We start from the raw sequence: 54,815 nt of genomic DNA on the forward strand, positions 1-54,815 counted from the left end.
ACAAACCCCGGCTGGCCAAATAAATGACATTATTACGTGCTCCACCACCCATGTTATCTACGTCATTAAATGTCCATGTGGGCTGTGTTATGTAGGTCAAAATCTCTCCTTCTCTGCAGAAACATAAAAGTTACATTAGGTGAAACGACAGGGATTATCCAGTGGCGGTACATTTTAATGATCAAAACATGACATTTCTACCTTTTAGATTTTGTGGCATAGAGAAAATGAAGATATCTGACAGGGGAGGTGATTTAAATAATGCTCTGAGCAAAATATGTTTGGGGTGTTTCAGCCTACAGACATTTTTCTAAATGTCTTAATGATAAAATGCCTATGTATGTAATGTTGTAAATGTGAACATGAATTAATGCCCCCATTTATTAAGATTACTCTGACTTTTTTCTTGCGCTGTACCCAATGATTTAGGCTAAAAAGGCTCAAATGCAGCACAAGCCACCAAGTAGCCTAATGCTGGTGAGGAACACACTTCGATCTCCTTATTCTGGATCATTGTATTTGAGAAATGCATTATTGTAAAAACTGTTGACATGTCCAATCTTTTATTGCAGATAATCATCTTGGTCTCTCACATGGATTAACCCTGGAGCATGAGGGCTCAAGGCTCCTTCTCTCTTCTTAATTGAGCGATTTCCCCCTCACAAAATCATTGCAAAGGATCAGAACATTTTCCTGTGGCAGATGCAAGTATGAAACTCTCCATTTAGAATTTTGGTTTCAAGTTTGGTAGAAATTATATTGTGTTTATATTGTGTTTGTGTGTAGAAAAATTCTGGATGTTATTTTACACTTGCATATTGCTGTTTTTTTGGCCTTCCCAAGCCTCGACTAAAATCTGCTCTGAAGTGCCAGAAAACCTGTGCCAATGCCACTAAGAAGCAAAAGGCTAAAACGCCCTGCAATGGGGAAATGGCAAACTAAAACACCACGCAAGCCTTCAAGTGATTATAGTGAGGAGGATCCTTTACAACGTCAGCCAACCCCTTATTCTCATTCTAGATCAATGTATTCGGGAAAGGTATTCTAATTGTACTAAGAATTGCCATAATGCTGTCCAATATTTTACTGCAGAGAATCTTGAGCATTCATGCTCCGGAAATTTGGGAAATGAGAAATGAGAGATCCCCTCAAAGCGTTGCAAAGGCTCAGACCGTTTTACTATGCCAGAAGCAAGTATGACACATTTCGTTTTAAACTATTTTTAATAATATTGAAATGAAGCTGTTATATTTCGAAGTGAACAAATGTCAAACTATGTTGTTTCAGAATTTAAAAAAAATAGTCCTATACAGTGGGGCAAAAAAGTATTTAGTCAGCCACCAATTGTACAAGTTCTCCCACTTAAAAAGGATGAGAGAGGCCTGTAATTTTCATCTTAGGTACACTTCAACTATGACAGACAAAATGAGAAAAAAAAATCTAGAAAATCACATTGTAGGATTTTTTATGAATTTATTTGCAAATTATGGTGGAAAATAAGTATTTTGGCACCTACAAACAAGCAAGATTTCTTGCTCTCATAGTCTACATAACATACATAGTCAAGATCCCACAAAGGGGAAATGGCTGCCTAAATATGATCCCCAATCAGAGACAACGATAAACAGCTGATTGGGAACTGATTGGAGCTGATTGGGAACCATACCAGGCCAACATAGAAATATAATCACCTAGATGTCCCACCCTAGTCACACCCCGACCTAACCAACATAGAGTATAAAAAGCTCTCTAAGGTCAGGGCGTGACACATATATAAATCTGAAATGTCATTGACTACTACATGCCAGACCCTTTAGGGTCATATTGTAACAGGTTTTGTTTTTTCTATTTGTATTTCGAGGTGGCACACCGATTGGTTTCACTTCGTTGGTGAGTATTTGTTGCACCTGTTCTGGCTTGTCCATCTCGTTGGTCGGAAGGTTTTTCACCTGTGCTGGCCCAGGTGATATTTAAGAGTGGCTGGCCCAGTGCTCCATTTGAGCTTGAGAGATGTGGGGAAAGATATGCTTCACGGCAGCTGAGAGCTGAAGCGCAACCTATTTAAGTTTGAAAGAAGCCTGAGTTTTCCCTGTTCGTTTTGCTCCATGTTATTTTTACTTCAGAGGTAGATTTTACTTTTACTTACATGTTGTTGTGTGTTTTTCTTTTCGTTTGTTTTTTGAGGGAAACCGAGTGGGCATCCATGGTGGCTGTCTTTTAGAACCCCTTTGACAACTTTGTGGGCACCTGCATGGGTGCCTTTCCACACCATCCAATTTTTTTAATTAATTTTTTTACCTTTATTTAACTAGGCAAGTCCGTTAAGAACAAATTCTTATTTTCAATGACGGCCGAGGAACAGTGAGTTAACTGCCTGTTCAGGGGCAGAACGACAGATTTTGTACCTTGTCAGCTCGGGGATTTGAACTTGCAACCTTTCGGTTAATAGTCCAATGCTCTAACCCCTAGGCTACCCTGCCGCCCCAATGGCGTGGTGTCTTTCATGGTTCGGGCTAGGCCTCTTAGATCCAGTGAAGGGAAGTCTTGAAGTAAGCATACAATGACATTCTAGATGATTCTGTGCTTCCAACTTTGTGGCAACAGTTTCGGAAGGCCCTTTCCTGTTTAAGCATGATAATGCCTCCATGCACAAAGCGTGGTGCATACAGAAATGGCTTGAGATTGGAGTGGAAGAACTTGACTGGCCAGCACAGAGCCCTGACCTCAACCCCATCGAACATCTGGGATGAATTGGAACGCCAACTGTGAGCCAGGCCTAATCGCCCAACATCAGTGCCCTACCTCACTAATGCTCTTGTGGTTGAATGGAAGCAAGTCACCCCAGCAATGTTCCAACATCTAGTGGAAAGCCTTCCCAGAAGAGTGGAGGCTGTTATAGCAGCAAAGGGGGGGACCAAGTCCATATTAATGCCCATGATTTTGGAATGAGATGTTCGATGCTTTTGGTCATGTAGTGTACATGTTTAAAATATTTTTTTTAAACTATTGGCCTTCTCTGAGTGCCCATGCTATTTCCTCCTTGAAATCGTGAATATTATTTGCATAGGCCAAAATCATGAGCATGTTAATTTTTATGACTCACATGGTCAATATTGATAGACTATACAGTTTATTGTATACGAACAGTCTTATAGAGCTATTATGGTATTTTGTTTTCTATCATGTTGGTGCAACACAGTTCCTCAGTTGTTCCTATCCAATCAAATGCCTGGGATGAACTGTGCCCTGACGGTTACTAGAATATGACTGGTGCTGTAGGAAAAATAGATATCAAATGTGTAAGGCCCAAAACACTGAACAAGAATATAAATGTAATGAAAATTACAATATATCCCCATGTTTCATAAGAACCCACTCCACTGAGCAATTATCAAAAATCCCCACTACGCCCATATGAAAACTGATCTTTATTTTCATTATATCCCTTTTCACAATATCCTCAACATATCCCCATCAACCTCTCCCAGCTCTATTATAAGCCTTGTTTCCTAATCCTCTACTGCAAGTGCCCTCTTTGTTTTCCTGTCAGCCGGACATCCAGATTGCTACAGTGTGGAGTGTTTGCTGTGTCATGTGGCACTACAGTGCCTCCTCTGTTCCTTATGTGAAGACACAGCTAGCACATTTAGTTTGTGGGAAGTTGTGGGAACATGTGTTTTTGGTTTCACATTGGTTGTGGGAACGAAGCCATACGTTTCTTGACTGGTAAAACTGATTTCTAAATTGTTTTACATTATGAGAACAGAAGTGAACATTTAGTCTTCCTACAACCTAACTTTATTTTTAGGTTGTAGGGAGTTCTGAGAATGTTTTACTCTCGTTCCTTAGGTTTTCCTGGGATGTTTTATTTAAAGCTCCAATGCAGTCGTTTTTGTCTCAATTATATAATTTCTGAGTAACAATTAAAGGTGCAATATGCATAAATTGCTCTGCCATTTCCTGGTCCCTAAAAGTTAGCCTGATTTCAGTTTATGTAACAAAACAAGCAGTAATCGTGTATAGAGAATTATAGTACCATCTAAACCATGAAATATATTTTCCATAACCTAAAATACAGTATTTTCAGCTGCTTGGAGCTGGTGTACAAAACCGAAAAGTAAAATACGCAAAACCTAAACTTAAGAACGGGAAGCATAGAAATAGCGCTCACAGAACAAATCTACCACTTCTTAGACTTGCTTTAAATGATAATGGCAGGTCAATAACTCACCTTTCTAAGTGCATTTGGTCAGGTCACCCAAGAAGTTGCATATTGTATCTTTAAGTACCTTATTGTGATTGTTTTTCATAAAAATTGTCAAAAAGAAACAAAATAGCTTTTTAGAAAAGAGCAATTTCTCAAACAACAATTTAGTTACAACTGTCTAGGAGTGGTCTGAGTGGGAAGGGAAAACTGAAAAACTATCTGTTATTGGCAGAGAGCTTTGGAACTCTTTTTGTCTAATTTACCAAAATTAGGTCAAAATGCCATCCCATCAAAACAGGCTGAAATTTCAGGTCGTCTTTTCAAACCGCTCTTACATGCTGGCCACACCACTCGCATTGCATGCGTGAGCGTTGCAAAAATAAATGTACACATACATGTTATTCAATCATTGCGCCCACACTGCTAAAATAGAACTTGGTTCTATTTGTGACGCTGGTGGCGGGAGTTGCAGCGTTTCAAGCGCGTCTCCCATCTCCTCATTGTTTGTTTTTTTAGCATATACCCACGTGGGTGATTGAAAGATGAAGTGAGGTTCACACTCCAGTCCAGTTGGTAATGGAAATGCACCTTAAAGTTGGTTGCCAACTGCCATATAAACTCCAAAGAAGAAGAAGTCGGAAGGAGGAGAGATTACTAGAAACTAACTAGGTTGACCCTTTTATCTGTGGTTTAATTGTCAGAATAGAGGACCTTGTACATTTCAGGTAAAATAACAACCCAATGTTTATATCCCAGGACAAATTAACTAGCAACAGTAAGCTAGCTAGCTAAATTGCCTTAAATGTTTAATGCTTTTCAACCTGTCCCCAAATTAATATAGTTGGTAAAGACTTCGTTTTTATATTTCAACATGCGTCTCCTGATCTCGTCTGGTGTGGGAGGACAAAATCAGCATGAGCGTGATGGCGCACGCGGATGCACGTGAGCGTTCTGGTCAGCATGTTACACTAAATTATAAGGGCATTGTCATAATCTTTAAAATTTTACAGTATTATTCCAACCTCATAGTGTGGAAATATATTTCATTAGGTACACCCATCTAGTACAGGATTGGACCCCCTTTTGCCTTCAGAACAACCTGAATTATTTGGGGCATTCTACAAGGTGTCGGAAATGTTCCGCAGGGATTTTGGTCCATGCTGAAATAACGGCATAACGCAGTTGCTGCAGATCTGACGGCTGTACATTCATGCTGCGAACAGCCCGTTCCATCTCAGCCCAAAGATACTCTATTGGGTTGAGGTCTAGGGACTGCGCAGGCCACTTAAGTAAACTGAACTCGCTGTTATGTTCCAGGCAATGTTTTTCCACTTCTCAATTGTCCAGTGTTGGTCATCGTGTGTCCACTGGAGTCGCTTATTATTATTTTAAGCTGATAGGAGTGGAACCCGGGGTGGACGTCTGCTGCAATAGCCCATCCGTGACAAGGATCGACAAGTTGTACATTCCAAGCTGCCATTATTCACACCATAATTATTACCATTACCAAACCATTATTGTTATTTGTCTGTTTGCAGCCCGCCTGTTAGCGTGCACGATTCTTGCCATTCTCATTCGACCTCTTTTATCAATGAGCTGTTTTCACCGACAGGACTGCCGCTGACTGGATGTTTTGTTTGTCGCACCATTCTCGGTAAACCTTAGATGCTGCCGTGTGTGAAAAGCTCAGGAGGGCTGCTGTTTCTGAGACACTGCATTCAGTGTGCCTGGCGCCGACGATTATCCCGCTCTGAGTCACTTAGTTTACTCGTTTCGCCCGTTATAACGTTCAATCGAACAGTAACTGGATGCCTGCCTGCCTGCCTGCTTACTTTATATAATAAGCCACGGCCACATGACTCACTGTCTCTAGGAGCGATCCATTTTGGTGAATGGGGTGGTGTACTTCATAAACTGGCTGGTGAGTGTAAATAAAACACAGGAAAATCATGTTTTCGACTGCACTGGGCGATTAACACTCTGAGAATTGATATTTTAGGTTATTTGAAGATAATGAAATAATAACATTAAATGTTGTGAAAGTTTTCTAAAAAGTATTTAGTCATCCACCAATTGTGCAAGTTCTCCCACTTAAAAAGATGAGAGAGGCCTGTAATTTTCATCATAGGTACACTTCAACTATGACAGACAAAATGAGAAGAAAAAAATCCAGAAAATCACATTATAGTATTTTTAATGAATTTATTTGCAAATTATGGTGGAAAATAAGTATTTGGTCACCTACAAACAAGCAACATTTCTGGCTCTCACAGACCTGTAACTTCTTCTTTAAGAGGCTCCTCTGTCCTCCACTCTTTACCTGTATTAATGGCACCTGTTTGAACTTGTTATCAGTATAAAAGACACCTGTCCACAACCTCAAACAGTCACACTCCAAACTCCACTATGGCCAAGACCAAAGAGCTGTCAAAGGACACCAGAAACAAAATTGTAGACCTACACCAGGCTGGGAAGACTGAATCTACAATAGGTAAGCAGCTTGGTTTGACGAAATCAACTGTGGGAGCAATTATTAGGAAATGGAAGACATACAAGACCACTGATATTCTCCCTCGATCTGGGGCTCCACGCAAGATCTCACCCCATGGGGTCAAAATGATCACAAGAACAGTGAGCAAAAATCCCAGAACCACACGGGGGGACCTAGTGAATGACCTGCAGAGAGCTGGGACCAAAGTAAAAAAGCCTACCATCAGTAACACACTACGCCGTCAGGGACTCAAATACTGCAGTGCCAGACGTGTCCCCCTGCTTAAGCCAGTACATGCCCAGGCCCGTCTGAAGTTTGTAAGAGAGCATTTGGATGATCCAGAAGAAGATTGGGAGAATGTCATATGGTCAGATGAAACCAAAATATAACTTTTTGGTAAAAACTCAACTCGTCGTGTTTGGAGGACAAAGAATGCTGAGTTGCATCCAAAGAACACCATACCTACTGTGAAGCATGGGGGTGAAACATCATGCTTTGGGGCTGTTTTTCTGCAAAGGGACCAGGACGACTGATCCGTGTAAAGGAAAGAATGAATGGGGCCATGTATCGTGAGATTTTGAGTGAAAACCTCCTTCCATCAGCAAGGGCATTGAAGATGAAACGTGGCCTGGTCTTTCAGCATGACAATGATCCTAAACACACCGCCCGGGCAACGAAGGAGTGGCTTCGTAGGAAGCATTTCAAGGTCCTGGAGTGGCCTAGTCAGTCTCCAGAGAACATCACTGCTCTAGAGGAGATCTGCATGGAGGAATGGGCCAAAATACCGGCAACAGTGTGTGAAAACCTTGTGAAGACTTACAGAAAACGTTTGACCTCTGTCATTGCCAACAAAGGGTATATAACAAAGTATTGAGATAAACTTTTGTTATTGACCAAAAACGTATTTTCCACCATAATTTGCAAATAAATTCATTAAAAATCCTACAATGTGATTTTCTGGATTTTTTTTCTCATTTTGTCTCATTCTGTCATAGTTGAAGTGTACCTATGATGAAAATTACAGGCCTCTCTCATCTTTTTAAGTGGGAGAACTTGCACAATTGGTGGCTGACTAAATACTTTTTTGCCCCACTATAAATGTAAAGGTTATTTGGAAGTTTTTGAATAACTTCCTTTATTTTGTGTAAAAAATAAAATACCCCAACCACCAAAACAGTAGGACCCATGGTAATGTATTTGCTTAGGCATTAATCATGCAAACCGTTTTTATTGTGACATTGTATCAGTGAGATTCAAACCTATGATCTTCTGTTCTCTTTTTATTTTATATTTAACCATGAAAAGCCTATTGAGACCCATAGTCTCATTTTCAAGGGAGACCAGGCCAAGAAGGCATCAACAATCAATACAATACATAATTAAAACATACAACAATACATGATCCAGCCTAAAAAAAGCATTTACACTCCTCTGTAACAGTCTCCTATCAAATTGTTTTATTAATTCCGTGATACTAACGTATCTAGATGAAGCATGGATTGTAGACTATTGCATGCCTCTGGTGAACAAGATGAGAAAGCAGTCTTGCCTAATACTGTAAATGTCCTGGGGACTTTAAGTAGCAACCACCTAGCAGACCGGGTATGGTAATTGCTGGTGGTGAAGGAGACTAGACTGCAGAGGTAAAGAGGGAGTTTACCCAAAAGGTCTTTGTAGTCTTTGTAGAACACATACAAATGTAGCTTTATGCGCATATAAAGTGAGGTCCAACCCACCATTTGTTACAAGGTGCAATAGTGGGTGAGTGACTTGGCATTTGTAATAAAGCACAAGGATGCATAATCAACATGATAAACAGAGTCCAGTCTCTGTAAGACTGAGGAGGCTGCATGCATATACAAAAATTAAGTGATAATGCCAGAGAAGCCAGTGTTTGGAGGATATATTGGCACGTGTTGTTCATCGGCGGCTGGCAAAACGTGCCAATATATCCTCCAAACCCCGGCTTAGAGGGCATTATCACTATACAACGGGTTACCAACACATTCAAATAATGATTGATGTATTTTCATTAAACTTTATTTTGATTAATTTATTCATACCATTTCATCCTTACAAAATATATAGTACCGACACAAATCTAGGGTTGCTAGAGACGCGGCCCAGTCGTTCAGTATTTTTGTTCTGTATCTATGGACGCAACCCAGTCGTTCATTCTAAATGTTCCACTGCCATACTGGCTGGCAACGCTCTTATCCCTCGCTTGCTATCAAGCCAACCACGGCTAACTTAGTCACATTCAAACAAAAAAAGTGCAGCAAGAATAACAGCAAAGTAGCTGCATTTGCATTTGTTTAAGTTGTTTTCAAGTGAAAGTTATTTATTTGGATACATCCATAACAATGAGCTTATTCACCTGGCATAGAAAATGTACTCAATCGTCAGGACACTGTTGTTCAGAGTAACTAACCACAGCTAGAGGAACACAATCATTTCAAACTGAAGCTGGAAAGATTGCAAATTAGATCCAGAGTTACCTCTGCTGCAGAGGATACGTTTGTTAGTTACCAGCCTCAGAAATCGGCAATTAACTGCACCTCAGATTGCAGCCCAAAAAAATTTCAAGTAACAGACACATTTCAACATCAACTGTTGGAGACTGCGTGAATCAGACTGCGTGAATCAGGCCTTCATAGTTGAATTTCTGCAAAGAAAACACTAATAAAGGACACCAAGAAGAGACTTTCTTGGGCCAAGAAACACGAGCAATGGACATTAGACTGACCGTGGAAATCTGTCCTTGGTCTGATGGGTCCAAATTTGAGATTTTTGGTTCCAACCACCATGTCTTTGTGAGACGCAGAGTAGGTGAACGAATGATATCCGCATGTGTGGTATGGCTAACACAGCATTCTGCAGCGATACGCCATCCCATCTGCTTTGTGCTTAGTCCCACTATCATTTGTTTTTCAACAGGACAACAACCCAAAACCCACCTCCAGGCTGTGTAAGGGCTATTTGACCAAGAATAAGAGTGATGGAGTGCTGCATCATATGACCTGGCCTCGACAATCACCCGACCTCAACCCAATTGAGATGGTTTGGGATGAGTTGGACCGCAGAGTGAAGGAAAAGCAGCCAACAAGTGCTCAGCATATGTAAGAACTCCTTCAAGACTGTTGGAAAAGCATTCCAGGTGACTACCTCATGAATCTGGTTGAGAAAATGCCATTACTGGGCAATGCTGTTATCAAGGCAAATGGTGGCTACTTTGAGAACATTCCCAAGGTGTAGCCATTTGGATAACCAAAATGTTTTTCCTTAACGTTCTGGGAACCCTTTGAGAACATTCCCAAGGTGAAGCTATTTGGAGAACGATCCTAGAACATTTCCAATAAAACAATTAAATGTCAAGTCAGTGTCAAATGTCAAGTCCTTAAATATGCTGAGAATGATCCATAGCCAAGCAACTATCCTGCACCATTTCCAGAAAGTTGTGAAGGTTGTATGTAAAATAACCACAGGACAACCACACTCTCACCAAGCTGTAAGAAACATGGTTCTCAGAACGTTATATGCTGGCTGGGGAGATGGTTCCTAAATACAGTCATATGAGCTGGCCTGCCAAGAAACCCTTTTCACTGTCTGTTTGAGTCATAGCTAGTTTTTGTGAAAAGTCTCAGCATTTTTATAAGGAGACAGATGTACTTCCTGTATTAGGCTGTAGGAAAGCTCTCAAGGGATTGCAAAGTTGAGAAATTAGGGTGAAATAGCAAGTACTGTGAATTGCTATGGGTCAGAAGAAAAAGTGTATCATGACCATTTGGTGCTGCAGTTGCTGTCTCATAGGAAGTGGGGGAAGGGAGAGCAATGGACAGTGGTCACTGGCCACAGTCCAGTGTGGCTGTAAATATCCTGTGGTCAAAAGAAAAGTCACCAACTGACATTTTGACTGCCTCTGCAGTCTTGTGAATCACTAGTCTTTTTGATCCATTCATAAGTAGTTAATTATTTGAATTCATGAGCTATTAAGACTCGATGCACCTGACTCTATTTGCTTTTAGCCACACTTTTTTAGGGCATCATGTAATTGCTTTTGGAGCCACTGTTTTAGAGGTTGTTATGTTGAAATACATTACCATAAGTGAATGCTTTTAAAGCTATTGAACTTCTCACACAGATTAAACATACTAGATAGTGGAGGCGCCACTTTGTCTTTAGAAGTGTGGGGACATAACCTGGCAGGGGGTGTGGGGGAGTTAAAAAAAAATAAAGGTGTGAATTGGGAAGTAAATTGTATTGGGAGAGAGTTGACTTATTGACTAGACTGGTGGGGGTCGGGCATGCAGGAAGCTTATTTGGTTATTACAGATCATTTGGAAACACTCCTTTCTTCTTTGTATACTTTGACCTATCTATTTGTATTCAAAGTACACATTTGTTGCATTATTCAAACAGAATTCAGTAGCCTACCTCTCCTAGTTGGATGTGAGAGTTCAAGTTCGCCTAGTATGTGTGGTCTCGTTGAAATAGAGTAGGCTGCCTACATGAGTGTAGAATCAAGTGGCAGTTAACTTGAATATGAAATTAACTTTAAAATGATTTATCCCGTATTTTACTACAGTGTCTGTAAATGTCACGTTCTGACCTTTATTTCCTTTGTTTTGTCATTATTTAGTATGGCCAGGGCGTGAGTTGGTGGGCAGTCTATGTTTGTTTTTCTATGATTTGGGGATTTCTATGTTTCGGCCTAGTATGGTTCTCAATCAGAGGCAGGTGTCATTAGTTGTCTCTGATTGAGAATCATACTTAGGTAGCCTGGGTTTCACTGTGTGTTTGTGGGTGTTTGTTTCCGTGTCTGTGTTTTTCACCACACGGTACTGTTTTGGGTTTTGTTCATTCCAGGTTTTTTGTATTCAGTTGTTCATGTGTACTATTTCTTATTAAAAGAACCATGGACACTTACCACGCCGCATATTGGTCCTCCGATCCTTCTCGCCTCGGAAATCCCTTACAGTAAACAAATATTGATAATGGAAAAAAGTGTAGGGTGCCCAACTAACGTGATTCGAAGTGCAATCAAAAAATGTTATCATTGAAAAGGAAAAAGCACAACGCAAACAGGTTATGCTGAGCGAGTGTTTTAAATGTCAATAACTATTGATTACCCATGTATGTGCCTCTGCCTGCAAATCGTCCTCCTAAAAGGTAGGCTACATCCTATAGGCCTATGCAAAACGTAGCAACTGTTGCTATCATCATTCTTGCTGTGCTGCTTCCAGATCAGTAGCCATACCTGCGAGATCCGGTGCGCATGTGGTCTCAATTAAATAGAGTAGGCCTATAGCCTATGCATGGATGGAGAAGCACGAGGCAGTTATCTTTCCAAGGAAATGTACTTCCTAAATAGACCTATGATTAGGCTACAGTTTACTACATTGCCTAGAACTAGGCCTAAATATTGATTACCCATATTTCTCTGTCTGAAAATCTTCCCACTCCTAAAAGGTAGGCTATAAAAATAGCAGTAATACAATATAAAGGGCCATGTGAGAATCTCTGGTAATTTAACCTATTTAAGTTATTTTTGCGCATTTGATATTGCCTATAGGGCGCAAGATTGCTGGCACCATGGCTGGCAAGTGAGCTGCGTCTCACATGCCTAAAATAACATTGCAGGACGGTTGGGTTTGGGACCAGTTCTTGTGGTAGCGGGAGGGATTCGAACAGCTGTTTATTACTATGTCAGTGTGAAAAGTAGGGAATTAGCTAGGGAAACTGACAGATCAATAACGTTATTTTGCCATACTGACGAATAAAACTCACATTGCACAAAAAACATCAGAATATCAATCGTTTTGATTCAGGTCTAGTGTGATTGAGGCAAAGAATAGCTAACGTTAGCCAACTTTTGGCCAGCTCTCTAACAGTACATCAACTGGTGAAAGCTAGTCAAGTTAATTTACAGGACAAAAGAAAGAGTACAAAACATTGCTTTACAAACAGCTGTTAGATAGTAATAATAGTCACCTTATATCGATACCTGACAGAGGCTAGCACTGACCTGGCTGTGGTAGCTACTAGCAAGAGTATCTTTTTCATTCACATCATTCGAGAGGGGGTGAGACATTAGCTAATGTTACTTGTCAATTACAATACTAGCTCAGCACTGCGAATAAATACTATTCAATTATTTATTTTTTAAGTTAAATAGCAGTTACCTTGCCAGCAACATCAGCCAACTAAAGAGTAGCCAGTTTCTGCCATGCTTGCTTTTACAGCTCGGCGAAAAAGCACCACACATACACACTGAACTATGCTCAACTCAACCGTGCTGATCCAGCCAGCCTTCCAGAAGCTTTGCCATCGCACAGCCTGTCAGCCCACTCTGTGGTGTCCACACAGTCCTAAATCCAGTCTGCTGAACACTCCAAACAGCCTACCCGACTGCTCAGAGGAGTCTGCGTGGTCCTAAAGCACACCGTTGCTGCTTTTTGTATCACATTGCAACGATAAAACTGGGGAGGATAACAATGCAATTTGAGAATGTGGGGGGGACATGATTCCCAAGTCAAAGTTGTGCCCCCGTTAGATACAGTGCATTTGGAAAGTATTACGACGCCCTGAATTATCTATTTTTTTTTTTTTACATTACAGCCTTTTTCTAAAATTGATTCAATTGTTTTAGTTTTCATCAATCTACACACAATACTCCATAATGAATGAAAAAAAAGCACATTTATTACAAATAAAAAAATGAAATATCACATTTACATAAGTTTTCAGACCCTTTACTCAGTGCTTTGTTGAAGCGTCTTTGGCAGCGATTACAGTCATGAGTCTTCTTGGGTATGACGCTACAAGCTTGGCACACCTGTAAATTTGGAGTTTCTCCCATTCTTCTCCGCAGATCTACTCAAGCTCTGTAAAATTGGATGGGGAGCATGGCTGTACAGCTCTTTTCAGGTCTCTCGAGAGATGTTAGATCGGGTCAAGTCCGGACTCTGGGCCACTCAAGGAATTGTCCCGAATCCACTCCTTTGTTGTCTTGGCTGTGTGCTTAGGGTTGTTGTCCTGTTGGAAGGTGAACCTTCACCCCAGTCTGAGGTCTTGAGCATTCTGGAGCAGGTTTTCATCAAGGATCTCTCTGTACTTTGCTCTGTTCATCTTTCCTACAAATCCTGACTAGTCTCCCAGTCCCTGCCGCTGAAAAACATCCCCACAGCATGATGCTGCCACCAACATGCGTCACCATAGGGATGGTGTCAGGTTTCCTCCAGACGTAGCGCTTGGTATTCAGGCCAAATAGTTCAATCTTGGTTTCATCAGACAAGAGAATATTGTTTCTCATGGTCTGACAGTCCTTTAGGTGCCCTTTGGCAAACTCCAAGTGGGCTGTCCTGTGCCTTTTACTGAGGAGTGGATTCTGTCTGGCCAGACTGGAGTGCTGCAGAGATGCTTGTCCTTCTGGAAGGTTCTCCCATCTCCACAGAGGAACTCTGGAGCTCTGTCACAGTGACCATTGGGTTCTTGGTCACCTCCCTGACCATGGCCCTTCTTCCCTGATTGCTCAGTTTGGCCCGGGCAGCCAGCTCTAGGAAGAGTCTTGGTGGTTCCAAACTGCTTCCACTTACGAATAATAGAGACCACTGCGTTCTTGGGGACCTTCAATGTTGCAGATTTTTTTTGGTGCCTTTCCCCAGATCTGTGCCTCGACACACTCATGTCTCGGCGCTCTACGGGCAATTCCTTCGACCTCATGGCTTGGTTTTTGCTCTGGCATGCACTGTCAATCGTGGGACCTTTTATATAGACATGTGTGTGCCTTTCCAAATCATGTCCAATCAATTGAAATTACCACAGCTGGACTCCAATAAAGTTGTAGAAACATCTCAAGGATGATCAATGGAAACAGGATGCACCAGAGCTCAAATTTGAGTCTCATAGCAAAGGGTCTGAATACTTATGTAAATAAGGTATTTCTGTTTTTTATTTGTATTAAATTAGCAAAAACGTCTAAACCTGTTTTCGCTTTGACATTATGGGGTATTGTGTGTAGATTGATTAGGAAACATATTTCATCCATTGTAGAATAAGACTGTAACGTAAGAAATTGGAGGGGAAAAGGGAAGGGGTCTGAATACTTTCGGAATACATTGTAGTGCCCTTAAATAACATCCACAACAATGTATTATCAGAAGCCAGTCTACATAGGATGTGCATAATATACTGTAGGGCAGGTATGTTCTTGAATGTATTTGAATGTTTTGGGAATTTGCACATTAAAAAACAACCTGTAGCAGCGCTGGTCAACCCAGGTTCATAGCCCTTAGTAGCAGTAATAAGTCATAATTAGTCATAAAATAGTCTACTTACTACCTGTAATTACAGTCCTCTTGACAGGATATTTTTTTCAATTTTTTGTTTGTTTTTTTAACAACCAAATATATGTACTTAATTGTATGAAATGTCATGTAACACATGCAGCACAATATTGCTGATAAGCGAAAGTGTGGTTTTCTAGGCTATATACTATACTGTATGTTGTCATATTTAGGCTACATCTGTCTTTTAAAATCATTAATTGAAGCAACCTCGCTGGTACAATCGCTGGATACAGGGTCAGCATGTGTTTATTTATTTTTTTAACACCAGTATACATACAAGAAGTATACAAACAGACGATGATAACATATGCTAGGGGATACAACAAATTACAGATTATACATGACCTTAAAAGATACACACACATTGATTGTTTTATCAGCTTTCTTATTAGAGTAATGTAGAATGGTCTTAATGTACTGCTCAAATTCCTTATAGAAAACACGGAAGAGTGTATGAATGTGACATTTTGCCATTGCACAATTAGATTCACGAGGTAAAATTGTTTTTCTTTATCCTTATTAATAGTTAAGGAAACCGAGCAGCATATTCTCCCATAAAAATAAAAAAAAGTCATCAAGAATATTAACAATTATAAAACTATAAATATCTTTGCCATAATTTAGACAATGCCAAAATAAATGCAAAACTGTTCCTTCTGAAAGAAACCTTCTTTGACCTTGTTATAACAAGCAGGTATTTGTGTGGTAATAACCAGACTTTTTTCACAACAGATATTATTGACAAATGTATTCCAGGAAGTTGTGACTTAAGGAATAGATGCAATATCCCTTTGAACTAAAGCACATACAGATATGTTGTTCTGAGGGAGCAAGGAGAAACACATTTTTCTTATTGGAGAGTGAACTGGATTAAGCGAGGGAAGGTCAAGAAGGTGAGGTCTGGTAACATCTCTGAACGACATGAGAGTTCCAGATGGAATAGCATCAAAGACTCTGGCGAACTCTCGAGGGACCACACCCTCTCGATTTGATAACCCATTAACAGAAGGACGCAGGTTTGGTGTCCCATAAAAGGCAATGGGCGGAGACGAGGAGTCATTGTACCGCGATTTGATTGGAGAATTGGTCTGACATGATAATATTTTTTTTAAGATGTTGCCTCTTCCCATTGGTCGATAGGCTTCGTCCGATTTGAGCTCATTTCCCCTATCAGCATAGCTAGATGGAGTTGGAGAAAGAAAAAAAGCAGAAGCTAAACAAATCCAAAGACTCGGCGTGCAATATTTCTGGTGGAGCGGCGTTTCGAGTCTTATACCCGAACACCGGTTGGAAGAAGAATGCTCGAAAACAAGAGAGAGAGGTTGAAAACCTTCATAAGAAAAATAGATGAAAAGGCCATCTTTAGAATCAAGCACTTCATGAAAGAAAGGTAAATATAACTGTTCTCTACCTAAACCACTATCACGCCGCGAGCCCTCTAGCAGTGGGTGGATGTGTTAATAGAGATGCTAACTTGGCTAGCTGGCTTTTCGCTTCTTATAAGAAACAACGTTTGGAATTCAATACAACATACAATTAGTTACGTTCTATTGTTGCATTAAGCATTTGTCCTGAATTACTTGGTATAGTTATTACTTGTGTTGCAAGAGACGTTAAGGTTCTTCCGAGTGGTGGCTACTGTAATGGGTCGCCCTGTGCACTCTTGCGGGACTACGTTAACATGCTGGAATTGAACTAGCTAACATTAAACCTAGCACAACTAGGGAACTATACTTAACACAAATATAAACGCAACAATTTCAAAGATTTTACTGAGTTGCAGTTCATAGATGGAAATCAGTCAATTGAAATAATTGCATTAGACTATGGATTTCACATGACTAGGCAGGGGCGTAGCCATGGGCCTGGGACGGCATAGGCCCATTCACTTGGGAGCCATGTCCAGCCAATCAGCATTCGTTTTAATCTCGAAATGTGCATTATCACTAACAGAAATGCTCCTCAGCACCCCCTCGCCCTCAGACTCAGGTCGCAATTGTAAATGAGAACTTGTTCTCAACTTGCCTACCTGGTTTAATAAAGTGAAATAAATAAAAAGACTATCCTGCGGGTGAAGACGCTGGATGTGGAGATCCTTGGCTGGCGTCGTTACATGTGGTTGTGAGGCCGGTTGAATGTACTGCCAAATTCTCTAAAATATGTTGGAGGTGGCTTATTGTAGAGACATTATCATTGAATTCTCTGGCAACCGCTCTGTTGGACATTCCTGTAGTCAGCATGCCAATTGCATGCTCCATCAAAACTTGATCTGTGACATTGTGTTGTGACAAAACTGCACATTTTAGTGGCCTTTTATTGTCCACAGTACAAGGTGTACCTGTGTAATGATCATGCTGTTTAATCAGCTTCTTGATATGCTACACAGGGGTATGGGTTATCTTGCCAAAGGAGAAATGGTCACTAATAGATGTAAACAAATTTGAGACGTACGCTTTTTGTGCGGATGGAACATTTCTGGTATCTTTTATTTCAGCTTATGAAACATGGGACCAATACTTTACATGTTGCATTTTATGTTTTTGTTCAGTTTAGTTAGCTAGCTGCCTCCTAGGTGACATCCTGTGTCTAGTAAAAGCTGTAAGTTATTGACCACATTGTAAAAGGTAATCATATTTATCTGCTGTCTCAAATGCTTGTCAGCTAGTAGAAGTGTCTCCAAATAGGAACATTATTGTGCAAACAGCTGGACCTAAGGCAATTTAAACAATGTATTTTATTGCATAACTTCCTACAGAATTAGCTAGCTAGTTTTGGGAGTTACACTTTGTAATTAGGTCGCAATTTAGACAAGTGTATTCCTGTACTACAGCTAGAGGATGCTTTGACGTCATGAGACAGAGTACAACAGATCAGGAATTAATTTCACAGAGTTGCTGTTATTTTTTTTAACATACATTTTTTCTTAAATGTGTCAATAATGAGTAAAGGAAAACAGCTAGGTAAACATCCAGGCAATGTTTTTGTATACACATGCTTTACAGTCAAGGAAAGGTGTTTTCTTTACATTCAAAACAGGTCCAGAATATTGGCATTACACCACCAAGTTAGCTGAAAGCGATGTGTGGTGAGCTGTATGGAAACTCAGTTTACATTGTATGGAAACTCATTTCATGTTCCAATGCTTGGGTTCTTCTGGACAGTTCTTAATCTCATCATTGCCTCTCGCAGATGAAAATGCGTTACCTCATCGTCCTCCTGCTCCTCCATGTGGGTCAGAAGGAGACTACTATTTACTTATCCTCCTAATGGCAGGGATGATCCTGCTCTGAGAATAACCACAGACAGCAGGACCGGTGTTACAGCAGAGGAGACATACCGGGGACACGTATGGGAGACATACCGGGGACACGTTTTCTTTGAGAACTCTATTTTTAGTCTCCTTGGTTCACCCACAGGGGGTCTCGTTATATAAAGGCCATAACATATCTCTGTTTAAGCCCCATCCAATAGGAACTGTGCTACACCCCCTCCCCCATGAGCCCTGGGCCGTTATCTCCTCCGCTCTTAGCGAGCTATGGTATGTGAATGTGACATTAATGGGGGTCGTCTCTCAGGTTGTTAATGTACAGTGATAACATGTACGGACTTGTCTACGAGAGAAGCTTGTTGAAGGAAACCTAGTTTTGTAAGTCTAGTAGTACTACATTGAAGCTAGGAATAGACAGGGAGAGGCTGCAGTGCTGGCGTCCATTTGGAAGGAGTGCACAACCAATGGCCAAGAAAGGCCTAAATTACCAGCTGTTTTGCATGCCAATGGGAGTAGGCCTAACTTTTTAAATTAAAGGGAGAGAGCCACATCTGTAGGCTTGAGTGGGGTTTATAGTTAAACCTGAGGTTATGGTTAAGTCAGGGTTATGGTTAAAGGGGCATGTGTGTCGCCTCCCAGCACAGTGCTAATGAGCGCACTCCCAGACTTCGTTCACAAAGTCAAGAAATGTTCTTTCCTTTTTCACCCGGGAACCTTTTCACTTCACAGAGGACTGGTGAATTCCTCATAGTTTTAGCTGTCTCTCCAAACTATACACAAGTCTTTAAACACTGTTGTTCACGTGACTAATCTGTACAGTACCATCTGAACGTTAAGGTAGACACTGGCTTACCCAGGAGCCAGGTGAGAATTTCCTGTTGTTGAATTTCCTACTGTTGAACTATCATGAGGCAACGGTGGAAGAAAGGCCTTCTGTCTCGGTCAGCTGAACGTGGAGGAAGTGGCGAGAACCCTGCATGCATGGGCCACATGACTCTCACAAACGCACACTGTTCTGCAAGCCCTGGGCCTGGCGGCACGCCACAAGCCGCTTGTTGTTGTTTGGCCCCAGTCTCTGGTGACTTGTCTTTTCTTGACCACTCTGCTGCAGAGCAAAGTGACTCCCTCACAGGCCAAATCACTTGGAGTGTCTGACTTTATTTTGTTCTAGCCAATTGCTGGGACTTATAGTTGATTTGGCATATTCACTTGAATTGTTACTGAGATGTTAACTTGTGTTGATATATTGGATTAGTTTTTTGGAATCTACTGTTAGCCTTGGAGTTATTTTGTACAATAGATTTTTTCTGGATCAAAAGGCGACTTGGGTGGTGTACCCTGTCAGCCTGTCTGAATTTGAGGCCCCCCTCTTGGCGGTGTAGAGACACATTTAGCATTTAAGCCACTTTCCTGCAATTCTACACATTTTCAATGGAGCTGAGAGAAATTGTTGGTGTTTTTTAAGCAAATCTCCTGCAATTCTCTGAATTGTGCCATGGCTAATGCTGTTCTTTTGCTCAAACAATAAAATACTGCTAAATCATTTTTTTAATGTTCAGTTCTCCCTGACACTAGCATTTATTTGGGTGATTGTTAGTTCTGAAAGGATATGTCCATTTGTCTTTTCTACATTTATATCTGGTTTTAGCGATTTAAATTGACACTTTTTCCATCCCTAAAATTAATTTAAAAATCCCACCTAAGGATTTCATATGGCAGAAAAATCCCTGTACAAAATATTAACGTATGGTTCGGCTATGTGCGAAAGCTTTGGAGTCTGTACTTTCCCTTGTTTTTAATCTGAGCACTGAAAAGTCTTTCTTTTAAAAAGCTCCAAAAAGCCCAGCCTTAGTCATCTGATCTTTGCATATGACTAAACTCGATATGATTGGACGATAGAACATCTGCAGTTCACATGTCTGACTGGGCTGTACAACTTTTTCTGTTGTCCACTAGATGGTGCATTCATGCTGTTCATAACCGGACAATATACTCATTTAACTGATGTATTTGTCATGGCCCATAACAATTAAGCCAGTCTTTGCATGTGAATATAACACATGTAAAAGTTAGAACATTTTGAGGTTGAAGTTATAGGGCAGATGCACACATTCTGTGCAGAGCCATGTGCCTAGAATAATATGCATTAACAGAAATCAAGAATGTCGTGTCCAGGAGCACAAGCTTTTTTTTTTTCTGCCTTGCGCTGTAAGATCCATTTCTCAGCCGGGGGCTCTGAAATGCCATGTTGGGAACACAAGAACTGACCAGTAGGTAACCTGTTTCCCCACCACTGCTCTCTGTTTACCATAGAAGGGGGGGTATCTACACTCATATTAATGCCCTTTCGCTTATGCAATGCAGCTGCTTTTGCAGACTTGATGATATTGTACACCTGCTCAATGCGGGTACAGTGTACTACCAGTTCCATAACTCTGTGCCCAGCCGCACATCTTCTGTACAAACTGATATGCTCATCTCAACGACAGCCTCTTATCCGCTGGGTGTTTTGTTTGATACTAGGAAGTGTATTTTAGGTGTCAGGATTCTTTCAGGAATGGCAATGGTACAAGCTTTTCGCGATAAGCCCTCGCACCCCCATGTGACCATAGCCGTCGCTATAAATGTTATCCAGTGATTTTTAAACCTGAAGCGGATAAATGAGACATCAAGTGGATAGGGAGTTATTGTTGGTCCAAGCTCATACAATGTGTGCACAGGTAAAATGGTGTGTGCAGACATGACATAATGGACTGTGGTTTTTCAGCAGAGAAGTGGCTGGTAGCGACCTCTTGCCTACTTGGCGGCATTACGGTACAAAGTTGACTGGATGTCTTTAAGCTATATTTTAATCCACCTTTTGCCATGCAAGTGAAATGATTTCAATTTCAAATGTCATTGAATTGACGTGGTCAGCAAAAGGGTCAGTAACCTCCTGTGTTATAGGTGTCTTATGTGGATTTACATAAGGAGTTCATTTAAGACTGCTGGCCATTTGCATAAGGGTTTATGCTGTGGAATCTGACTGGTCAGGAGGTGTTGCGCAGACTGACTGTTAAGCATCGGCGTGGGAGGATGAGATTGTGTCATAGCCACGGCCCACAGCCCCACTCATCTCTCAATAGTCCGAAGTAACTACCTCTCCTTGTATCCTCATTGCCATTTGGGCAATGACAATGTTGTTGTTTCCCCCCCCCCTCCCTCCATTTACATTAGGACCCTAATTGTCTCGTAAAACACAGTGCATTTAACCTATGGACCTTGCGCTGAAATTGGATGAACCTATGGGGTTAACTTGACCTCCTGACCCTGAAAGGTGTCATTTTTAACAGGTGCCATTGTCATGTGTATTTTGGTTCTGTGTACGACCTCCACAAAGAAGACAAGTCAACCATTTAACATTCTCATTGTACTCGTTGCTTTGTAGCCATTTCCCTTCAGGCATTCTGAAGTTGACTGCCATTCAGCTGACAGTGTCATTTGAAGCCATTTCATGCTGTGTTGAGAATAGAGGCTGGTGTTATTCCTGTGGTGAGAATAGAGGCTGGTGTTATTCCCCCACCTCCCACTGTTCTCTTCCCACTGTCAGCTGTTTCCAAGCTAATGCCAGTTGACCAAATATCGGAGGATGAAGCAGCGTGAGGGACAGTGCCCCTTGGAACCCAGCCATCTATTTTTATTTTTTTTCAAACCCACTCTGTGTGCTGCTGCTCTTCTAACCCTTCCACGTTTTGAAATGCATCAATAAAAGCTAGAAAGACCTTTACACCCTTTTGACTGCCTGCCATTCCTCCCAGGTCCAGAGCAGAGGGCAAAAAGCACACTCTTTATTTTTCACAAACGCTGCTTGTGTTCAGACCGGCACTCTCTGTAGCAACTGAAGAAGCGGGTTAGGACAAGCTTGGCTGGTCATGGAGAGGGAGAAGAGCCAGTGGGACAACCAGGATCCTGCAGATCCTCCTCGGGCAGGGGATGAGGCGAGGTAGGGCAAGCGTGGCTTTCCACTGCTTTTTATCTGCACCTCTCCACAGCCTATTCAGTGCCTATTTTCTAGTGATTAGGGTTTAAGCCTAATGTCAATGTCAATACTGAATCATTTGTGACTATGATGTCAACAGACTTCCTCAATGTATCGACTGCCGATTTTAGCCTGCTGTTGACTCCCATCAGGATTAGTCATCAAGGTCTCTGTCTAACACCATTACCAGAGGGAGTCAGTAGAGCACGTCCTCAATGTCTCGAGTCATGACCATGTTTGTCTGCGAGGCTTATCAAATGGACAATCTATTAGCCTACGATTATCAGGTTCACCACCACTTGAGGGTATCACTGTTTGTTCAGTGGACTTGTGCTCATAGACAGTACATTGTGGTCAGAACAGATTAACATGACAAGTTACTATCACCATTCAGCGATATCATATCATACTCTATTGATTTACTACCTAAGAGATTGTATAGGCTTATGTCACAGATGTGCTGGTATTGTTCCGGTCTTGTTTTCTTTTCAATCTGTCTCTAGTGCTGGGCTAGCTGAGTTGGGTGAAAAGAAACGGATACTTTTAGTGGGCCAAGGTTCAAGGCCTCTGCTATGCCAGCAGATATAGGAGACAAAAAAAAAATAATAATAATTGGGGCATTGACTTCCTTGTTTGTCTAGGTGGGGACACTGCCACAAAGGGTCCGGACCTTGTTCCAGTAGTACGAGTTTGTACAAAGAATGGGACAAGTGTTAACTTGAGCCCTTTCAATGGAGAGCAACATATAGAAAGTTGTAGGCCTATTGCTTAGAGTTGACATGATTGTCAGATATTCACATGTCTATACAATACATTCCAGCTGATTTAATATCGGCTGACGGTGTTGGCAATAAGGTGAACATGTAATCTGTACTGGCACAGACCTCAATAGCAATTGGCCTTGAACAATGTCATATAACAATGTGAATTACTTCAGTAGACCACAATTGCCCTTAAACAACTTCTGGCATGCGACAAATTGGTTGCTTGAATTTGAGTCATTCCCATGTGTTTCATGTGCAGTTGCATTAGAAAAAGGTGATTAGGGCCTCACTAGCCCCATGTAACATGTACAGTGGACTCCGTGAGATGGTCCAGAATTCTTTCCTGATGGATTTAATTTTTCAATTAACTAGGCAAGTTGGTTAAGAGCAAATTCATATTTACAATGACGGCCTACACTGGCCAAACCCAGACGACGCCGGGCCAATTGTGCGCCGCCCTATGGGACTCCCAATCACGGCTGGGTTGTGATGCAGCCTGGAATCGAACCAGGGTGTCTGTAGTGACGCCTCAATCACTGAGATGCAGTACCTTACAGGCTGACTACACCGCTCGCGTTGCAAATAAATTTTGAAATCTATATTATTCAATTATTGCACCCACACTGCTCGCGGGCACCAAAAATCGTCTGTGTTGCCATGGGCTAAAATAGAAGTCAGTTCTATTTGTGAGGCAGATTGTGCTGCAAGTCCTGCCTCTCCCGTCTCATTGGTTTATAGAAGCAGGTACCCATGTGCCATCTCCTCATTGTTTATACCCACGTGGTTGACTGAAAGACGAACGAGTTCAGTGGCGGTAATGCACTTCAATTATGAAAGTTGCCAATCGCAATCTAATGTCAAGAGAAGGAAAAGGCCTGGAAGGAGGAGAGATGACTAGAAATGATTTGGTTGACCATTTTATGTGTGGATTAATTGGCGGGGTAGAGGACCTTGTGCATTTCAGGTAAAATAACAACTCACGGTTTATATCCCAGGACTAATTAGCTAGCAACAGCAAGCTAGCTAAATAGGACAAATTATCTAGCAAGTGCAAGCTAGCTAAATAGGACAAATTAGCTAGAAACTGCAAGCTAGCTAGCTAAATTGCCATACTTGTTTAATGCTTTTCGGCCCCCAAATTAATATAATTGGTTGAGTTTGTTTTGATATTTTAACCTGCGTGTCGTGATCGTGTTTGGTGTGGGGGCGTACAAAATACATGCATGCACGATGGCGCATGCGCGCAGCTGGTTTGGGTTCCGTGTTAGACCGCTGCGCCACTTGGAAAAGCAAACTGAACTGATAGCCTGCAGTACTGTATGACTGGTTGGCAAGCAATGCTCAAAAGCACACATTACAACATCTGTGCATATTCGTGTGCTACGTGGCAGGGCCTGCGAGTTCTACCATCAGTCTAAGCATACACATTCCGTCCCATGTTTCCTCTTCTGTAACGGATAGATAGAACTGGCCCTATCAGATTCTCATTCTCTTCATTAAAGAAAAGCACAATGGCATGATCTAACTGTCAAAAACATGCCTCCATGAGGTGAAACCCAATGCCAGGTGTATTATGAAAGAAATGTAAATTCAATGTAGAGTAAGATCTGGTCAGATGCAGACAACTGTTTACATTAACACATTTGGTCAGGCTATAGATCTGTCTGTAAATGAAGTAGGTTAATTTTTCTCAAATTATTCCCAGGCCCAATGGTCTGCACACTAACATGTAAAGGAAGGAATGGAATTTCACAGGGCTTTCAAGAGCTCCCATTACCCTGCTTTCATTGTTTTATACTCCTATATCAGCCCCTCCCCCACACAGGCTTAGTCATGTGAGTATGACTGGGACATGTATCACCTAACCCTCCACACTAATAGGCCTGTTTACTGGTACATGCTTCCTGAAACTGTAAAGTGTAAAGTTTATTATTTGAAGGTTTTGCCAACTGAAGTGAGATAATGGCATCCAGGGAAGTAACTTACACAGCTTGAGTGATGCAAGTAGTTATCCAGTCTACTTTGCTTAAATTTCTCAATCGTCCTTGACGGATGTTTTAGACCGCCTTATTTCTGAAGGGACTTGGCCTATCTGACATATCCCAGGCCTAGGTTTTTGAAAGGGCTATGGTGTAATTGGAACTTCGTACAGCAGTGAGTGGCATGTTGACAATTAGTGACAGCTCATGTATATCATGTAAAGGTTACTACAAGCTCTAGTGAGATTTTTGGAATACCAGACACCTTTTGGTAACATGATATCCTCGCCGGTATCACTCCCATTCACAAGGAGGCGATTGCGAAGAGTCACCTTCCCTTGCTAGTAGTGGCTAGCTGGTTTTAGCCTAGCTAAAAATATAGCAAGATAGCTAGCCTTTTTAGCTTCCCACATGTGATATAATACAATATTGAAAAAATATCTCTGGCAAATAGTTATACTTGCTGGCGTAACGTAAAACGTATCCCAGTTCGAAATGTTGCTTGTGTATTCATTGCCATTTTGGCAAAAAATAGAACCTTCTAATCAATGGCTACCCTTCTTACGCTGCTGCTGTTCTGTTTATGCATGCATAGTCACTCTACCCCTACCTACATGTACATATTACCTCGACTAACCGGTGCCCCCGCACATTGACTCTGTACCGGTACCCCCTGTATATAGCCTCGCTATTGTTATTTTACTGCTGCTCTTTAATTATTTGTTACTTTTCTTTTTTCTTCTTTTTTTTACTTAACCAACAATGCAGTTAAGAAAAATACATGTTAAGGGCTTGTAAGTAAGCATTTCACTGTAAGGTCTACACCTGTTGTATTCGGCGCATGTGACAAATCAAATTGGCTTAGATTTATGAAGTGTGTGTCCGTCAAGGGGGTGGCCCTGCCTTTGTTGCCAGGGGTAATGAATCCCAGTGTCTTTTTAACAAGCGTCGCAGCAGTATCTCAAATAGAACAGTGGACTAACTAGGGAAAACCTTGACTATAGTTGTTCACCATGAGCCTGTTCTTTCTTCTGGCAATCCCCCCCCCAATGTCCCTCGGTGGGGGAGTGGCAGTTAAACGGAACAACTAGTGGTAGGGAGAGCAAAATTGGGCTTAATGGGACAAACGAATACCACAATTGAATGATGACGAGCCTTGTTTTTCACAATGCCTGTAGTGGTGGCAATAATAGCTTTCCTTATTTCCCATGGAACAAATACGTACTTACTATATGCGCAACAAATGAGAACAGCAAAACAACAATGTGCCTGTACCAATGTACCCATCTTCTCGCTGTGGTTCGGTGTGGAGTAGTACTGAAGCAGGACTTTAATCCCATAGCTGTTTGACATGCAACAGTAACATTTCCTTCACTCAGTCATAACCAGTGGAAGCATTGTAGTTAGAACAATTAAAACCCCTGTTCTGAACTAGGCTAATATTTATGCCAAATGTTTTCAGGTCCATACACCAATCGGCTACACAGCCATAGCATACAGGTATTTTTAACCTCTGCACAATAAGCATGAAAATAGTTAGCTACTGCTACGTTACCTGCATTGGCAAATATCTTCAATCTCTAACATCACTACAAATAAAGAACCATGACTAGTTATTGAGTTTGAAATATATTTTAATGAACGGCATGGAAAGCTTACATAATTGGACATTCAATTTGCATTAAATCCTTTAGCTAGCTAGTTAGATTATTTACATCCTCTGGGTTTCACAAGATGACTTGCTGGGTTGCTCAGCAGTCCCTAAAACAAAGACTAATTACAATTCATACAAATGGCATATGCCCAAAGAGCAAGCTAGTTGGCTAGCTTGTCAAATTTCCCAAAATCGGCATTTAACATGTATGCATCGTTTTTCTTTGCGTTAATTAACATATTCCTCTGAACTGTACATTATTATTTTTTTTTTTACATGATTTGTTATGAAGCTATAATAACTTACATTTCTGTCAGCCATCTTCCTGAAGCAATTTTAGAGCCTTGGGTCGCAGAGCTTTATGGGACTTTTTGATAACCCCTTGATAGGAAGTCTGCATTTCACTTTGTTTGGGGTGGGTATTGGGATTGAGCCCAAGTCTAGCTTTCGCGAACGATGACGTGTTGATTTTGTATATTCTTGTGCTGAACATCAAGTGGCATACCATGTGATCTGTACTGTTGTGGATCCCATAGCCTTGGGGGAATAGGAAGTTTGAACCTCTACTCCCTGTCAGAGAACACTTGATGGGCTGGGTTTGAGCACCACACACCTGGGCTTCTCAGACTTTCTCTGCACTGTAATGTAATTATGTCTTCAAGCTACGATCATATGTAAAGGATCCGTATCTTTCATTTCAGTCTAGCCTAGCTACTCTGAGCTTGTGGACATGTTTTTAAATACGGGAAAGGGATTTATTGCTCCGCTGACTGTTAGTGCAGAAGGCGTGTGCCCTTACGTCACCCACTATGACGTGTCACACTATTTCAACACGAAGCCACTTCCTTTTAGATAATAGAAAAATCTGCTTTCACTGGAAGGATGTGGACATACTGAGCTGAACTAGTTCAGAAGTCACTCGGCACCCATCATTATGCAGTAGCAGGTTCAGACTTGAAGGCCTTTGTTCAACTGTTTTCGGGTTGGGTTTTGTTTTGACTGGCTGCAAACTATGGATTGAAATCAGTGCTGCTACAGTGTGTTTTTATTCAGATAAGGAGGTCTTGCTATGAACAGGTATGAGTTTTCGGTCATCAAGGAGACTGCATCTGAACAGGTAAGACTTTAAATGCAGTTTGTGCTAAGTTGGTTGTTGATTTGCTTTTCAGGCAAATTCTTTGAACAGCTGTGCAAATAGGCTAAATACCTAGGTTTGAGACTGTCCTGTTGTGTAGTGTGTTTGTAGTTTAGATTCATTCTGCACTTTTATGTTGCATGTTTTTGTCCTGTGAAAGGTCTAATGATGTCTTACACTTTGTAGCCTAGAAATGGCCATTATTGGATTTGACTTGGGCTAGTATGTTTTGACATGGGCTTGAATGTTTCATGCTTTCATCTACACCATAGCAGGCTCATCACGTGGTGTGTGTGTGTCTAGAAGGCCAGCATCCCGGAGCTGCCTCTTCACTGTTGACGTTGAGCCCCATGTTTTGCGGGTACTATTTAATTAAGCTGCCAGTTGTGGACTTGTCTGTTTCTCAAACTAGACACACTAATGTACTTGTCGTCTTGCTGAGTAGTGCAACGGGGACTCCCACTCTTTCCATTCTGGTTAGAGCCAGTTTACACTGTTCTGTGAAGGGCAATTTCTTGTATGGAATAGCCTTCATTTCTCAGAACAAGAATAGACTGACGAGTTTCAGAACAAAGTTCTTTGTTTCTGGCCATTCTGAGCCTGTAATCGAACCCACAAATGCTCCAGATACTCAACTAGTCTAAAGAAGGCCTGTTTTATTGCTTATTTAATCAGAACAACAGTTCAGCTGTGCTAACATAATTGCAAAAGGGTTTTCTAATGATCAATTAGCCTTCTAAAATGATAGACTTGGATTAGCTAACACAATGTGCCATTGGAACACAGGAGTGATGGTTGCTGATAATGGGCCTATGTAGATATTCCATAAAAAAATTGGCCGTTTCCAGCTACAATAGTCATTTACAACCTTAACAATGTCTACACTGTATTTCTTATCAATTTGATGTTATTTTAATGGACAGAGAATGTGACTTTTTTTCAAAAACAAGGACATTTCTAAGTGACCCCAAACTTTTGAATGGTAGTGTACATGTGATGAGCCTAAATGTAAGTTAATCGCCAAGAAAGCATGTGGTTTACTATCTGTTTACAGCCTTGTCACAGGATGCGTTGATGCAGTTTTTTACAGTCACTATATAAGGCAGATTACTCAAATGGTCACCTTTTCTGTGAATCATAGAGAAGCCTTTGTCCTCCAACTGTCCATTTTTCATTGATCCTTTATTGCAGTTAACCTAGTCAAGAGTTGAGGAAATGTACTCCGTTTGCAGCGAGTCCACACAAACTACCATTTACATACTACTCTATTCCACTTATTAGACCAGACCTCTATCCATTATTTTAACATTTTTATTTCATCTTTATTTAACCAGGTAGGCCAGTTAAGAACAAGTTCTCATTTAGAACTGTGACCTGGCCAAGATAAAGCAAAGCAGTGCGACACAAAAAATACAGAGTTACACATGGAATAAACAAACGCACAGTCAATAACACAATAATTATACACGGTGACAAGTGTCAGCAAGACAAAATAATGGGTTTTCACTCCTTTTGCAATTTTGATTGTATCGCAGGGGCTGAAATGTGACGGTGGTTGGACTTTGAGCCAGTGGTGATATACATATCCATCTGAATGGTGTGTACTTAAGGCAGCCCTCTGAAAGCATTAGGCTACACGGCGTGTTTGGAAAGCAGTGCTTCATTATTTACGTGATATTCGAAACGTGGTTCGCCATTGGCCGAGTCTATAAATCCAAACATTTTATTTATTGTCTCCATCTCCTCAAACTTCAGTGGCCGTAAGAATGATGGGTGTTTCGGTTGATCTGTTTTTGCCCTGTCAATGAACCCTTCTCGTCCCCTCTTCCTCTCTTCCAGCTACCCGGTGGAGAGTGGGGGACTATTGGTGAAGAAGGAGAGCAAGAAGGTGAATACCAGGAAAGCCTTCAGTCTGGAGGAGGCCCAACTGGAGCTCCAGCAGAACAGAAACCTCACCAGACAAGCCCCCGTCAGGTAACCACACAGACGCACTGTGCAACCGTAGGCTGCATTTACACTAGCAGCCTAATTCAGATATTTTGCCCAATTATTGGAAAAAGGATATCAAATGGGCTGCCTGTGTAAACGCAGCCATACAGATTTAAAAATTTACCATAGATGCTTAAACACACTTAAGGCTTCTGTGTTTGACTGTTAGTATCTGTCAAGAATTCGCTAAACCCACAGACTTCACGTAACGTCATACTGATGCTTTGTCTTCCAAAGGTCTCAGACGTTCGACGCGGATAGAAGTTTTGAGAAGACTGACGGCAGTGGTTCACAAAGTGTACGTTCACGCGTACACTTTTTTTTTTTTCCTTGTTTATGAATATTACGTAAATAATGAAGCACTGCTTTCTCAAACCACTGTCACATTTCAGTTTTAGTCATGCTTTTTTTCTTCTGTTCAACAGAGTTTTATAAAGCACAACAAAACATTCCACAAGCTGTTTCCTGACATTCCGGAGAGTGAAGACTTGCTACATGGTAAGTGACGTTTGGAATATTATTGGTGAAATACTCATGTCATGGAAACAGCTATTCATGCTTCTCAGTCAAATCACATACCTGACCTGTGACCTATTGTAAGCTAATCGTTAAAACGATAGCATGGTTCGGCGACGCTGCGGCACGTGTTGCCCACAACTATATCTGGCAGCCTTTTCGGCCATCACCGTCAGACCGACAGCCTGTGCTTGCTGTGTCATCACGCTGCAAGGCCTTAAGTAACTAACATGCTCATGTCCTCCCTTTCTCCCCAGCCTACATCTGTGCCCTGCAGAAGGAGGTGCCCTACCACGGCAGGCTCTATGTCACTGAGCACCACGCGTGCTTCCACTCTTCCGTGCTACTCAAGGACACCAAGGTAAGCAAACCTGACCCCTTGATTGGCGACTAGGCTTTTCAGTTGAAAACATGTTTTGAACTTGGTCCTACTTGTGAATAGATGGTTTGGCTATCGTAGCTAACGGAGAAATGTATTCCTGTACCTCTGCTTTCTTTCCCAATTATGTGTTAAGTTGAGCACACAGTTTATTAGGTTTGGGCAATACCCCGTGTATGGTATTTTTTTTTTTTAAACGGACAGATTTTTTTTGTTAATACCTGTTAGGGTCACCCCTGCACTGCGTGGCCTGTAGGGGTATGGTATGGAAACCTGGATACTGCCCAACCCTACAGTTTCTTAATATGCATTTTACTTAGTACATCTACTGACTTGATTATTGTTTGAAAAGCCTTTTTCTTAGTGTAATGTGAAGGTCTGTTGCTCCTCTGTGTGTTTCTGCAGTTGGTTATCCCGGTGACCAGCGTGCACATTGTGAAGAAGCAGAACACCGCCCTGCTGGTGCCCAACGCCCTGTCTATCCGCACCATCGAGGGGGAAAAGGTCAGGGGTCACTTGCTCACCTATCACATTGACAATGCCATCCCTTTAATCAAATGATAAGATCTACACTGGTGGTTGTATTATCAATCTTCAATAGAGGGCAACCGATGAGTTGCATAACACCCATTGACCTCTGATATATACAATTTTAATCTGTTCAATAACTGGGCTCATTTTAAGGGCAAAGGTTTGCAACCTTGTACTTTCCAGTTTGACGAAAGGGCATCCGAGCTGAAATGTCTCTCTCTCGCTCCTGTGTGCATTTTTAGTACCTGTTTGTGTCTTTGCGGAACCGAGAGGCGTGCTACAAGCTCCTGCGGTCCGTTTGTTCTCGACTGGAGGATGGAAGTGCCAACAGCAGCCCCTTATTCTCTTCTACGGACAATAGCTTTGATCAGGGCAAGCTAGTGGTGAGTTAGAATCACTAGTATTTGTCTTCCTAAAGTTCAATTTTTTTTTTTTATCCCTGAGTGAAAATACTGCAGATACGACAACAGCCCTTCATAACCTAACGTTACTGCCTCATATTCTACTGTAGATGTTTTGCCCTCCATTTTTAAGCTGGTTTTAACCCAGTCTTTTTCAATCTCCCCAGAACTCCAGTCAGTCCAGTCTAGACCAGCTGGACGGGTCAGACCCCAAGCTATTCCTTGACTCGCCCCCACCCAACCCACACACAGGTGAGTGAACCTAACTGGAATAGTAGTCTGGAAGAAGATCAACCTTTAGTCTGGAGGTACTACTCTGGACTAGTACTTTTTAACTCTGCGTTGTTGGGAAAGGGCTCGTAAAGTAAGCATTTCACTGTAAAGTCTACACCTGTTGTATTCACTACATGCGATAAATCAAATTGTATTTTTATTGTGGGCCGGTTTCCTGGACACAGTAAGCCTAGTCCTAGATTAAAAAATCCCTTTCAAGGGAGAATTTCCTTTTGAGCGTTAATCTTAAGCCCTATGTTCAACCTCTCCTGTAAGTCCCTAATGTGTAGACTGATACAGTTTTACATGTGAGTGTTCTCTCCTAATGAATGGTGTATTGTCTAGGTTAAAGGGATATGGTGCGTTCAACCTACCCTGAAAGTACCCCCATTGTGTAGACTAACACAATTTTAGTCGGCTACGCGTGACCGTTATCTGTTGCCTGTGTACGTGCCTGACCTCCACATGCAAAGTCCAAGGTAATGTTTTTTTAGAGTGACTAATGTGTATGTTATTTCTCCTACTCTTCAGACCTAGTGCCTCAAGGGAGCAGCTCCAGCCATAGGAGCACGCATACGCAGCAGAGTGACGGCTCCTTAGAGAACGTCTCAGGTAAACACACACACACAACGTAGGCCTACGCGCCTGGTTGTCTCCTTTTCCCACTCGAACAGAAACACACGTGACCGTACAAAAATAAGCTTTATCACAGCAAGCCACTGACGAGCAAGTCGTTTCACAGTTAGTCATGTGGGAATGCATGATTTTTATTTGGCGATGGAAAATGCATATAAAGCTGCCCATTACACCCATGCGCCCAACTCCGTCTCTTTCCCTCTCTCCTTGGCCAGGTGGCTCGTGGGTGTGGAGTGTGACGGAGAAAGCCCGCTCCCTTCTCATCCACAGAGAGACCAGCAGCCTCAACACGCTCCTCTTCATCTACCTAATACTGTAAGTGACCTCTAACCTCTCCACACTCATTTACCGAATCCTACTTCCTATCTCTACACTTACTCTGTATTTGCTCAGTTTAATTTGCATAATAAAAAGCCCCATCAAAATCTGTCAGTTTAAGCAAGAGATGTCAATTTCTTTTGCATTGGATGCGTCTCAATCCACCGCATCCGCTTATGTTCCGCATCTGCAGTGAAAGGTGACAGAGCTAGAACGGTGTTTGTCAGACCATGAGACATCCCAAAAAATCGTTCTCACAAAATCGGCTGTAGCAGTTCAAACGTTTACGATGGGGTTGTTGTCAGGGCTCTGTGCAGGCCAGTAAAGGTCTTCCACACCGATCTCGACAAACCACTTCTGTACGGACATCGTTTTGTGCACGGGGACATTGCCATGATGAAACAGGAAAGGGCCTTCCCCAAGCTGTAAGCACAGAATTGTCTAGAATATGCTGTAGCGTTAAGATTTCCCTTCACTGGAACTAAGAGGCCTAGCCCGAACCATGAAAAACATGCCCAGACCATTATTCCTTCACCAAACTTTACAATTTGCACTATGCAAAGCGTGATTCATCACTCCAGAGAATGTGTTTCCACTGCTCCAGAGTCCAATGGCGATGAGCTTTACACCACTCCAGCAACCCTTGGCATTGCTCATGAGGATCTTAGGCTTGTGTGCAGCTGCTCGACCATGGAAACATGAAACATTTCATGAAGCTCCCGACGAACAGCTGATGTTGCTTCCAGAGGCAGTTTGGAACTCTGTAATGAGAGTTGCAACCGAGGACAGAGGATTTTTAATGCGTCAATACTCGACGTTCTGTGAGCTGAGCCGTTGTTTCTCCTAGACTTTTCAACTTAAGCACTTTAGCACTTACAGTTGACCGGGGGTCAGCTCTAGTAGGACAGAAATTTGACGAACTGACTTGTTGGTAAGGTGGCATCCTATGATGGTGCCATGTTAAATCACTGAGCTCTTCAGTAAGGCCATTCTACTGCCAATGGTTGTCTATGGAGATGGCTGTGTGCCAGATTTTTTTTTTTTTAAACACCTGTCCGCACGGGTGTGGCTGAAATAGACGGATCTACTAATTTGAAGGGGTGTCCACATACTTTTGTGTGTATATAAGGAGACAGATTAGTGCCAAAGGGTTAAATAGTTTAAAATATATTTAAAAATCCTGATCTTCTATCTGTAAGATATAGATATATGAATGAATGACAAACTTCCTTAGAATGTTTTGGGGATTCTGTTCCATTTAGTGATTTGTTATTCAATGCGTTTCTAGGCTTATGCTCTGCAGGTAGAGATGAAACCGTATGAACATTTCATATCAGGGTATTGTTAAAATGTGTTGGAAATGATCAAAAAGTACTCACACACACATTGAAATCATTTCACCAAGTTTTATATTTGAAAACCAACAAACGTAAAATTAGCAGCACTATGCATTTTTTGTGTGCATAAACATGAACAATTAAAGATGGCACCATGTGGCCATGAGGTAAAAGTTTCCCCGGTGCAGGTTTAAATAAACACAACCTTTTTTTAAAGTAAGCAAATCAAATAAATAAACAAAATTAGCAGCACTCACTTTTGATAAAGGTTGCCATGCCTCACGACAGCCTCAGAAAGCCTGGCCTCTCAATTTGAAATGGCATCATGTCCTTTGCAATGTAATATGAAAGGGCTGCACTGAGGTCTTGAGCATTTTTGGATGCGGGTGCATAAGCAGCCTGCCTTTTTTAAGCGCTTGCTCGAGTGTCTGTCATAACTGTAGACGATGAAGGGACCAGTAGCATCACTGGGTTTACCTGCTGCACGCCCACTCTAAACAAGGGAACAGCAAATGTATTATTGGTGTTACATTATAATTATTATTATTTCACTTACACACACACACAATCTTCTGTGTTGCATTTGAGTATATGCAATGATCCCATGCGCAATTTACATAAATACAATGAGTATTTATACAGGAGGCTTGTATAGGAGTCTATAGTGTTTCTCCTGTTGGAGCACTTACAACCAAGTCGACGTCTGACTGATTCTTTTTTTAAATGAACAAAATATGTTGGTTGGGTGACTAAACTACAACGTGTTATCATGTGCAATGGGAGAATAGTCTGCAGACACGACGCAAACAACGTGTAGTGTTTTTAGAAGAGTAGGTAACACTGAAAGCTTGTTTACATTATTGACAAGCTAAGCGGCAAGTTGGCTAGACAATGACCCCCCCCCCCATTCTGAAGTCTCCACATCATGCATTGAGATAAAAGTGAACTTACCTTGCATTCGCTATAAAGTAGTGGGTGGTGGTCACGAAGATGACTCAAGATTTGAAGTGTTACCCCCTTTCGCAGCAATATTTATTTTTGCATGCTCTGCAGACAGGGTGACCATCTTCGATTTTAAGTTTCCCTCAGCACTCTTGTAAAATCCAAAATACGACCACACTTCAGATTTGGTTCTCTTAGAAGACATAAAAATCTCCTGAGCGCTGTCACTACCTTCTGCCATGTTTTCAAACAAAACAAAACCCACGTTGCATGCTGCGTCTGCGTCCGACTGTTGCAAACTTTGATGCGGGACAATATTTACCGTGAGTTTTAATTTAAGCTGCATATGCGGGTGTGACTAAACATTGTTTGTGTTTAGGGTGGTACTACTGCTGCTATCATCCGGGTACATCGGCCTCCGTATCGTGGCTCTGGAGGAGCAGTTGACCTCTCTGGGCGCCCTCCCTGAATTCTCCCCACAGAGCAGGTATGACAACCCCACAACAACCATAATGCAACCTCCACATAACAGGTCACAACCGCGGGACAACCAGCAACCATGTCACGTCTCAAGCAAGCCTTGTCCACAATTGCTTAATTTAAACTCATCCTTGATGTATGAACATAAGCACAACAACCATTTTCATTGCATGCCAACAGATCCTGATGGATTTTAGCCCTCTAAATATCTTTGCTCATGGCAGGACAGCTATATTCAGAGGAGTTGGCTAAACCATATACAGATCTTGGACCAGGCTTCTGCACGTTGGAAGACATGCCTCATCTGTGTGACTGTTCTATACAGGCGTAACTGAGATATCTGATTATTTTAAGATGTCAGTTACGATATTTTGTAGTTATGCAAATTGCCTCTCCCTCCCTTTCAGAGCTGTGACTTTCAAATTCCCATAAGAGGTGCAGCTCAGCTGACTAGAAGCCAAATATCTTTGTATCGCGTGGGGTGTATTGTGTGTGTTCAAACCTTTCTTGAAGTATACTCAATGGCCTCCTTTCTCTTTTTTTAGGTACAAAGACACAACCATGATTGGCCAGAGGAGAGAGTGACTCATATTTGGAGGACGTGACAATATAGCGCCAACTGGAGCTATCGTGTTGAAGATATTCTGTCCTATAAGAACTAGGAGCAATTTTGAAAGTGTTCCAGAGTTGGCTCGTCGTCCTCTTGCATATAGGACTTTTGGAGCACCTCCCTGTATGAGTTCAAACACAGACAGGTAAACTCAAAGGGCTATATTTAAGCGAGCTAGACCCAGGCCAGCCACAACTCGCAGCAAGCGGAGCCAAGCCAACACATATGCACACAAATGAGCTGCTGTGTGACTTGGAACCAAAGCCAACTCTCAAACAGAATAAACTGAAGGGAGGCGGTAGTCAACTCCATCTGCTCTCAGATCATATTGACGAAGCAATTTTCTCTGATTTCCAAGAGAACTCTGAAACGTGCGTGTGCGCTTCCAATCTGTATTCTCTTTATGAGCATGTGGTCTGTGCAGACTAGTCAAATTGAGTGTAGTCCTACGTTTTGCTGCTTCTTTTTCTTTTTTTAACACCTACCGTAAGGTACAAGTGCTATGCAGAACCAAAGATGCACGTCTTTGGCATGAGTACACAGAGATTAATTTTATTCTTTACCTCCCATCTCAGCATTTCATCACGGTGTTAAGTCTACCTGTATTTAATCTTTCACTACTAAGCCATCTGCGGGTACTCTTGAATGATTCTCCTGGTAATCAGCCATAATGATAACAATGAATTATCTTGTCTTCCACGGATCAGCCAGCCGAGCAGCCATTTTAAGCTTATCTCCTGAAGGTCTCTCCTCTCTTTTAAAGATCAGCAGTATTTAGCCTGGCATTCGCATGATTTAAACCAGTTTTAATGATCAATGCTTTTGGAGGCCACTCCCTCCAGTCTCACTGGATGTATGCATCTTCAATGCACAAAAAAAAGTACGATCAGGTTGAGTGTTGTCGCGTTTGTAGCCGTAGAAATGTTCAACTTTTTTTATTTTATTATTACTTTGATCATCAAAGTAGTTTTTGATTTACCAATACTATTCTTGTTCAGATTAATATCTGATGACTTCTGTACTGTATAGAATGAACTGATGTTGTGTAAAAGCAAAGAATCAAACCTCTGTTCTCAACAGGCCTGTCAATGACTAAACGCTTGTTCCTACCGGTTCGGCTGTTTCAGGACTGTTCATTGGCTATTTAGATTAAGAAGCGCCATAATGTATTGTATATTATTGCATGTATCTGGAACATCAGATACTTGACTGATATATTATGCACACTTTAATCAAGCGATGTTACGGAGGTCCTATTTCCAACGAAGGAATTAAATGTGGTCGAGAATTTATTTCTATATGCAAAAAAACATGCAGGCAAAAAGATGTATTGGCAAACCTGTTTTTAAATATTTTTTATTATTTGTTTTAAAAAATAAAGCAAAAAGAATGGCTCGTGAGCGAGCAAGCGCACTTTAAAAGTTGGGAACCTGTCAATCCAAAGACATCACATTTGACAGATGGTGGGGAAGCAGGTGTTTGTTCTTTATTTTATGGCGCTAAGGCCTTTTGTTCTTCTCAGGGGTGGGGGCAACCTGCCACAGTTTCAGGTTCCCTGCTTTTCTTTCGCCATTTACTTTGTCCATCGGAGCGATACTCTCTACTTTTCATTGAGCATCACTTTGTAACTTTGCAATATGTCAGTCTCTGATTTGTTTGAACTTCTCTCGTGACATGGGATGATTGGTCGAAAAACATGAAAGAATATCCATTAAATTGAAAAACTCTCTATTGACGAGGCATTAAATGCGTTGAAGTGACATCTTATGTCCTAATGATTGGGTAGTTGTAGTCAGGTGTTGGGCTCAACTACATGCCATAAAGCAGTACTGTCAGTTCCTGTACTTCCCCACCAGGAGACAGCACACTTCTTCAAACGGATACAATGCAAGAATCTCAATGAAGAGTGCAGTATGTGTGGTTTTGCACTATTGAAGTGGTGTAAATTATTGTAATGTCCTTAATTCTATGGTCATATGTATTTATTTGCATTCTGTGTAATTCAAAGTATTTGTCTCTGTGAGATTTTGTTTTGGTATTGTTAAACAAATAAATCAAATGTTGCACAGAGTACTTTTTTATAAGAAGTTACATGCATATCATATTCATGGGAGCAACCTTTTCTGGCCTGGAAATGTAGCAAAGTATTTGAAGGCTCCTGTGTTCCCTTTCTGTTCATAGTCGCACCACTCCAATATCGCCTTTACACATTACTAAAGCACCACTGAGGTGAGTGAAGTACTTGTGGCAGAAAATTATTTAGTTTTGTCATCTATTCAATGTTTGTTATAAACTCAGCAAAAAATAAACGTACTCACTGTCAACTGTGTTCATTTTCAGCAAACTTAACGTGTAAATATTTGTATGAGCATAAGATTCAACAACAGACATGTTACTAACAGAAATTGAATAATGTGTCCCTGAACAAAGAGGTGTGCACAATCAAAAGTAACTGAGTATCTGGTGTGGCCACCAGCTGCATTAAGTACTGCAGTGCATCTCCTTATGGGCTGCACCAGATTGCCAGTTCTTGCTGTGAGATGTTACCCCACTCTTCCACCAAGGCACCAGCAAGTTCCTGGACATTTCTGGGGGGGAATGGCCCTAACCCTCCAATCCAACAGGTCCCAGATGTGCTCAATGGGATTGTGATCCGGGCTCTTCGCTGGATATACCGATCCTGTGCAGGTGTTACACGTGGTCTGACACTGCCAGGATGATCAGCTGTCCGTCCTGTCTCCCTGTAGCGCTGTCTTAGGCCTCTCACAATACGGACGATGCAATTTATTACCCTGGCCACATCTGCAGTTCTCATGCCTCCTTGCAGCATGCCTAAGGCACGTTCACGCAGATGAGCGGGGACCCTGGGCATCTTTCTTTTGGTGTTTTTCATAGTCAGTAGAAAGGCGTCTAGTGTCCTAAGTTTTCATAACTGTGACCTTAATTGCCTACTGTCTGTAAGTTGTTGGTGTCTTAACGACCGTTCCAAAGGTGCATGTTTATTGTTCATTGAACAAGCATGGGAAACAGTGTTTTTAAACACTTTACAATGAAGATCTGTGAAGTTATTGTATTTTTACGAATTATCTTTGAAAGACAGGGTCTTGAAAAGGGGACTTTTTTCTTCTTATGGATGTCACTCTGTGACCTAGAAGGTGAATTCATTGTCCATTTACCCGGAAAACAGATAAAAAGATATGTATAAGCAATGAAGGAAAGAGATCAGGCCACAGTCAAATATTCCTATTTATTCTGTTCAGTAGATTTTTCCAAAGGACACCGGTAGTTTCCCTTGTGGTCACATTGCTATCAATGATAATGCTAAAGACTAGAGGTTGATCGTTATGTTTTGTGCAAGTAAAAGATGTGCTCCATTTAGCTTTCTTGAATGTTAGGAGGAGGTGGTTCGGAAATGTTCTTCTGGTAGGCACAGAGTTGGAACACACCTGAAAGATCAAGTAACAATGAAATGGATGAGTCACAACATGGAATAGTTTCAAAGAGCCTGTGCTGAGAGGGACTTCTTTTAAAGTCTGAATTTGGACAGCCTGAAAAGCTAGTTGCAACCCAGCTAACCCATGGGACCTAGACACAATATCTACAGCACTGTCCGTTGGTGGCAGAAGTTGGATTCATCCGAACCACAGAAGATGTACAGTATGTACGTTGAAGGATCGTGAGTGTTGCTAATCAATGGATTGCAGCTGATCCTAACCCCACTACAACAGTAACACCAGATTGTACAGTACCAGTCAAACGTTTGGAAATCTACTCATTCAAGTTTTTTTTTTTTTATAGAGAAAAATGTAAAAAATAAATATTTTTCTACATAATAGAAGACATCAAAACTATGAAATGACACACATGGAATCATGTAGTAACCAAAAAAGTGTTAAAACAATTCTTCAAAGTCATCACCCTTTGCCTTGTTGACAGATTTACACACTTGGCATTCTCTCAACCAGCTTGTATATTGTAATGTAGCTGATGTAAAAAAAAAAACATCTTAAACACAAAGGGATAGTTTGAGATTAAAGTTCAATGAACTCATGGATACCATTTTTCTGGCTGAGTGCAGTTTGAAGGTAGTTTCTGGAGCCACTGTTAACTAGCATTGGTGCAATGACGAAGTCTATAGGAGCAGCTACTGGAAGCTACCTTCAACATCCTTCAAACTGCACGCATTCTGGATAAGTAGAAAAAAGTGCTTAACCCCCTAGAGTCTGTGTCTGCGGTTCTGAGAAATCCAATTTGCATAATAACAAAGATATCCACATCAAAATCCAGCAGTTTAAGCTAGAGATTTATTTCTTGTTTTTGCATGGGCTGCGTCTCAATCCACTGCATCCGCCGACGTCGCCCTCCACATCTGCGGTGAAATGTGGCAGAGCTAGAGCTGTGTTGTCAGACCATGAGACGTCCCGAAAATCGGGCTTCTCACGAACGTCTGGACGGTGTGGCCCACAAACTATTATGACCCCTATATGGAAAGGTGAGACTTTCACGAACACGGGACTCTTCTAAGTTCGTACATCCCATCTGCAACATCTGTCTGTAGCGTCTGAACCATTTGGGCTACACACTAACACATACTTATCGGTTGTTTTGCCCTAGGAAGAGATAGACGGTACCAGATAAAAAAAAACTTTATGGAAGTATATATGAATATAGTTTTGTGCCTAAAATAAAGGGTAAATGCATGTAAATTACAGAAAAAAATCCTGATCTTATATCTCAGATCTAGAACAAACTTCCTTTAAAATGTTTTTGGGGACCATCTGATTATGCATGTACAAAGCTGTTATTCAATGCATTGCTCAGTAGTGTAAAATTTACTTAAGTTGTTTGGGGGTATTTGTACATTACTTTACCATTTATATTTTTTGACAACTTTTACTTCCTGACACCCAAAAGTACTTGTTGCATTTCGAATGCTTAGCAGGACATAAATGGTCCAATTCACGCACAATTCACACATGTCCCTGGTCATCCCTAATGCCTCTGATCTTGCAGACCCTCTAAACACATGATTTGTTTGTAAATTATGTCTGAGTGTTGGAGTGTGCCCCTGGTATCCATAAAAAGTTAACAAGAAAATTGTGCAGTTTGGTTAATATAAAGAATTGGATGATTTATACTTTTATTTTTTGCAATTACATTTACGTTTGATACTTAAGTCTATTTAAAACAAATGACTTTTACTCAAGTGGTATTTTACTAGTGATTTTTACATTTACTTGTCATTTTATGTTAAGGTATCTTTACTTTTACTCATGTATGACAATTGGGTACTTTCTCCACCACTGGCGTTTCTATGGGCTAATAGCAGTAAGGCCAAATAAAATAAACAATTTGATAAGTTAAGGGGTCCTAAAACTCCAAATCAAATAGCTAAATGATTCTTGGTATGACCAACTTAAAACAATTCCATGTTAGCCCCCCACCCCGCTTAGACTCTAGAGGGTTTTAATCTCAAACTATCCCTTTAAAGACCAGAGGGTTTATTAGAGGAGTTTACCAGCAACGAACGTTAAGATGATGGCCACCCAACCTAAGATGTAGGACCAGGAGAAGCGCCAATCAAGGAAGCGCTTGCCAAAAAAGTTGACAGTCACGCCCGTGTAGATGGCCAGAGCTAACAGAGCAAGAAAACCTGAGGGATGAAAGAAAATGTGATGGGGCAAAAGAGAGAAACATGTCGATGTGGCCAAGACAGAAGTTTTTTTAAATAATGTTGATGTTTGTTCAAGTCTATACAATTTTGCAAAATGTAATTCCTGATTTATTATATATACAGTGGGGAGAACAAGTATTTGATACACTGCCGATTTTGCAGGTTTTCCTACTTACAAAGCATGTAGAGGTCTGTAATTTTTTATCATAGGTACACTCCAACTGCTGCAGTGTGTGCAAACCTGGTCAAGAACTACAGGAAACGTATGATCTCTGTAATTGCAAACAGGTTTCTGTACCAAATATTAAGTTCTGCTTTTCTGATGTATCAAATACTTATGTCATGCAATAAAATGCAAATTAATTACTTAAAAATCATACAATGTGATTTTCTGGATTTTTGTTTTAGATTCCGTCTCTCACAGTTGAAGTGTACCTATGATAAAAATTACAGACCTCTACATGCTTTGTAAGTAGGAAACACTGCCGATTTTGCAGGTTATCAAAGACTTGTTCTCCCCACTATATATTTTTTCCTGACTGGTCCGCTATCCCATACTTTCTACTTCCATTGTGTAAACTGGTGTCTTCTCCTTGAAGGAACTGGACAGATCAAGGCAAACCCCCTGTTGGCCTTCCATGCTTTCTCCTTTCCTGTCTTTTCACATAAGGGCCGGTATCCATAAAGCATCTGAGTAGGTGCTGATCTAGGATCAGGTCCCCCATGTCCATATAATGTTATTCATTGTGATCTAAAATCCAAAACAGATCCTATATCAGCACTCCTACTCTGCAACGCTTTATGAATATGGCCCCTGGTGTTTACCTGAGAGGAGCAGAGCGATGCCCCCCATCCGGACCCTCCTGCTCTTGGTGCCATTGGCGAAGGCACTCAGGCCCAGCACCACGCCAGCGAAGCAGCTCAGCACGGCCAGCAGCATGAAGGCCCTCGTCGCGTCCCAGAAGGCTGTGCAGAGAGGACAACGTCATATACAGTGCATTCGGAAAGTATTCAGACCCCTTGACATTCCACATTTTGTTACATTACAGCCTTATTCTAAAATATATATAATTATTTTCCTCATCCATCTACACACCCCATAATGACAAAGCAAAAACAGGTTTCTATTTTTAAGCAAAAAAACAAACATATATATATATATATATTACTTATTTACATAGGTATTCAGACCCTTTGCTATGAGACTTGAAATTGAGCTCTGGTGCATCCTGTTTCCATTGATCATCCTTGAGATGTTTCTACAACTTGGAGTCCACCTGTGGTAAATTCATTTGATTGTACATGATTTGGAAAGGCACACCTGTTTATATAAGGTCCCACAGTTGACAGTGCATGTCAGAGGAAAAACCAAGCCATGAGGTCGAAGGAATTGTCTGTAGAGCTCCGAGACAGGATTGTTGACGCACAGATCTAGGGTAGGGTACAAAAAACATTTCTGCAGCATTGAAGGTCCCCAAGAACATAGTGGCCCCCACCATTCTTAAATGGAAGAAGTTTGGAACCACTGTGACTCTTCCTAGAGCTGGCCGCCTGGCCAAACTGAGCAATCGGGGGAGAAGGACTTGGTCAGGGAGGTGAGCAAGAACCCGATGGTCACTGACAGAGCTCAAGAGTTCCTCTGTGGAGATGGGAGAACCTTCCAGAAGGACAACCATCTCTGTAATACTCCACCAATCAGGCATTTTATAGTAGAATGGCCAGACAGAAGCCACTGCTCAGTAAAAGGCACATGACAGCCCGCTTGGAGTTTGCCAATAGGCACCTAAAGGACTCTGACCATGAGAAACAAGATTCTCTGGTCTGATGAAACCGTCTGGAGGAAACCTGGCACCATCCCTATGGTGAAGCATGGTGGTGGCAGCATCCTGCTGTGGGGATGTTTTTCAGTGGCAGGGAGACTAGTCAGGATTGAGGGAAATATAAACGGAGCAAAGTACAGAGAGATCCTTGATGAAAACCTGCTCCAGAGCATTAAGGACCCCAGACTGGGGCGAAGGTTCACCTTTCAACAGGACAACAACCCCTAAGCACGCAGCCAAGACAATGCAGGAGTGGCTTTGGGACAAGTCTCAATGTCCTTGAGTTGCCCAGCCAGAGCCCGGACTTGAACCCGATCGAACATCTCTGGAGAAACCTGAAAATAGCTGTGCAGCGACGCTCCCCATCCAACCTGACAGAGCTTGAAAGGACCTGCAGAGAAGAATGGGAGAAACTCCTCAAATACATGTGTGCCAAGCTTGTAGCGTCATACCCAAGAAGCCTCGAGGCTGTAATCGCAGCTAAATGTGCTTCAACAAAGTACTGAGTAAAGGGTCTGATTATTATTTTTAATACATTCGCAAATTTCTAAACCTATTTTTGCTTTGTCATTATGGGGTATTGTGTGTAGACTGAGGGGGGAAACTATTTAATCTATTTTCTAATAAGGCTGTAAAGTAACAACGTGTAAAAAGCCAAGGGATCTGAATACTTTAGTATATTAGCATTGGTAAGAAATCTCCTTCGTAGCTATCAAAGTTTTTTATTTATAGGTTGGTATGTAGGCCAACATGTGTATTGTAGTTATGTGTGATTCAAAAAATCCAAATAGTTAGCAGTTTTATGTAACTATAATTTGACTCACCTTACAGTATCTCTATAGGCTATTCATAATCGTTATCGTTCAGGGTCAGTTTTAGTGGTTAGGCCAAAAACAGACTCTTGATCACAAGAGTTTAGGTTAAAAGGGTAGAAAAAAATACAAAATGACTTGTAGGTTCCTTACCTTGAAAGTAGTTTATGGGCCAAGAATAATTATGTATATTTAAGCAATAAGGCCTGAGGAGATGTGGTATATGGCCAATATACCATGGCAAAGGACTGTTCATAGGCACGAAGCAACGCGGAGTGCCTGGACATGGCACTTTGGCAATATACCACAAATTCCCGAGGTGCCTTATTGCTATTATAAACTGGTTTCCAACATAATTAGAGCAGTAAAAATAAATGTTTTGTCATACCCTTGATATGCGGTCTCATATTCCACATCTGTCAACCAATCAGCATTCAGGGCTCAAAACCACCCAGCTTATAAATAACCATAGCCACTATCTGCCTTAGCCACATTAGCATTGACAACAAAAAAGCACTGAGAATCAATGGACCCCAGGTAGCATGCTCTTATTTGCATGCCAAAATCCCTTCAAAGTAAGAAAAATTCATAGTGGATCCTAAATTATTAGTTAAAGGTAGATTGTACTACTCACCCACAGTGATGGTGTGGGCATGGCACTTGTGATTGATGCAAAACCTCCAGAGGCCCTGGTTGGCCGAGGCGCCTGAGTAGCGGTACTGCATCCAGAAGTCGGTTGCCGTGGAGACTATGAGGAGCACGAGGGCGGCCACACCACAGAGTGTGCCCCCTCCTGCTAAAGTGTACAGCATCAAGGAGAAGCCTGGGATAGCACAGTCCTCCTAAATGCACCGCAACTGTTTTGAGGTAAAAATGAAAAATAAATTAAGATTTGAAAGAGTTCATCACTATGTATCACTCTAACCAATACAAGCTTGAACAAAATCATCTCGAAGTGGAGGATAACATTTGTTACTTTTAAAAAGTGTACCATGTGTTGAGTTTTTACCACCTGTTTGTTGAACAGATCAGAAGGAAAGAACCACGATTCGAACTTATGGCATACATTGGATAGAAGACTGGGTGAGGAAGTAACAACAACAAAAATGCCGGGGGGGGGGGGGGGGGGGGGCACGGGTGGACATGTGTTGGGGTGAACATTACAATGATGGCATTGCAAACAGCCTTGAGCTCAATTTTACTGACATCCTTTCATAGGCGAAAGCAGTTTAGTCTAATCTGTGATTAGGCTTGAAGGAAGAACTGAAGGAAGGATGCATTTTTGAAGTTCAAGCAGGGCCTTCATTTGGAAGTCAACACTAACACCTTTAGGCTTCAGAGCGGACACATCAAGTTTTAATGGCATGTGGTTGTGACACCTACCCAAATATAAGCACACTAACAACAACTGCACTTCTAGTCACCATGCAAAGCGTCTTTGCAAAAAAGATTGCTCAAGTTAACTCCATTTCCAATCCATTAAAATGTCATTTAAACATTATTGAATGCATATTTCCACCTATCTGATCAAGAGCCACCAAGAACAAAAGCAAAAACCTGCACATTTTGCCAAACCAAACAAAGCACTTAACCAAAATGACTGCATGTCAATGAGAGTGCTGAACAGGCTGATTTCAAACCATTGTTTCCAACTAATTCCCCCAGCGCATCACAACTAATCTTCTAATGCTGAGCAATAGATCTGTCAGCATGTTGCTCTGTGACCAGCGTGATGGGGTACCATTACCCTTTCCAAACTACTGAGCCGAACCAAACCATCCACCATATGCTGCTTGGAACCCTGCTGGAAGGGCAATGTGAAAAGATCTGGTGTGAAGAAATATCCCAGCCGTTTGGGGCAGCACGATGGTGAAGAAATATCCAAGCCCTTCGGGGCAGCATGATGGTGAAGAAAGGGTACCATATTCCATAGTTGCCATTTCAATTCCTGCAGCAGCCTCAATGCATCCAAAGACCAAAAGCTCAATCAAATGTTAACTGGCCCATTTATACTCTAAATTATATTTGTTCTTTTGATTGAAATAACTTAAATAACAGACCAAAGATATAAAGTGAGTTTTCTCCAAAGAGCAGTTCCCTCGTATTCTTGTTGCTATAATGTGTTTTAGTATATAGTCCATTTATATCCATGTAAAAAAAAAGAGGAAAGTTTGCAGATACCTGTTGGTTGCTGTCTCTGTGCTGGGTGGTTTGCTGTCTGCGTGAGTCTATCCTTTTTAAACCCTCTACCCATGGCCCTCATTGTCTGCCTGTACAATAGAGGGAATGATCGAGTGCAACGTGAATGATGGTAATCCCTCTCTCTCTCTCTCGTTCACTCCCTCTCCATCCCTCTATCGCGCACCGTTACCCCGTTGCCTCCACTCTCTCCCTCTAAACTGTACACTTGCTTGCTCACTCCATCTGCATTTCTTACACCTTCACTCATGGCCTCTTCCTCCTTACCTATTCTGCCTTCCTCTTAGAGAGTGGCTGAGTTGCCCTGGCAGGCAGCCCTCGGCGTCGCGGAACTCTTTTGTGGATAGAGGGCCACAACACCACGCGGATTCAGCCATGCCAGAGCTGGGTTCACCATGTCCTTACCGCCATGGTGGGTAGTGGGTACCATCCAGGGTCAGCATGTCATGCTGTACAGTACATGGTCACTCACTGGTCCAGGGTCCAGCCCTATAGTAACACTGATTGATAGTTTCATATGGAATACTTTAACCTGGTGTGTTATAACAGGGCTGGATTGAACACTTGGAACAACTAGAAGCTCTTCGGGACCGGATTTGGCTAACCCTGCACTAGTCAGTGGTAACCCTCTGGTCACTAGGGTAGGTCTTGGAGGGCTCAACTGCCCCAACAGACAATGCAGAGAATATCCCAGTTAGAATTTGAATTGTGTTTATGCCTGCCATGGTCCATCACCTGCAGTTCTGCAGTAATGCTAGGATGCGGAGCAGCTCAGAGTATTGCAGATCTAAATGTAATGCATAAAATGGACTATATCATGTGGAGTAGAGAGTTGCGTACACCTTGTATTTCTATCTGCAGTGTTCTGAACATCAAGCCAAATTGAGTAAAACCGGGATTAAATCCGCTCACTGGTAACAGGCAATGTGGCTTTTAATAAAGGCAATGTCCAACCCGACATTAACTGTGAACGCAATCTCCGCGAATGCGGGAACATTGCCTTTAAGACCACAGTGACTGCGGTTGTATTGAATCCTGGCCTAATCATTGAACTGAGGAACACTTTTGTAGAGGGTACCATATTTCTACACGGAGCATGGCTAATAATATAGTATATTCTAAGAGTGAGATCAGAACATGCTGTCCATCCAGGGGCGCTGCACTGCTGCTTTATTTTGAATATATAGTTTATTTATTTGGCTTTTTAACAGCTTCTACCCCCAAGCCATAAAACTCTTGAACAGTTAAACAAATGGCTACCCGTACTATTTGCATTGTCCCCAACCCACCCCCCATTTTTACGCTGCTGCTACTCTGTTAATTATCCATACATAGTCACTTTACCTCCACTTACATGTACATATCACCGCAACTAACCCGTGCCCCCCTGCACATTGACTGCACCGGAACCTCCTGCATATAGCCTCGCTACTGTTATTATATTGTTGCTCCATAAGTTTTTCCCCCCCCTTGACTGCATTGTTGTTTAAGGGCTTGTAAGTAAGCATTTCACTGTAAGGTCTACCTGTTGTATTTGGCGCATGTGACAAATAACATGTGGTTTTGATTTAGTGGACTCAATGCGCAACCTATTCTGGTCCCACGTTGAAGCTCAAAGGGCTCTGAGAGGAGGCTGTTAACACAGAGGCAGAAGGGGCATCATATAAAGTCTTAATCCATTAAATACAATGATTACAAAATCAAAATATGTTTATCTACATCAAATATTCCCATTCAACACCATCAAAAGCCTTTTTGGCATCGAGAGAGAGAGCAATACTTGGAGAAGTTGTCCTGCATTAGGCTACTGTAGGTTGACCAGTCGTCTGGTCGAAATCTTTGTAGTATGAACCCAGACTGGTCCGGGTTAATGATAATACCCACTACCTTAGACAGTCTACTAGAAAGTACTTTAGCCAGCACCTTTTCATCACAGGGGAGGAGAGAAATTGGGTATTGTTGCCTGGAGCCAGAGGTTCTTTCCCGGTCTTAAAGCAATAATGACTATGTGCATTGAAGGAGGAAGTGTTGAAGACATGTCGGAGTCTTTGAACACCTCTAGGAAGATCTCCTGTAACTCAATGGGTTGTTCTAGCATTGCTTTGTCCTTTTCTGATAACTGAAGTCGTTTTAAGTTTGTCGAAAAGCATTCCAGCTTTTGCTTGTCGAGCTTCCCTTGAGAGGAATATGAGCTTGCGTAGAACGACCAAAATTCCTTATTCATTTCTGTTGTGTACTGAAGCACCTTTTTGATTTTAATTGCTGCTATGAGGTTTCTACAACTATGCTGTTTCAATCCATACTGAACAAAAATATGAATGCAACATTAAACAACTTCAAAGATTTTACTGAGTTACAGATCATATATGGAAATCAGTCAATTGAAATAAATTCATTAGGCCCTAATCTATGGATTTCACATAACTGGGAATACACATATGCATATGTTGGTAACAGATACACTATATATATACAAAAGTATGTGGACACTTTTTAAGCCACACCCATTGCTGACAGGTATATAAAATTGAGCACATAGCCATGCAATCTCCATACACTGGCAGTATAATGGCCTTACTGAAGAGCTCAGTGACTTTCAATGTGGCACCATCATAGGATGCCGCCTTTCCAACAAGTCAGTTTGTCAAATTACTGCCCTGCTAGAGCTGCCCAGGTCAACTGTAAGTGCTGGTATTGTAAAGTGAAAATATCTAGGGGCAACAACGGTTCAGCCTCAAAAACGGGACCGCTGAGTGCTGAAGTGCATAAATATCGTCTGTCTTCAGTTGCAACACTCACTACTGAGTTACAAACTGCCTCTGGAAGCAACGTCAGCACAAGAACTGTTCGTCGGGTGCTTCATGAAATGGGTTTCCAAGGCCGAACTGCCGCACACAAGCCTAAGATCACAATGCGCAATGCCAATCGTCGGCTGGAGTGGTGTAAAGCTCGCCACCATTGGACTCTGCAGCAGTGGAAACATGTTCTCTGGAGTGATGAATCACGCGTTACCATCTGGCAGTCCGACGGACAAATCTGGGTTTGGCGGATGCCAGGAGAATGCTACCTGCCCGAATGCATAGTGCCAACTGTAAAATTTGGTGGAGGAGGAATAATGGTATGGGGCTGTTTTTCATGGTTCTGGCTAGGCCCATTAGTTTCAATGAAGGGAAATCTGAATGCTACAGCATACAATGACATTCTAGATGATTCTGTGCTTCCAACTTTGTGGTAACAGTTTTTGGGGAGGCCCTTTCCTGTCTCAGCATGACAATGTCCCCGTGCACAAAGCGAGGTACATACAGAAATGGTTTGTTGAGATCGGTGTGGAAGTACTTGACAGGCCTGCACAGAGCCCTGACCTCAACCCCATTGAACGCCGTTGGTATGAATTGGAACGCCGACTGCGAGCCAGGCCTAATTGCCCAACATCAGTGCTTGACCTCACTAATGTTCTAGTGGCTGAATTGAAGCAAGTCCCCGCAGCAATGTTCCAACATCTAGTAGAAAGCCTTCCCAGAAGAGTGGAGGCTGTTATAGCAGTAAAGGGGGTACCAACTCCATATCAATGCCCATAATTTGAGATGTTTGACAATCAGGTGTCCACATACTTTTGGTCAGGTAGTGTACCTTTAAAAAAAGTAGTGGCGTGGATCAGAAAACCAGTCAGTATTTGGTGTGACTACCATTTGCCTCATGCAGCGCGACACATTTCCTTAGCATAAAGTTGATCCGAATGTTCATTGTGGCCTGTGGAATGTTGTCCCAATCCTATTCAATAGCGGGAACTGGAACATGCTGCCGTACACGTCGATCCAGAGCATCCCAAACCGGCTCAATGGGTGACATGACTGGTGTGTATGCAGGCCATGGAAGAACTGGGACATTTTTAACTTCAAGGAATTGTGTACAGATCCCTGTGACGTGGGGCCATGCATTATCTTGCTGAAACATGAGTGGCCTTTTGTCCCCAGCGCAAGGTTCATGTGTGTAATGACCCTACTTTTTAAATCAGCTTCTTGACACGCCACACCTGTCAGGTGGATGGATTATCTTGGCAAAGGAGAAATGCTCACTAACAGGGATGTAAACAAATGTGTGCACAACATTTGAGAGAAATAAGCTTTTTGTGAGTATGGACAAGATCAGGGATCTTTTATTTCAGCTCATGAAACATGGAACCAACAGTTTACATGTTGTGTTTATATTTTTGTTCAGTGTATATGCACTGTGGGTTGACCATCTGCTCCTCTCAACTGTGTATGTGATGTGTGCTATCGGGGGCTGAGAAATAAGCAGAAGATACATTTCTGTTTCTCACTGTAATGGACAGTACATTTTGTATTGATATGTGAAACACGTGTGTGTGTGTGTGTGTGAGATGAGTCAGTCTATTCATGATGACATGAAGATCATTGGAACTAAGGTGGATGAGTGACTCAAACTGTCACGAGGGCTCATGGTTTCTGTTGATACAAGACTCTGCGACATGCACTTTTTTTTATAGCTTTCTGCTAACCAAGCAAGCTTTGTCATCTGTCACTAATCAGCAGCTTGAGCTAGAGTTCATTGCCCTGTTTATACCTGGTCCTAACATGTATCCACAAATAATCTAGGAGTGCTGCTCTAGGATCAGTTTAGCCTTTTGGATCATATAAACAGTTCCTAGATCAGCACTCCTTATGAGACGCTTTGTGGATACGGGCCCAGATCTCGTCCACATTCTGATTGTGCCTTCATTTTTAGACTGGTACATGTAGAATAACTGATTATGATCAGTAGGCGGAATGTGTTATAACTACATATCTTACAATTGTAAACATATCTGGATTATCCAAACATTTCAATCGTCCCTCAAATCATTGACAGGTGGCACCATTGAACTAAGGCATCAATATAATTTAGGGGGAAATGGAGGTGTTTGATGCATGGGAATTTTAATAAGGGCAGGCTAATAAACATTAAGACATTGGCCTAATGATAAAACAGGTGCATTTGCCGTTGGTAAGGAGCAGCATATAACCTTATGTTTATTTTATTTTGTTTATTTTTTAATAATCGTATTCCAGTACATCTCTCCTTTTCTGACGGGTTTATTCCCGCTACTAGACAACAAATATTACCATTCATCCATTAAATAGTCAAGTATGCTCGAATGTAAAAAGACGGTAGCCTATTTAAAATAGTTGACAGTATGGGTAGACTACAGTATTGCTGAGCATTACATCATAGCCTATACCAAAGCAGGAGATTGTGTTTCTATCTATTGATAAACAAAATATTGAACAACAATTCGTCTTTTCATAGAAGTGTGGGATGCAGCATTTAAGCCTTTTTTAAATAGTTTGAAAGCAGTGGTGTAAAGTACTTAAGTAGTACTTTAAAGTAGGTTTACTTAAGTCGTTTTTTGGGGTATCTTTACTGTCTTTTACCTTCACTACATTCCAAAAGAAATTTATGCCAGCAAAAGGTGAGAAATTTATTCAGCAATAATCATGGCAATGTAATAAATCTGGTGCAATTTTCAAATAAAGCAATTTTGCCCCCCCCCCCCCAGTTTAATCATTGGAATGTGCTGAAAAAAATGATGTACCTTATACTCCCATACATTTTCCCTGACACCCAAAATAACTCGTTACATTTTGAAGAGAGAACATCCCTGTTCATTCCTACTGTGTGCATCTGATCTGGCAGATTCACTAAACACAAATGCTTTGTTTGTAAATTATGTCTGAGTGTTGGGAGTTGTGCCCCTGGCTATCCGTCAATAAAAAATAAAAAAAGTTTTAAATTGTGCTGTCTGGTTTGCATATTATTATTATTAAGGAATTTGAAATTATTTACACTTTTACTTTTGATACTTAGTACATTTTAGCAATTCTAATTACTTTTTATTCTTAAGTATTTTTAAAACGATGTACTTTTAGACTTTTACTCAAGTACTATTTTACAGGGTGACTTTTACTTAAGTCATTTTCTATTAAGGTAAACTTTACTTTTACTCAAGTATGACACTCTAGTACTTTTTCCACCACTGTTCGTGAGGTAGTCACCTGGAATGCATTTAAATTAACTAACAGGTGTGCCTTGTTAAAAGTTCGTTTGTGAAATGTTTTTATATCTTAGCGCGTTTGAGACAATCAGTTGTGTTGTGACAAGGTAGGTACACAGAAGATAGCCCTATTTGATAAGACCAAGTCCATATTATGGCTAGAACAGCTAAAATAAGGAAAAATACATTACTTTAAGACATGGTCAGTCAATTCGGAAAATTTCAAGAACTTTTAAAGTTTCTTCAAGTGCAGTCACAAAAACCATCAAGTAGATGGTATCCTGCAGAGGATAAGTGAATTTGTTACCAGCCTAAGAAATTGGCAATTAATTGCACTTCAGATTGAAGCCCAAATAAATGCTTCACAGAGTTCAAGTAACAGACATCTCAACATCAACTGTTCAGAGGAGATTGCGTGAATCAGGCCTTCATAGTCGAATTGCTGCAAAGAAACCATTACTAAAGGACACCAATAAGAGACTTGCTTGGGCCAAGAAACACGAGCAATGGACATTAGACCAACTGTGGAAATCTGTCCTTGGTCTGATGAGTCCAAATTTGAGATTTTTGGTTCTGTGTCTTTGTGAGACACAGAGTAGATGAACGGATCTCCGCATGTGTGGTTCCCACCGTGAAGCATGGACGAGGAGGTGTGATGGTGTGGGGGTGCTTTGCTGGTGACAATGTCTGTGATTTATTTAGAATTCAAGGCACAGTTAACCAGCATGGCTACCACAGTATTCTGCAGTGATACGCCAACGGACAATGACCCAAAACACACTTCCAGGCTGTGTAAGGGCTATTTGACCAAGAAGGAGTGTAATGGAGTGCTGCATCAGATGACCTCAATCCAATTGAGATGGTTTGGGATGGGTTGGACCGCAGAGTGAAGGAAAAGCAGCTAACAAGTGCTCAGCATATGTGGGAACTCCTTCAAGACTTTTTAAAAACATTCCTCATGAAGGTGGTTGAGAGAATGCCAAGAGTGTGCAAAGCTGTCATCAAGGCAAAGGGTGGCTATTTGAAGAATATATATAAAATATATTTTGATTTCTTTAACACTTCTTTGGTTACTACATGATTCCATGTGTTATTTCATAGTTTTGATCTCTTCACTATTATTCTACAATGTAGAAAATAGTAAAAAATTAAGAAAAACCCTTGAATGAGTAGGTGTGTCCAAGCTTTTGACTGGTATTGTATATACATACACACATATGTCTTTTTTTAAATATATTTTTCTGAATTATTTTCCCCTAACCCTACCCACCCCTCTCCTAATTCAAGTAAACTAATGGACAACAACACTTAGGCTTCTAATTCCAGTTTATACATGCTATATACATTTAACGGACACAATGCACCTTTCGACAATTATCCTTTGTTTGTTTTTAATCCCATCTTTCAGCTACCATCAACCCTTCCCATCCATCTCCGAAGCTCATCCAGTTGAATTTCTACTCTGCCATATATTTTTAACTGTGCTGTTTCACAAAAGTTCTGAATCCATATACAATTTAAGGGACACAGCACATTTGACATTAGTTATCTTGTTGTTTTTAAATCTCACCCTTCAACTCCATGTAACCATCTATCCACCAACACTGTCCATTTTTATTTCTATTTGCCATATACTTAACTGTGCTGTTTCACAAAAGGTGTGAAACTTTCTATTCTCATAGTTTCTACAGATTAAATTAAAGATACAAATGTTTTCAAAAAGTATTATTATATTATTGATTGACTGTCTGACATTTCAAATCACCTAGTAGTGCCATTTGCAGAGTTAGCTCTAGGAAAATGTTGCACTTCTTCAGTCATTCCTAGACCTGTGTCCAAAAACAAGCTACATATGGACAGTACCAAAAGAAAATATCTAATGATTCTGTCTCTTTGCAGCAAATCTGCAGAGCTGGGATGGTTGCATCCCCTATAAATACACACACACACATAATATATATATATATATATATATATATATA

General features: G+C 41.4%; 2 protein-coding genes across 5 annotated transcripts; one reads left to right on the plus strand and one right to left on the minus strand.

Moving 5' to 3' along the window:
- The first annotated feature begins 1,776 nt into the window (after positions 1-1,776).
- Positions 1,777-38,600, plus strand: LOC109902265 (GRAM domain-containing protein 2B). Of its 4 annotated transcripts, none has more exons than XM_031786420.1 (12): positions 1,777-1,890; positions 29,704-29,838; positions 30,091-30,151; positions 30,279-30,351; positions 30,627-30,730; positions 31,154-31,252; positions 31,522-31,662; positions 31,848-31,932; positions 32,485-32,565; positions 32,805-32,904; positions 35,566-35,673; positions 36,212-38,600. In XM_031786420.1, exons 1-12 carry the CDS (start codon positions 1,802-1,804, stop codon positions 36,249-36,251), a joined length of 1,116 nt encoding a protein of 371 aa, XP_031642280.1. In that variant the 5' UTR covers positions 1,777-1,801; the 3' UTR covers positions 36,252-38,600. The 4 variants fall into 4 exon arrangements, with proteins under 4 accessions (XP_031642280.1, XP_020354087.1, XP_020354088.1 ...); XM_020498498.2 differs by lacking the exon at positions 1,777-1,890 and adding an exon at positions 16,177-16,436; XM_020498499.2 differs by lacking the exon at positions 1,777-1,890 and adding an exon at positions 22,144-22,296.
- A 904-nt stretch (positions 38,601-39,504) lies between these two features.
- Positions 39,505-46,873, minus strand: LOC109901611 (lens fiber membrane intrinsic protein). The gene is made up of 5 exons (XM_020497615.2): positions 46,764-46,873; positions 45,217-45,439; positions 42,776-42,916; positions 41,795-41,929; positions 39,505-39,722 (listed from the first exon to the last, which is right to left on the minus strand). The coding sequence occupies exons 2-5, from the start codon at positions 45,392-45,394 to the stop codon at positions 39,652-39,654; spliced, it is 525 nt and encodes a 174-aa protein (XP_020353204.1). The 5' UTR covers positions 45,395-45,439; positions 46,764-46,873; the 3' UTR covers positions 39,505-39,651.
- Positions 46,874-54,815: the final 7,942 nt, after the last annotated feature.

Source organism: Oncorhynchus kisutch, linkage group LG13 (assembly GCF_002021735.2).
Source record: "Oncorhynchus kisutch isolate 150728-3 linkage group LG13, Okis_V2, whole genome shotgun sequence".
Taxonomy (NCBI): domain Eukaryota; kingdom Metazoa; phylum Chordata; class Actinopteri; order Salmoniformes; family Salmonidae; genus Oncorhynchus; species Oncorhynchus kisutch.

Coding starts and splice junctions, on each gene's coding strand:
- LOC109902265 (XM_020498498.2), top strand. CDS start 16,345: ATGCTCGAAAACAAGAGAGAGAGGTTGAAAACCTTCATAAGAAAAATA. Junction 30,731..31,153: donor TGCTACTCAAGGACACCAAG/GTAAGCAAACCT, acceptor GTGTTTCTGCAG/TTGGTTATCCCGGTGACCAG. Junction 31,933..32,484: donor CCCACCCAACCCACACACAG/GTGAGTGAACCT, acceptor CCTACTCTTCAG/ACCTAGTGCCTCAAGGGAGC.
- LOC109901611 (XM_020497615.2), bottom strand. CDS start 45,394: ATGCTGTACACTTTAGCAGGAGGGGGCACACTCTGTGGTGTGGCCGCC. Junction 41,930..42,775: donor CATCGCTCTGCTCCTCTCAG/GTAAACACCAGG, acceptor TTCATCCCTCAG/GTTTTCTTGCTCTGTTAGCT. Junction 39,723..41,794: donor CATCTTAACGTTCGTTGCTG/GTAAACTCCTCT, acceptor TTGATCTTTCAG/GTGTGTTCCAACTCTGTGCC.